The 72,089-nt window shown below is 40.8% G+C and overlaps 2 protein-coding genes across 2 annotated transcripts in view; both read left to right on the plus strand.

Annotated features, from left to right (window-relative positions):
• The first annotated feature begins 1,713 nt into the window (after positions 1–1,713).
• HPSE (heparanase) lies at positions 1,714–44,178 on the plus strand. Its single transcript, XM_003832244.6, has 12 exons — positions 1,714–2,386; positions 14,533–14,678; positions 17,420–17,545; positions 23,626–23,799; positions 26,012–26,180; positions 26,823–26,870; positions 27,406–27,499; positions 27,950–28,056; positions 30,610–30,724; positions 34,655–34,773; positions 35,818–35,964; positions 41,131–44,178. Exons 1-12 carry the CDS (start codon positions 2,013–2,015, stop codon positions 41,288–41,290), a joined length of 1,779 nt encoding a protein of 592 aa, XP_003832292.4. The 5' UTR covers positions 1,714–2,012; the 3' UTR covers positions 41,291–44,178.
• Positions 44,179–50,608: 6,430 nt separating this feature from the next.
• COQ2 (coenzyme Q2, polyprenyltransferase) overlaps positions 50,609–72,089 on the plus strand; it is a 22,513-nt gene continuing 1,032 nt past the window's right edge. Inside the window, exons 1-6 of the mRNA XM_003832247.7 lie at positions 50,609–52,120; positions 57,513–57,679; positions 63,325–63,446; positions 64,776–64,861; positions 66,951–67,084; positions 69,175–69,363. Of these exons, the coding sequence (XP_003832295.3) occupies positions 51,718–52,120; positions 57,513–57,679; positions 63,325–63,446; positions 64,776–64,861; positions 66,951–67,084; positions 69,175–69,363 (1,101 nt within the window). The 5' untranslated portion in view covers positions 50,609–51,717. The remainder of the gene's footprint in view (positions 52,121–57,512; positions 57,680–63,324; positions 63,447–64,775; positions 64,862–66,950; positions 67,085–69,174; positions 69,364–72,089) is intronic.

Raw genomic sequence — 72,089 nt, forward strand, 5'->3', positions numbered from 1 at the left:
GCTTGCAGTGAGCCGAGATGGTGCCACTGCACTCCAGCCTAGGCGACAGAGCGAGACTCCGTCTCAAAAAAAAAAAAAAGAAAGAAAGAAATTGGTATGACTGTTGACTCACAACAGGAGGCAGGGGCATGGGGTGGGGTGTAAGATTAATGTCATGACAAATGTGGAAAAGAAACTTCTGTTTTTCCAACTCCACGTCTGCTACCATATTATTACACTCTTCTGGTAGTGTGGTGTTTATGTGTGAATTTTTTTTCTTATGTATACAGTAATTGTAGGATATGAACCTGATTCTAGTTGCAAAACTCACTATGAGCTTAGCTTTTAAGTTGCTTAAGAATAGGTAGATCTATGCAAATAATGATAATAAGTATTATTATTTTAAGAGAGGGTCTCACTTTGTCACCCAGGCTGGAGTGCAGTGGTGTGATTAAGGGTCACTGCAACCTCCACCTCCCAGGCTCAAATAAACCTCCCACCTCAGCCTCCCCAGTAGCTGGAACCACAGGCACGGGCCACCACGCCTGGCTAATTTTTTGTATTTTTTGTAGAGATGGGGTTTCATCATGTTGCCCAGGCTGTTCTTGAATTCCTTGGCTCAAGCAATCCTCCCACCTTGGCCTCCCAAAATGCTGGCATCACAGGCATGATGGCATCACATACCATGCCTGGCCTGATTTATGCAAATTAGACATGCATTTCAAAATAATCTATTTTTATTTGTTGCCTTATTGGTGGTACAATCTCAAGTGGAAAAATCTAAGGGTTTTGGTGTTATTTGCTTACTCAACCAATATTTATTAGACTCTTCTAAGCACCAACATGGTCACATGCCTGAGCTATGGCTAGCATAGCGTGTGAGACAAACTTAATCTCTGTTTTGGTGGAGCATATAATCTAGTAGATGAAGCCAATGTTGAGCAACATCACAATACTAACAAATTGAGGATGCTACGAGAGTATCTAACAAATTGAGGATGCTATGAGAGTGTGCCATGGAGAGCTGCCTGGAGATTGAGAGAAAGCTTCCTTGAGGGAAGTTACATTTCAGCTGAAACACACTGCCATCTGCTCGAGGTTTTGTAACTGCATTCACATCCCGATTCTGACACTTCACATCCCGATTCTGACACTTCACCCAGTTACTGTCTCAGAGCTTGGGTCCGCATGTGTAAAACAAGGACAGTATGCACTTGGCAGGGTTGTGAGAAGGGAAGAGAACACAAGTAAAGCACCTGTATCAGGCATACAGTAGGCACTAAGCGTGCGATGCTTGCTATGATTATACATCAGTGTAAGCATCATGGAAAAGCTGAAGAAAAGTCTGACCAACAGCGAAAGATAAATGCGCAGAGGAGAAATTTGGCAAAGGCTCCAAATTCAGGGGCAGTCCATACTCCACACTTTGTATGGGGGCTTCAGGTCCTGAGTTCCAGACATTGGAGCAACTAACCCTTTAAGATTGCTAAATATTGTCTTCATGAGAAGTTGATAAAGAATTTTGGGTGGTTGATCTCTTTCCAGCTGCAGTTTAGCGTATGCTGAGGCCAGATTTTTTCAAGCAAAAGTAAAATACCTGAGAAACTGCCTGGCCAGAGGACAATCAGATTTTGGCTGGCTCAAGTGACAAGCAAGTGTTTATAAGCTAGATGGGAGAGGAAGGGATGAATACTCCATTGGAGGTTTTACTCGAGGGTCAGAGGGATACCCGGCGCCATCAGAATGGGATCTGGAAGTCGGAAACGCTGGGTTCCCACGAGAGCGCGCAGAACACGTGCGTCAGGAAGCCTGGTCCGGGATGCCCAGCGCTCCTCCCCGGGCGTTCCTCCCCAGGCCTCCCGGGCGCTTGGATCCCGGCCATCTCCGCACCCTTCAAGTGGGTGTGGGTGATTTCGTAAGTGAACGTGACCGCCACCGAGGGGAAAGCGAGCAAGGAAGTAGGAGAGAGCCGGGCAGGCGGGGCGGGGTTGGATTGGGAGCAGTGGGAGGGTTGCAGAAGAGGAGTGGGAGGGATGGAGGGCGCAGTGGGAGGGGTGAGGAGGCGTAACGGGGCGGAGGAAAGGAGAAAAGGGCGCTGGGGCTCGGCGGGAGGAAGTGCTCGAGCTCTCGACTCTCCGCTGCGCGGCAGCTGGCGGGGGGAGCAGCCAGGTGAGCCCAAGATGCTGCTGCGCTCGAAGCCTGCGCTGCCGCCGCCGCTGATGCTGCTGCTCCTGGGGCCGCTGGGTCCCCTCTCCCCTGGCGCCCTGCCCCGACCTGCGCAAGCACAGGACGTCGTGGACCTGGACTTCTTCACCCAGGAGCCGCTGCACCTGGTGAGCCCCTCGTTCCTGTCCGTCACCATTGACGCCAACCTGGCCACGGACCCGCGGTTCCTCATCTTCCTGGGGTAAGCGCCAGCCTCCTGGTCCTGTCCCCTTTCCTGTCCTCCTGACACCTATGTCTGCCCCGCCAGCCGCTCTCCTTCTTTTGCGCGGAAACAACTTCACACCGGAACCTCCCCGCCTGTCTCTCCCCACCCCACTTCCCGCCTCTCATTCTCCCTCTCCCTCCCTTACTCTCTGACCCCAAACCGCTTTTTGGGGGGTATCATTTAAAAAATAGATTTAGGGGTTACAAGTGCAGTTCTGTTCCATGGGTATATTGCATTGTGGTGGCATCTGGGCTCTTAGTGTAACTGTCACCCGAATGGTGTACATTGTATCTAATAGGTAATTTCTCATCCCTCATCCCTCTCCCACCCTCCCACCTTTTGGAGTCTCCAGTGTCTACTATTCCACTAAGTCCATGTGTACACATTGTTTAGCGCCCACTCTAAATGAGACTTTTTGTTTCATTCATTCTGTAAGTGTTGAATAAGCACCACCTAAGGTCAGGTATAAGTGGAAATTTGAAAAAGAAACTGCCCACTTGCCTAGCCAAGAAGAGGGAAACCAGGCAGGTGCACCTGAAGGCCTGTGAGTGCTTGATTTGCTGTGCAGTGTAGGACAAGTAAGATTGTGCATGGCCTTCTGTATTTAAGGCTGTGTTGGGAAGATTTCTTTTTCTTTTCTTTTTTTTTTCTTTTTTCTTTTCTTTTTTTCTTTTTTCTTTTCTTTTTAGGCAGATGAAAAGGGCTTCACAGAACAGGAATAAAAATCTAAATATTCAATAAATGAGACCTAGGAGACTACTGCAGTGACTTACAAAGTCCTAATAAAAAGATGTCTCTCCAAAATGGGGCTGCAAAATGTGGTGCTGCCTTATCAGCTCTAAGTTTTTTTCTTACCTGAGAAAGAGGGAACCTGATGCAGGTTCAGGGCTCCTGCCCCATGAATGCAGGCTGACTCCAAGATGGGGAGCTACAGGGACAATCCCAGGTCTTCTACGCCTCTTATTTAGGCCCTGGGAGCCTCCAGAGATGGCCACATCTTGACCAGCCCAGATAGAGGGAAAGATCACCATTATCTCACCTCTGTGTCAAATACCTAGATGCTGTCCTCCCTGAGCCCACACTATAGTTGCCAGCGCTAATTTAATGGGTAGTATACTGGTTAAGAGATGGACAGACCATCCTGGCTTGACTCTCAGCTCTGGCAAAGATGAGTGACTTGGTTTTTCCATGTCTCTTGGCCACACCAACCTTGATTTCTTCAGCTGTAGAATGGAATTTCTCAAGCTTGCCTCAAGGATTATTGCCCGAGGATTTGATGATATGGTAAGAGCTTCTCAGTGTTTGACCCATAGTAAGTGTTTGACGTTTCAAATGAATTGTTTCTTTCTACGACATGGTGAGCATTTGGTAGCCATTCACCGGTTTTCTGTTTCTTTGGATCATAGTTAAACTCTCCTTTTCCTTGTGGCACTACAATTTTCTGGTGGGGAAGAATCCTCACTTTCTGTCCTTCCCCTTAAGGATAGGAAGCTGATACTAGGCAGCAACTAGTTGGGGGATAGGAAGATTGTTCCAGAGAAATGCTGAACCACAGGGCTCCAGATCGCAGGACCCCAGTCTTAGCTTGCTGGGGTGTGGGGTGGGGGAGGCAGTTACTGAACATGGGTATGAAGTAGATGTCCATTTACTGAAATGTGAGGACCTGAGGCCTCTTCTATTGCTGTAGCCAGCATATTCCCCAACCTCTCCCCAAGAAAGGACAGATGGGGGTTCCCCCCTGGAGTAACAGGTCCAAAAGAAAAAACATACAGTGGGACTTCCAGGATCTGGGCCTGATCACCCAGCAGTCAAGCTCCCCGCAATTGACTAACACCCCCCTAACACGTAGAAATTCCAATCTGCAATTTAGTGAGGATGATACCTTTATTCTTCTTAAATACATCTCTTCATTTCCCAGAGCACCCTTTTTTCCCCTCCTCTGCACCTTTTTGTTAAAGACTGGAGTATAATGAAATACCAAGAGAGCATAACATGTGATACATAAAACTTTTTTTCTGGTTTACAAAACAGTTTATTCTTGTCCATACGTGCTTCTCTCCGAGGCTGGCTGCTGTCTGTTCCAGCCCGCTTCGCTTGGAGAGGCCATCTGCCATACCTGCTCCCCAGACGCATCGACAAGCACACCCAGAGTGTTATCTGCTAAGACCTAAAAGAGGGAGGAACCCCCTCTCCTCATCTAAGACCTAGCTTCTAAATTAGAGTGTGAGGGTCCATCTCCCCAGGAGGGGCACAGGGCCCAAACAGCCCAGCCATCTCAGAAGACAACACTAAACTTTGTAGGGGTCCACAGTAGAGGAGAGTAAGACGCCTGTTGTTTAATTTATTACAGTTCCTCAAAAGTGAAGTTGTGTGGGCGGGATGGCAAGAGCTGAGCAGACGAAAGCTGAAGGAATAAGGAAAGAGAGGAGGACACAAACAGCTGACACTTCCTCAGTTCTTGTCATTTGCCTGGCCCTGTTCTAAGCACCTTCTAGGTATTAATCCATTTAGTCTTGGCTACAACACTGTGAGTGACTAGTTTTGTCACCCCCATTTTAAAAATGAAGAAAGTGAGGCTCAGGGAGGTTAAGTAACTTGGCCACAGTTTGAAACTAGACTCTGATCACATGAGATAATAGTGCCCATAAAAAGGGAAAGCAGATTATATTTTTTAAAGGAAAGAGAGTAGGATATGGTAGAAAAAGATTGTTTGGAAAGGAATTGAGAGATTGATATAATGAAAAGAAGCATTCACATGAGAGTAACAGTATCAGGGCCCAAACCTTCATCTAAGGTACTTCAAAGAGGCCTAAGCAAACTTAGTCACTGGCGTGGTTCTAGTCTCCATGATGGCAAATACATTGTGTACAGCCCAACTCCACACAAAACTTAAATACCAATGATAGAGCAATCTAAAATTTGAAAAAAAAAATCTTTCAATTTGTCGTCTTCCCAGAGGGACTTAATCAAGAAACCAATCAAAGTACTTCCTAAGCCTAACTGTGTGCAGAACTCCAAAGAGAGCCCAGCCCTAAATCAACACTGTCCAGTGGAAATATAACATAATGTGGGCCTCATATGCAAGGTCATATGTAATTTTAAATTTTCTAGTAGCCATATTAAAAAGGTAAAAAGAAACAAGTGAAATTAATTTTAATAATTTTGTTTAGTTCAATACATCCAAAATGTTTTCTCAGCATGTAATCAATATAAAAATATTAATGAGGTATTTATTATTCCTTTTCTCAAACCAAGTCTATTCTGTAATCTGGCGTGTATTATTTACAGCACTTCTCAGACTATATTTCTTTCTTTCTTTTTTTTTTCCGAGACAATTTTGCTCTTTTCACCAAAGCTAGAGTACAATGGCGTTACCTCGGCTCACTGCAACCTCCGCCTCCCGGGTTCAAGTTATTCTCCTGCCTCAGTCTCCCAAGTAGCTGGGACTAGAGGCATGCACCACCATGCCTGGCTAATTGTGTATTTTTAGTAGAGACAGGGTTTCACCATGTTGGCCAGGCTAATCTCAAACTCCTGACCTCAGGTGATATGCCCACCTCGGCCTCCCAAAGTGTTGGGATTACAGGCATGAGCCACTGCACCCGGCCTCAGATTAACTATATTTCAAGCGTTCAGTAGCCACATGTAGCTAGTGCTATGGTAGTGGACAGTACAGATCTGCATTTCAATTAAGACACATATACAAGCATAGTTCACTAATGCACGGTAAAAAAAAGTATAGTGCTGAGTCGGTGGTAGAAATCCTAAATACTGCAGAGCAAAAGTGGTACGAACAGCAATCTCAGTGATAATGCAACCATGCTTGCTTTTCGTTGCAATTTGCTTACTTTCCTTCAGCAAAGTTTATCCATTTTTGCCAATTCAATAAATATTTACTGATAAAAACTTTCAATATTAGATTCTTGCATCTTCATAGACAGAGTTGCTTTTCACATTTAGAAAATTACTTATCAATGTTAAACACACGTTTTGATAACCAGTGTTGGAAAGAGGTGCAGACTCCCCATGTGCCTATTGATGGCAGAAATATTCACGGCCAAAGGGAAACAAAGGGCTGGAGACAATCACACACCTCATGTCTCCTAACTCCTGGGAAGTGCTGTCCCTCTGATTGAGCTCTTATTATTGCCTTCCCCACTAACCCTGTCCACTGTGCCCTGGAGCCCTTTGCAGGGTTACCTGCTCTGTCCTCCTCACAGAATATCTCCTCTACCTCCTTGTCCAAGCTACAACTTGGCTATTCTCTGATGACACTGTCTTCCCTGTAGCCCTTTTGAGTAATGGCTGCATATTCTCCCATAGTCCAGTTCTTTTCCTGTTCTCCAGTCTGGCTTCTGGATGACAGCCCACTAGTTTGAACTCCATACTGCTATAGTTCAAATCCCTTTTGACTTGTTACCTTGGGCAAATTACCTCCTTTTGTTCAGGTTCCTTGTTTGTAAAATGACGATAATAATGCCATTTGCTTCAGTGGGTTATTTTGAAATTGAGTGAAAGAAGGCGGGTAGCTTCCCTACACACTCAGTGTAGACTAGCCTGATGTGCATTACGGGTGATGCCATGACTCAGTGTGTGTTTCCTCATCTCCACATCTGGCTCTCATCCAGTGCTCCTGCTTACGGCACTCTGTCCCCCTCTTACTTACTCCCCCTTATTAACTGAAGACTGGCACTGATCTCACAGTTTCCTCTCCACTTCCTAGTCTCACCATCATCCTAGATGACTTCAAGTCACCTAGATAAACTGTCTCAGTTTCTTCACTCACATTTTTTTATAACAGATAATGTTACACTCAAGTTGTAACAGAACCAGCTTATCCAGCTCATGAAATGTATGCATTTCATCTCAACTCTGTATTCAGTGACATCCTGTGGGTATCTGGAAATCAGCCATGGTGAGAATATTTACCATGGAAATTGGCAAATACTAAAAAGCAGAGCACCTTTTTTTCTGAGAGCCAGACCACAGCCCTTCTACTCCATAGCGCCCATCATAACAATTTTTAAATACCTCCACTGAACAGCTTCTTCCTCTCTCTACTTCTTCCATATCTGATTTGAGCTTCTTAATTTATCATGTGAACCACTCTTGTAATAATAACCCCAAATCCCTGTTCCATTGTTCTTCCTGCTAAAATACTAAACCTGGTTTAGTCCAACCATATTTTCTGTCTTTGGAATCTACAGGGTGGCCCAAAAACCTGGAAATGGAAAAATATTACTTATTAATTTTAATGTATATTAATAAGCCATTTTAATGCTTCATTTCCAGTCTCAGTGGCCACCCTGTATAGCTGGGCTATTGAGCTCTTGCGGGAGGAGGGAGTGGACAGTCTCCCAGCCACATAGACTGATGTTGCACCAAACATTTTTTAGCTTCCAGACTTCCCTGGCCCTTAGTGTTACCCTTAACTCTCCATTTCTCTGCCTTTCACATTCTCTACTTTTTAAAAATCTCTGACTCCACCTTCACCTTATCATTCTTAGCACATGACCATACTTCTGCTTCCCAAAGAAAATGAGCAATTCCTTCCTTTTCCTTTTCCTCCTGTCATCAAATCTGCAGACATGTCATGCCTAAGTCCAGCTTTCCTCCTTTCTCTGATCTCAGTCTGCTTCTTCCATTTCTGCCCTGAATCCCGTCCCCTCCCCAACCCCCAAGGACTTCGCTCTATCAGTCACCTCTTCCCTCTCCTGTATCTTCAACTCCTCCCATTTTACTGGCTTCTTCCTCAAGCCTTTCCCCAAGGCTTTCCCATCTCAATTACCTCCTCGCACACGTGCCTCTGCAGAAACCACCCCGTTTCTTCCCTCCCCTCGGCAGCCTGTTCTTCCTGTTCTGCCCTCATGATGGCACCATCATTGTGTCACTAAAATCAATCTCTCCGACATCATCAATGGCCTTCCTTTGTTGGGAAACCTAATAAACACTTTATCTTATTTGGTCTTTGTTATGGGTTGAATGAGGTTACCCCAAAATCCATATTAGAAGTCCTAACCCCCAGTACCTCAGAATGTGACTTTATTTGGGAATAGGGTCATTGCAGACGTTATTACTTAGGATGAGGTCATACTGGAATGTGATGGGCTGCTCATCTAATATGACTGATGTCCTTATAACAAGGAGAAATTTGGAGACAGACACGCACATAGGGAGAATACCATGTGATGACAGGAGTTATGGAGTTGGAGTCAAAAAGCTATGGGAACTTAGGAGAAAGACCTGGAACAAATCCTTTCCTGCGCCTAGAGAGGGAGTATGGCCCTGCCACTACCTTGAATTCAACGTTTCGGCTTTTCAAAACTGTAAGACAATACATTTCTGTTGTTCAAACCAATTAGTTTGCAGTACTGTGCTACTGCAGCCCTAACAAACTAATACAGTCTCTTGGAGGCATTTGGCAAGGTTGACAATGGAAGCACTTTCTTACCCCTTTAGGTCTGTCGCCTTTCCTGTTGGGGGGTGTTCTCTAACAATTCCTCTCCATCTCTCTCTCTCTAGTTTGTCTTAAACATTGGTGTTCCTCAGACTTCTGACCTAGGCCTTCTTTTCACTTCACATATTCCCCTGGGTGGTCTCACCCACTTCCAGAAATTACTTAAATTACTGCTCATGCAGTACTGTGCTGGAAACTGTTTAACAACTGGCTCTCTGGGAAGAGGGGAGACTGGTTGATGGTTTTTGCTGATTTCTGTGGTGTAAATACTCCCTCCATGGCCAATTCCAAACTGCCAACAGTTTAACAACTGGCTCACAAATTTTCTCCAAATTTAACATTTGGCTTTCACAGGCCGACAACGTGGTACAGCCGACTCCAGCACACCTCTGCTTTTGTGTCAGAGAGAAGTAACTTATTTTTGTACAAAAGGTAAAATAAAAACACCTGCAGGCCCCCTTTTTTTCCTTAACAAACTGCTCTAGAAATAGAATAGCTGAAGCTTCTTTTATGCGTTCATCTGTTATTTCCATGTCACTGTGGTGGTGGGATTATTTTTCATTTATTTTTCTTGTATATGATTGAAATACTGTACCTTTGATCAGTTTTAGTTTTATGGCATGTTTTGCACCCATATTAAATCCAGTTTTTGTCAGAGGACGTCAATATTATTTTCTCAAAACAAGAAAATATTTCATTGCAAAGGAGACAAACAAAAAGGTCCTCAATACCAAAACTTTGAAATGTGATTTCTTGTACTTGGCAGTGTCCAAGTGGTAAACCCAAACAGTATTGGGTTTTCATTTTGTTCAGGAAACAGTCTTTGTCTGGCAGCGACTTACCCTTACATCAGGTGGGCCTTGCTCATTCATTCACTTAAGTATTTATTAAACACCAGTGGTGTGCCAAGTACTTATCTAGGTATCGGGTAGATTCTGATAAGTCAGTCAGGTCCCTGCTCTCAGGGAGCTTGCAGCAGAGATGGGGGCTGCAATAGAGAGTAAGCCAAGGAAATGAAAAAGGAAGTTGATTTCAGAGAGTGATGAATGCTATGAAGAAAATGAAGGCAGGGCAGTGTGATGGAGAGTGACCCAAGGTGGTACAGTTTGTACCTCTAACGACCAGGCTGTGACCCAGGTCACTCACAGATGCCCGTCATGTGATGCCACAGCAACTTTTCCAGGTGCTCGTTTCCTCCCACTTCCCAGTCTCTTGCCCAGCCGCGACTGCTTACAAATACAGCTAGAGGAATCTAAATGAGGTTCCTCTATCATCAAACCCAATCAAAATGCCAAGGAACAGAATCAGTGCCTGGCTGAAGGCAGTGGAACAGGGCCAGCCTGGAGTGGTTCTCTCTGAGGAAGTTCCTCATCTTGGTTTTAGGTCCATACCTTGTGACCTGTGAGCTAGGGGTTGCCAGTCCCTGACATTTCTACTGAGGACTTGCCTGTCTATATTCCCGGCCTGTATGTGTCTCTCGAGTTCCAGACACACAGGGCCAAGCGCCTGATGGATGGAAGTACGTTTTTTGGTGTTCCATTGGTATCTCAAATTCTACAAAACTTAGCGCCCCTTCTCCTCCCTGTTCCTCCCCATCTTCAGTCTATCACCTGTTCCTCATCCAGCAAATGATATTACCATCTTCCAAGGAGCTTCCCAGGAGTAATCCTTGACTCCTCCTCAACATCCAATTAATAATCAAATCTAGGCCAGGTACAATAGCTCACGCCTATAATCCCAGCACTTTGGGAGGCTGAGGCAGGTGGATCATTTGAGGCCAGGAGTTCAAGACCAGCCTGGCCAACAAGGTGAAACCTGTCTCATTTAAAAAAAGTTATTTTAAAAACTCAAATCTATTATTTCTACCTCTAAGTGTGTCTTGAATTTATCCATCTCTCTCCATCTCTGAGCTGTTACCTTACCTCAGTCCATCACGTTTTGTCTACGTTAACATGACCAGAGTCTTGTTCTTAGTCTGGTGAGGTCACTCCAGCTGCTTCAGATCCTTCCATGGCTCACCGTTGCCCTCATATAAAGTTGGCACTCCGGGACATGTGGCTTACGGGGCCCTCCGTGATGTGGCCCTATTTGCCTCTCCATTCTGTTCTCTCCCAGCCTCTCTGCCCCCATCTCTAGGCACCAACCACACCCTTCTGCTCGTCAATGGTGCCAGCTTCTCTTCTATCTCTGGTCTTTGCACAGACTTTTCCCTTCACCTGGAATGCTTTCTTCAATCCTACCCCACTCTCTTTAATCTAGATAAGGTTTATTCTTTTTGAATGTCTAGCAGTGAAACCATTTCCCCTGAAAAACCTTCTCTAACCAACCCCCTACCCTCAGCCCAAGGTCTAGATTAGGAGTCCCTCTGAATGTTTCCATAGCATTTTTAAAGAATTGCCTATTTACTTGTTCGTATCTATCACTAAACTACAAATTGTATGAGAACAGCCACTATCTCTGCTTTGTTCACCATTCATCTCCAGCAACTAGCATAATGCCTGGCAGAGTCAGCCTGCAACAAATATTTGTTGAATAAATTAACAGATGGCTTTATCTCCTTAAGTAAATCTTGCTTTTTTCACCTATTAAAACAGATGCACCAGCCAGGTGTGGTGGCCATGCCTGTAATCCCAGCACTTTGGGAGGCCGAGGTGGGCGGATCACCTGAGGTCAAGAGTTCAAGACCAGCCTGGCCAACATGGTGAAACCCCATCTCTAATAAAAATACAAAAATTAGCTGGGCATGGTGGTGGGTGCTTATAGTCCCAGCTACTAGGGAGGCTGAGGCAAGAGAATCGCTTGAACCCAGGAGGCAGAGGTGGCAGTGAGCCGAGATCATGCCACTGCACTCCAGCCTGGATGACAGAGACCCTGTCTCAAAAAAAAAAAAAACACGCACACACACACACACACCAAGTTGTAGAATTTAAAATATAACGTGCTTGTTATGGAACACTTGTAAAATACAGGAAAGTAATGAAAAAGTCTACCATCTAGCTCACCACATAATGACCATTGCTATCATCCTGGCATAATTCTCTCCTGTATATAAATATATATTCTCTTATTGTTAAAATTACACTATGAGTACTATTTATTTATTTTATTGTGGCAAAATGCGCAAAACATAAAATCTTGCCATTTTAAGGTGTGCGGTTTGGTGCATTCACCACACTCACATTGTTGTGCAAATATCACCACTATCTATCTCAGAACTTTTTCGTCTTCCCAAACTGAAACTCTGTACCCATTAAACAATAGTGCATCCTCTGTTTTCCCCTCCCTACAATTTATTTTTATTTGGGTTTGTACCAAACTGAAAATAGCTGCTTCTTCCTTACTTAGTTCAGATTAGCATTTCCATTTATTTAGCCGTGGTTTTGAGGATGCCATGGCAGATGCCATCCTTCCTAGAGCTCTTTGGGGCTGTCAGGTATTTCAGTCAGGGTGAATTCGGGTTGATAACATTTTAAAATCTCACTTTATTCTGAGGTTCCTAGTGTCAGAGCCCACCATATTTTTAGGGACTCCCAAGTTACAAACAAAAATATGGTGAGGAGGAATCACTGAAGTTTTAACACAAGAGACTTACATTTTGTTCAATTTCTATCTTTTAGTTTATTTCCTAAGCATAAAGAAATACTTTGAAAATTTTACATAGCATTATACATATTTAATTAAGCATGAGCACATCTTAAAACTTTAAATTTTAGATCAGATCTTTAATTCCTAGGATATTAAGAGGTACTGGCAATTTGGCCAGGTGTGGTGGCTCACGCCTATAATCCCAACACTTTGGGAGGGTGAAGTGGGCGAATTGCTAGAGCCCAGGAGGTGGAGGCTGCAATGGCCTGAGATCACGCCATCGTACTCCAGCCTGGATGATGAGAATGAAATCCTGTCTCAAAAAAAAAAAAAAAAAAGAAGAAGAAGAAGAGAAGTATTGGCAATCAGTGCTCCAGGAATAATTTCCTGACTTGAAATAAACCTACATGTAGACAAACTAATTAGGCCATTCCAAGAGTTGCTAGCATTGGTTTAATATATTTTCAGAGCATTCCAGGAAGCAGTGTGGCCAGCATTGCATGTTTGATACTTCAGAAATGTATGACAGGTGTTTCTCTTACCCAGGTCTTCTGTTTTCTTAGTTTTGCTCATGTAAATATTTATGAACATCCTCATCTTTTTGAGGGAAGGGATTATAGATCATTCTAATTCCATTTTCTAGCATTTGGTACCATTCTAAGCACGTGATAGGCACCCATTTGGAGCATTTTTGGCTTGACAGAATATGCATTTAGAATTGTTCAAATTAGAGGTGTCAATGATGGGAAATAGAATACTATATAATTCTAAGTCATTTGACTTAAATACAAAAGAATGATTTTCCTTGGTGGGGAATGGTGAAGGGAGGCAGGAGTTAAGAAGAGGAGAAGAGATCCTAAGTCATTTATAAACTTCTCTGGAAAGACAGGTGTGTGAAGACTTTTTAAAAAGTCATTCACCAAATTGTGTGTGTGTGTGTGTGTTTTAAATAGACTTTATTTTTTAGAGCAGTTTTAGGTTCACAGCAAAATTGAATGGAAGGACAGAGATTTCCCATAAACCCCCTGCCCACACACATGCATAGCCTCCCTCATTATCAACATCCCCACCAGAGAGGTGTTTGTTCTAGTTGATGAACCTACACTGACACATCATTATCACCCAAAGTCCATAGTTCACGGCAGGGTTCACTGTTGGTATACATTCTATGGGTTTGAGCAAATGTATAATGACATGTATCCACCGTTATAGTAACATACAGAGTATTTTCAGTGCCCTGCAAATCCCCTGTTCTCCACCTATTCATCCCTCCCTCTCTGCATTTCCACCCCCAGCCCCTGGTAACCGCTGATCTTTTTACTGTCCCATAGTTTCGGACGATCTATTTTTCAGACAGACACAGAGCTGTCTTTCCCTTAGTTTCTATTCTATCATTTCTTTCTCCCCATCCATCATAAAAGGCTATGAGTTTTTTTAAGTGTTGAACACCATCCTACTTGTCAAGTTAAAACATAAGCTCCTGGCTGGGTACAGTGGCTCATGCCTGTAATCTCAGCATTTTGGGAGGCTGTGGCAGAAGCATCACTTGAAGCCAGAAGTTTGAGACCAGCCTGGGCAACATAGCAAGACCCCATCCCTCCACACACAAACACACACACACACACACACACACACACACATACGCACACACACACAAGCTCTTGCCAGAATTAGAGCTACAAATTGCCCTCAGGTTCCTAGAAGATCAGTCCTTCAATTAGATTCAGATTGAGATGCTTCCTCTTTTAAACAATGATTCCCTTTCTATCATGCCCAATAAGAAAACAAATAAAAATTAAACAATACTGCCTGTAATCTCAGCTACCCAGGAGGCAGAAGCAGAAGAACTGCTTCAACCCGGCAAGCAGAAGTTGCAGTGAAGTGAGATCGCGCCACTGCACTCCAGCCTGGGAAACAGAGCAAGATTCTGTCTCAAAAACAAAACAATGTGATTTCCTCCTCTAAGTCTGGCACAGGGAAATGTTAAGAAATAGGTCCACCAGGAAAGAAGGAAGTAAGAATGTTTGACTAGATTGTCTTGGAAAAAATAGTTATACTTTCTTGCTTGTCTTCCTAACAGTTCTCCAAAGCTTCGTACCTTGGCCAGAGGCTTGTCTCCTGCGTACCTGAGGTTTGGTGGCACCAAGACAGACTTCCTAATTTTCGATCCCAAGAAGGAATCAACCTTTGAAGAGAGAAGTTACTGGCAATCTCAAGTCAACCAGGGTGAAAATTTTTAAAGATTCACTCTATATTTTAATTAACGTCAGTCCGTCATGAGAATGCTTTGAGAAAACTGTTATTTCTCACACCTAACAATTAATGAGATTAACTTCCTCTCCCCTCATCTGACCTGTGGAGGAATCTGAACAAGAGGAGGAGGCAGTGGGCAGGTTTCCTTATCATGATGTTTGTCATGTTCAGTGTGAGGCCTCACAAAAAAAAAAAAAAAAAAAAAAAAAGGCATCCTGGATATAACTGAGAGCTCCTTGTACAGTAAATATTAATAAAACAGTGATTGTAGCTGAAGGATAGAACTGCTTGGAGGGAGCAAGTGGGTAGAATCGCATCAAACTAAAGAGAGTATTTCTAGCCAAAGACACAATGATAGATTGAAGGATATTTATTCTAAATATAGAATATGGGTGAACGAGATCTGTGGACTTCTGGGCTCCAACGTTAGATTCTGATTTTAGCAAGCTTGTCAGGGGATTCTGATATTGAAAGGCTGTGGCCTTCACCTGAGAAACCTGCCCTAGGGAGCCATGAAAATTTGTCCTGTCTTTCAGAAGTGCTATCAGACATCAAATGGAAGTTAAATCGTATCTTAACAATTACTAGGATGGGCGCAGTGACTCACACCTGTAATCCCAACACTTTGGGAGGCTGAGGCAGGAGGATCACTTGAGCCCAGGAGTTCGGGACCAGCCTGGGCAACATAGAGAGACCTTGTCTCTATTTTTTAATAATTTAAAAAGAAAAAAATACTGAAAATATTGTATACACCACTGAATTATAATAATGCGTATATAATGTATATATTCATTATGAGGAATATTTGATTATTTCATATATTATATATTTTCCTTCTGTTTATCCAGTTATGAAGTATTTAGAACAATTCATCAGTAATTGGGGCTAAATTGACAGAATAGTAATCAGAGAAAATAGAAAAAGACAGATGGGTTATCTTTGAATACCAGGTTGGAGTTGTTTATGGGTTTGTTTTTTGTTTTGGGGGTGTTTTTTTAGACAGAGTCCCACTCTGTTGCCCAGACTGGAGTGCAGTGAAACAAGCATGGCCCACTGCATCCTTGACCTCTTGGGCTCAAGCAATCTTCCCACCTTAGCCTCCTGAGTAGCTGGGACCACAGGTGCATGTCACCACACCCAGCTAATTTTTTTATTTTTTGTAGAGACAGTCTTTCTGTGTTATCCAGGCTGATCTCAAACTCCTGCACTCAAGTGATCCTCCTGCCTTGGCGTCCCAAAGTATTGGGATTATAGGCATAGCCACCACACCCAACCTAGTTTCTATTTAGACTTGGCCCTTTCCCACCAGTCATTTGTGTCCAAAAGATCTCATAAGTGTAGACAGGAAACTGTCCTTTGCTCATCAGTTTTCTTCATCCTGTGTCTAGGGGGATGGTCGGTGGGGGAAACTGGGGTTATCCAAGTTCCTCTGAAACATCCTCTGTGAGCCCAGGGATGGATGAGGCACCAGCCGCCAGCGAGTCAGTGTGCAGCTTTCCAGAAAGGAAGTCATCAGCCAGTCAGCCGGCCCTGGCAGCCAGCACCCGGCAACCCTGCTGTCTTGTGATAAAGAAATGGTCTGCCTGACAGGATGGTGTGGATTTTTCTTTTTTCTTTTTTTTTTTTTTCTTGAGACAGGATCTGGCTCTGTCGCCCAGGCTGGAGTGCAATGGCGGGATCTTGGCTCACTGCAGCCTCTGCCTCCCAGGCTCAAGCCATCCTCCCACCTCAGTCTCCCGAGTAGCTGGGACCACAGGCACACAACACCACGCCCAGCTAAGTTTTCGTATTTTTAGTAGAGGCAGGGTTTTACTATGTTGTCCAGGCTAGTCTCAAACTCCTGAGCTCAAGCTATCCATCTGCCTTGGCCTCCCAAAGAGCTGGAATTACAAGCGTGAGCCACTGTGCCTGACCAGGGTGGATTTTTTCAAGTGCACATGTTGTGGTCCCAGAAGCTCTGATGGTACCAAATTCAAAGCGAAAAAAAGTCAACGGTTCCCACCCATCCTACCTCCCATGATGGCAAGAGGAAATCACCACACTGCAGATACAGTCCATGTAAAACAAATTGCTATGGATTTTGAAAGTGAACCTTAAGAGAACTGCACTATGTTTTCTTCATTAGAGTTCTCTGGTAATTTCCAGCTTTTTTTTCAGACAGTGTCTCGCTTTGTCGCCCAGTGTCACCCAGGCTGGAGTGCAGTGACGTGATCTTGGCTCACTGCAACCTCCGCCTCGTGGGTTGAAGTGATTCTCCTGCCTCAGCCTCCTGAGTAGCTGTATTTTAGTAGAGACGAGGTTTCACCATTTGGCCAGGCTGGTCTCGAACTCCTGACCTCAAGTGATTCGCCCATCTCAGCCTGCCAAAGTGCTGGGATTACAGGTGTGAGCCACTGCACCCAGCCAGTAATTTCAAGCTTCTGAGGAGCCCTTTGAATTGTTAAATAACTTGTAGCTATGTCCAACATATCCATGTTCAGTGTATGTTCAATATTTCTTAGGAAACCTGCCCTTCGTTGTTTTCTTTGTGGTAATTCATGAGCCGGCAAATTTGACATGTGTTACAGAATATACCTTTTCTCTGCTCTCCTACTTCATAACCAGAACTTAATTATCCTGCTTTAGTCACATAAATAGCTAACTAAATAAATATATGCGATTTCAGTCTGCTCACTGTGAAAATAGACCTTCTAAATGATCTCTTCCACTTGCAGATATTTGCAAATATGGATCCATCCCTCCTGATGTGGAGGAGAAGTTACGGTTGGAATGGCCCTACCAGGAGCAATTGCTACTCCAAGAACACTACCAGAAAAAGTTCAAGAATGGCACCTACTCAAGTAAGAAATGAAAGGCACCCTAGAGATGTTCCAGCCCCAAAGATATTTGAATAGGTTGGACTCGGGCACCAATCTAGCAAGTCCTACGGAAGTTGGATAAAGCTGAAAATACTGAAGCATTTCCCAAATGGGAAATCCTAAACTCAAAACTTGCTTTTTGGTTTTTTTTTGTTTGTTTTTTCTTTATCTGACATTGCTAAGTAGCCACAGAATGAAAGATAAATCAGTCATTCATGATCTAACAATGACCTTCAGTGCTCTAAAAAACTACGGAGTCAAGGAAAACATGAATATATTCCTCATGTAAAATTAAAATACAGACATATAAAGGGCAAAACATGAACATCATTCATACCTTGAGGTCCGTCCCCCTCCCAGAAATAACCCCCAGTATGCCTTGGTTTAGAGCATTAGGCAGGAGGGCCCTGAGTCACTCCAGACAGTCTTGGCCACCAAGCAGCATTCTCTTTTTGTTTCCTCTGTGGCTTTTGCAAACACAGGGCTAGCTCAGCTACCCATTAGTATGTTTTCAGTCACTAAAACAGTCTTCCAGTCTTCAAATTAGGATGACATTGTCACATGGGGCTTTAAAGCAAGTGAAACAAGGAACCCCCCCCTTTTTTTTTATTTTTTTGAGATGGAATCTCACTCTTGTCGCCCAGCCTGGAGTGCAATGGCGCAATCTTGGCTCACTGCAACCTCCGCCTCCCAGGTTCAAGAGATTCTCCTGCCTTAGCCTCCTATTCATTATGAGGAATATTTGATTATTCAGTTCCTGTAGGGTAAAGATATTACCCCCAATCATATTATTGATTATTGAGTAGCTGAGATTACAGGTGCCTGCCACCACAACCGGCTAATTTTTTGTATTTTTTAGTAGAGACAGGGTTTCACCATGTCGGCCAGGCTCCAGGCTTGTCTCGAACTCCTGACCTCAGGTGATCCACCCACCTCAGCCTCCCAAAGTTCTGGGATTACAGGCGTGAGCCACCACTCCTGGCCACAATCCTTTTTTAACTATGAAATATATTTTTATCTGAAGTTTGATGTTTATACCCAACTGAGGGATGATGTTCCCATATCTCAGTTAAAGAAATAACCTGCTCAGATACTTCAAGCTCTTCTTTTGACTTTTGAAAATAAATGATCTTGAAGTTACTATACTTTGTTTGGGTTAGTTAACATTATTTAAAGTATATTATTTTAATTAATTATCTTTGTAAGATTTTACTGTATACTACCTGGAGTTCAATGTATCAGATGGATTTCAAATTTATATACATTTTTTATGTATATGGTACAGAAAAAAATGTGATCCATGAGAAATCAGAAAATAGCGCATATGCTAATAGCTAATGTTGTCCTCTAAAAAACTTTTTTTTGCATTTTTAAGAGGGGGATCTACTCTGACACTTTAATAAGTGTAATTAATTATTGACTGGAATTTGGCATGAGGCAGGGCCATTTCAGATCCCATTAAAGGAATGACACATACCAGAGAACCACAGAAGTAAGGCCACATTTGTAATAAATCATTATAGCTCTGCTAGGAGAAGACCCAGTTGTATTAGGTAATTAATGGATTTGCTCTTAAAACACATGTCCCGGAAGATATAGGTGAGTCTTGGGGGGTCGCATTAAACATTATACCAATGTATCTTACATTTCTAAGAAAGTTTTACTACTTTACAGGATCTTTCTGTTACCAAAATGGTAGGTTTCCAACTCCAGGACTTGGCTTTCATAGTTCCTACACGAGGGGAAATGCCTTCCTTTGCTAACTATGCAACCAGGTTAGTTAGTGTAAGTCCAGCCACCCTGTTGGCAATGCTAAAAGGTACAACAAACACAGAATTTTATTTGCATTTGTAAACATTTGATTTCTGGCTCGAAATTTTCAGTTTTCATGGGCACGTCATGGAAACAGAAATCTTCTGTGTTTAGTTTGGGCACCTACTCATTGTAGTGACAAATATTTCAGAAGCCAATAGGGGATTCCACAAATTGTTCTGAACCTGTGGCTGAGACTGGTAATGGCTGAGTGACATGGGGACATACCACAAAAGAAGAGGTAGCAAAAGGCTGCTGAGATAAGGACATGTTCATTGCTTAGCTAGTGGCCTGCACCCTTAAAACACATGTCCCAGGCTGGGTGCTGTGGCTCACGCCTGTAATCCCAGCACTTTGGGAGGCTGAGGCGGGTGGATTACCTGAGGTCAGGAGTTCGAGACCAACCTGGCCAACATAGTGAAACTTCATTTCTACTAAAAATACAAAAATTAGCCAGGCATGGTGGCGGGCGCCTGTAGTCCCAGCTACTCAGGAGGCTGAGGCAGGAGAATTACTTGAATCTGGGAGGCAGAGGTTGTGGTGAGCCGAGATTGCGCCACCGCATGCTAGCCTGGGCGACAAAGTGAGACTCTGTCTCAAAAAAACAAAAACAAAAAACAAACAAACAAAAAACAACAACAACAAAAAAAACAGGTGTCCCAGAAGATACAGGTAAGTTTTCTAACACAGGTCCTCTTGTATGGTGTGTTCCACTTAAGTAGAAGATGACAAAAACATTTGTCATGAGAATATAGACTCACATTTTAAACCTGTTTGAGCAGGAAAAGGAAGCAATGTTACAGATGTAATTCTGGGTGTGACTGCAGAAAGGATGACTCCCTTATTAAAGTAATCATCCTGAGTGAGCTAACTCTTTGTACTTCCTCTTCTCCTCCTGTTCCCCTCATCACCCCATTCTTCCGTTGCCTACACCCAGGCCCACACTGGATGCTGACATAGACTTACATGGTACAGTCCAAGGGAAAGATCTGCCATTTTTTTCAATGTGTCGTCTTGGTTATCTTCATTCCAAGGATCTCTCCACTCTTTATACAGTAAGAGATGAGAGTCTGGAAAGGATTGGGAATAAGATAATGAATTGTAAGTTTTAAATTGTTCTTCGTATTTTGGGGAAGGAGTAGGCTAGGTGGTCCTTCTGTTTTTTTTGTTGTTTTTTTTAAAGTAGATGTGGCCAGACGTGGTGGCTCACGCCTGTAATCGCAGCACTTTGAGAGGCTGAGGCAGGTGGATCACTTGATGTCAGGAGTTCAAGACCAGCCTGGCCAACACAGTGAAACCCCGTCTTTACTAAAAATACAAAAACTAGCCGGGCTTGGTGGCGTCCACCTGTAGTCCCAGCTACTCCAGAGGTGGAGGCAGGAGAATCACTTGAACCCGGGAGGTGGAGGTTGCAGTGAGCCAAGATCATGCCATTGTACTCCAGCCTGGGCGACAGAACAATACTCTGTCTCAAAAAAAAAAAAAAAAAAAAAAAAAGAGAGAAAAGAAAAGAAAAAAAGAATGGATTTGAACTCAGTCGTCAATAGCCTCTATTCCAGGAGATGTTACAGTTGATTATGTTATAGGGGGTGTATAACAGAATTTCGAGCTATGTAAATTCCAAGTGCATTTGGAAGAATGAAGAAATGGAGGAAGGGTAAAGTATGAGTGCAAGCATTCCAGGTTTTTTGAAAATGCTATAATCTTTGTTCAGGGCTAGTACAAAGTGCTATTTAGCTGTAAGGGTTTTTTGTGATTTACAGACAGTTTTCACATATGTCATTTCAACCTTGGTTTTATGGCGAAGGCATGTGATGGTGCTTGTCCCAGGACTTTAGATCCATATCTGAGGTTCCTGTCGGGCAAAGATATTACCCCTGATCATATTATAGTCTATAAGTGGGAGAGTTGTGCCTGGAGCTCAAGTCTTATGATTTCTGATCCAGGGCACTTCCTACAACATGATTTTGCAATATAAAAGCCTATAATGTGTGACTAAAGCAGGTCACTCACTCCTTGTAACAGACTCTAGTAATGGTACTGCCACCAAACGGCTGCGTGATATGGGGCAAAGACTTACCTTATTTGAATCTCAGTTTCCTCCTAGAAAAATGAGGGTGGAGGTTAAGCATAGGCTGATGATCCTAAAGCCTCCATACTGCCCTAAACTGTGGCTCTAAGATCCAGTAGAATGCTGGGTCACAGGACTCTAGGGAGCTTTTCAAACCCAAATGTCTGTCATTCCTTGATGGTAGGCAGCAGATTATGGAAGTGGGTGACACAGCAAATATCAAAATACCTAAAGCAGCTTGCAAGAGTTGTTTCTGCCTAGTGGTCTTTATAGTTAATATTAAATAGTTAATTGTGTTTTTTTTTTTTTTTGAGACAGAGTCTTGCTCTGTTACCCAGGCTGCAGTGCAGTGGCACAATCTCGGCTCACTGCAACCTCCACCTCCCGGGTTTGAGCAATTCTGTCTCAGCCTCCCAAGTAGCTGGGACTACAGGTGCATGCCACCACACCCAGCTAATTTTTGTATTTTTAGTAGAGACGGGGTTTCACCATATTGAGCAGGCTGGTCTCGAACTCTTGACCTCAGGTGATCCACCTGCCTCAGCCTCCCAAAGTGCTGAGATTACAGGCATGAGCCACTGCACCCAGCTTAAATAGCTAATATTTAATATTATTCTATAGTTATTCAAGTAATTCAGGCCAAAGACTTAGAAACAAAACAAAAAGCCACTTTTAAGGAGAAAGGGTGTAAGTTTGCCAGATAGATAGAGATCTTTCTTTTTTAACTACAAGAGTTCAGGAATGAATTACTCTTTAACAAACGACTATAGATATACATGAAAATTGGAAGGACTTATTATGCATATGATAATCAATTTAAAGACAACACTTAAAATTATATTGTTGCCACTCTCAAAAAGTGGTAATAGAACAGCTAATAGTTTAAAAAGCAGAGTACAGAAGTTCCCAAACTTATGGCACCTTAATATCGCAGAAAACTTTTTAAAGCATGCCTAGGCCACAAAAAATACCTGTATTTTGATTATTAAATTGTAAGGTCTACACAACCTAATAGTAATAGGTCCAATAGTAATGCTGTCCAATAGATGTTGATGTTTTTTTCCTTGCAAACTTAAAAGATCCTACAGTGCCTCTGTAAATAGCACTGCCTGGTTAGAGTTGAATTTCAGATAAATAATTTTTTTCATGTTAATTATTTTTCTTTTCTTTACTTTTTTTTGTTGTTTTTTTGTTTTTTTGGTTTTTTTTGAGACAGGGTCTCATTCTGTTGCCCAGGCTGCTGTGCAATGGCATGATCATGGCTCACTGCAGCCTTGACCTCCCTGGGCTCAGGTGATCCTCCCACCTCAGCCTCCCAAGTAGCTAGCTGGGACTACAGGTGCTTACCATCATGCCCGGCTAATTTTTGTGTTTTTTGTAGAGATGTGGTTTTGCCATGTTGCCCAGGCTGGTCTTGAACTCCTGGGCTCAAGTGATCCGCCCGCCTCGGCCTCCCAACGTGCTAGGATGACAGGCATGAGCCACTGCACCTGGCCCCTGTGCGAAGTATTTCTTAATGGTTACATAGGACATACACTAAACATTATTTATTGTCTATATGAAGTTCAAGTTTAACGAGGTGCCCTGCACTTTTAGTTGCTAAATCCTGCAGCTGTACCCATGCATTCACTGGTGCTCCCCAGCTTGCCTTGCACAGAGTTTGGAAACCATAGTCCTATAACTCTAGGCCAATTTTTTAATGTAAAATTTGATTCATTTTAAATTAATAAATCATATACAGGAATTTTTTAAAAATTGTTTTAAATATAATTAAAATTATCAAAATATTTTTTAACTGAACTTGTGACTAGAGATATTTAGATTATGAAGAGTGGGGTTTATGCTAACTAATGACAGTCTAGCTATGCATGTGGAGCACTGAGCTATAAATTGTGGCTTCCCCAATTCTCCTGATGTCACTTGAACAAAACCTAAGTGTCAGACTAGAGCTTCTGGTATCTTCCATGGGATTTCATTCAACAGCTGGAGCAAATGAAGTCAGATTGATTTTTTTTAATTTGTCCAATTTTGTTGTCTCAAAAACATAATTATAATCATTTATTAGAACTAGAATTTCTTCAGTTTAACAACAGAAATAGTTATTCATTATGAAAAGCGAATCTGGAGGCCTTCATTGTGGTGCCAATCTAACCATTAAATTGTGACGTTTTTCTTTTAGGAAGCTCTGTAGATGTGCTATACACTTTTGCAAACTGCTCAGGACTGGACTTGATCTTTGGCCTAAATGCGTTATTAAGAACAGCAGATTTGCAGTGGAACAGTTCTAATGCTCAGTTGCTCCTGGACTACTGCTCTTCCAAGGGGTATAACATTTCTTGGGAACTAGGCAATGGTGAGTACCCCAGGGAACAATTCATTAATAAGGAGATTCCCCACTAGCATTATTTCTTTTCTTTTCTTTTTCTTTTTTTTTTTTTTTTTTTGAGACAGAGTCTCGCACTGCTGCCCAGGCTGGAGTGCAGTGGCGCCACCTCGGCTCACTTCAAGCTCTGCCTCCCAAATTCACGCCATTCTCCTGCCTCAGCCTCCCGAGTAGCTGGGACTACAGGCACCCGCCACCGCGCCCGGCTAATTTTTTTTTTTTTTTTTTTTTTTGCATTTTTAGTAGAGACGGGGTTTCACTGTGTTAGCCAGGATGGTCTTGATCTCCTGACCTCGTGATCTGCTCTCCTCGGCCTCCCAAAGTGCTGGGATTACAGGCGTGAGCCACCAGGCCCGGCTAGCATTATTTCTTATGACACTTTTTTTTTTTTTTTTGAGACGGAGTCTCGCTCTGTCGCCCAGGCTGGAGTGCAGTGGCGCCATCTCGGCTCACTGCAAGCTCCACCTCCCAGGTTCGCGCCATTCTCCTGCCTCAGCCTCCAGAGTAGCTGGGACTACACGCACCCGCCACCACGCCCGGCTAATTTTTTTGTATTTTTAGTAGAGACGGGGTTTCACCGTGTTAGCCAGGATGGTCTCTATCTCCTGACCCCATGCTCTGCCCGCCTCGGCGTCCCAAAGTGGTAGGATTACAGGCGTGAGCCACTGCGCCCGGCCAACACTCTTTTTATTATTAGCAAATATACTTCTGCCTGGGCACATTCTTGCAAGTGCTCAACAATGCAACTTTTGGAAGTGCATGTGGCAGAAACTCCTACTGTATTTATTCCAGAACCTATTATTGCTAATCCCAGTTTATGTTACATTTGAAGTGAGAACCAGTTGGAGCCAGCAACGTTCCCAGCTCCAAAGTTCCCTTGAGATTTTCAGAATCACTTAACCCTATTATGCTTGGCAAGCTGGACTCAGCAAAACTGGGAAGTCAGCAGTTTGTTTTATTCATCCCTTCCTTTCTCAGTTTCTCAAATGTGTCAGTTAATCTCAGTAATCCCATTGCAACCTTCATTACCTGCCCAAGCGGTCTAGAACTTGCCAGTATAGAATCCTACGTGGGTCAAGCTCCTGACTGTCTCCTTCTTCACTCTTTTTTTGCAAAGAACTTGTAAATTTTAACTATAAGTATTCATGATTCGCCACATTTATTCAAAACATAGAGTGCTTTTTCCACATATCAACCAATGGAAATAAGGATTAAATGGGAAATGAAATGTAGTAATAGGATAAGCACAAGTCTTCTTCCTGCTCAAACTTTTTTTTTTTTTTTTTTTTTTTCAGACAAGATCTTGCTCTGTTACCCAGGCTGGAGTGCAGTGGCGTGTTCATAGCTCAATGTAACCTCCAACTCCTGGGCTCATGCAATCTCTCACACCTCAGCCCCCTGATTAGCTAGGACTACACTATGCCTAGCCAATTTTTTTTCTTTTGTCTGGTTGTGTTGCCCAGGCTTGTCCCGATCTCCTGGCCTCAAGTAATCCTCCTGCCTCGGCCTTCTAAAGTGCTGGGATTATAGGCATGAGCCACTGTGCCCGGTCTCAAACCTTTTTTTCCAAAGTAAATGAAGTTATTAGATATGGAATATAGTCTAGTTCCCAGATATCCATATCCATTGGTTTATTACCCTCATTATTAACTTCAAATTGTTTAATAGACCCTCATATCTCAGTTATACAGTTAAAATTTTTGTTTTGTTTTTCTGGAGTATCTTATTTATAACTATGAGTTTTACTTTACTTATTTATTTTATTTTTTGAGACAGACGCTTGCTCTGTCACTCAGGCTGGAGTGCAGTTGCGTGATCATGGCTCACTATGGCCTCGACCTTCTGGGCTCAAGTGATCCTCTCCCTCAGCCTCCCAAGCTGAGACTACAGGCATGCACCACCACATCTAGCTAATTTTTTTTTTCCCCATGGAACAGGGCTTTACTATGTTACCCAGAGTGGTCTCAAACTCCTGGCCTCAGGGAATCCTCCTGTCTCAGCCTACCAAAATGCTGGGATTACAGGCATGAGCCATAGCGCCAGACCTGGTTTTACTTTTCTTGACTTTGAATTACAAGTTTTTGTAATTTGGAAAATGTTTTGTTGCTTTTATATACTGCTGTATGTTTGCTTTTAAATACAACATTTCTCGATATATATTTTGAGAATTGCTGTCTTTCAGAACCTAACAGTTTCCTTAAGAAGGCTGATATTTTCATCAATGGGTCACAGTTAGGAGAAGATTTTATTCAATTGCATAAACTTCTAAGAAAGTCCACCTTCAAAAATGCAAAACTCTATGGTCCTGATGTTGGTCAGCCTCGAAGAAAGACGGCTAAGATGCTGAAGAGGTAGGAACTAGAGGATGCAGAATCACTTTACTTTTCTTCTTTTTCCTTTTGAGACAGAGTCTCACTCTGTCAGCCAGACCGGAGTGCAGTGGTACAATCATGGCTTACTGCAACTTCGACCTCCCAGGCTCAAGCAATCCTCCCATCTCAGTCCCACAAATAGCTGGGACTACAAGTGCACATCACCACACCTGGCTACTTTAAAAAATTTTTTTTGTAGAGATGGGGTCTCCCTGTGTTGCCCAGGCTGGTCTCTTGAATTCCTGTGCTCAAGCCATCCTCCCACCTCAGCCTCCCAGAGTGCCAGGATTACAGGCATGAGCCACCACACCCAGCCACCACTTTTCTTAAAAAAAAAAAAATTCTCTCTGGTAGACAATCCTCAATAGTCCACATGTTATTAAACAATCTGATGCCTGAATACATGATTTACCAAAAAAAGGAAATTTTGACGGGTTCAGAATATCAAGGGATCTGAGGCAAATGTCACCTATGATAAAATTTGCTATCAAAATTAGGAAGTTTGTGTTTACCTGATCCTAAAGCAGTAACCAGCCCATTTCTAGGGAATAAAACTCTCATGCATATATTGTGCATATATATGTATTATATGACTGAGTGATAATAAAATTTTTTTTCTAGCTTCCTGAAGGCTGGTGGAGAAGTGATTGATTCAGTTACATGGCATCAGTAAGTATGTCTCCTATTCTTAATACTAGTAAAGTAAGGCTAGCTTTATTTATTACCTAGTATTCAAAAAGTTAGTTCATTTCACTGCCAATTGACTGCAGTTCAAATAAGAAACAAATAGTGTCTCAAGTAGCACTGTACTCCAATTTTAATATTAATAAAAAAAATTTAAAGTTATTTTAAATAATGTAGTGGTTTCTATAAAGATCACTTTATACAGAAGAACAGTGCCAATTAACCCATGGAACATATAAGTAGCTAAAACCAATTGCTTGCCAAAGAACCAGTAACCCAGGAGTACATGTACTTGCCACTGTGTTTTTTCAAGACAGAGTAACTGATTTCTAGTTACTTGCATAGAATGGACTCCTCCTCATAACTCCCTTCCATCTTGGTCTTTCCCTAGTAGAACTTCTACCTTTTTTTAGTAACAGGTGAGTGGGAGAGGTAAGAAGGAGAATAAGGTCAGCAATTAACCTAAAAGCAGAAAGTAAAATTTGTTATTTTTTTTCTGAATATTTTCTGTGTAATTTAGCTACTATTTGAATGGACGGACTGCTACCAAGGAAGATTTTCTAAACCCCGACGTATTGGACATTTTTATTTCATCTGTGCAAAAAGTTTTCCAGGTAATAGTCTTTTTAAACTTTTTAATGTAAAACCAGAATCCTTGTTTTATAGTCTAGCTAGTTCTAAATTCTATAGGTATGTATATTTACATGTTTTTCTAATTTTAGAGAACAAGCACTATGACTTATCCACTGTTAGTTTTCCCCTTAGCATTGGGTCTTACCCCATGTACGTGATTAGAAATTTGAAATATTTCCAATAGCCTTTAGTAGAATTAACTCACATAGATGATAAGAATGGGTTGGTTCACTTCATGTTCCTTCCACAGCCTACTATTTCAATAAAAGAAAGTTTCCCAAGACCTAAATGACTATGAACATATTTTATAACTATATAGGAGGGGTGGGTCTAGGAATACAAAGTTTTGAATGCTGTTAATCTTCAACACCACAGTTGAAACCACAGGTCAGCTTTTTTGCAATTACCATGGATACTTTTCTGTTCTATAGGTGGTTGAGAGCACCAGGCCTGGCCAGAAGGTCTGGTTAGGAGAAACAAGCTCTGCATATGGAGGCGGAGCGCCCTTGCTATCCGACACCTTTGCAGCTGGCTTTATGTGAGTGAAGCAGCGCTGGCCTTAGGGGTCAGAGTGCAGCTCTTCTCCATCCTTCTATTCTGCTGAAATAGCTCCCCAGCCAAAAAGCAGATCAAAGACCGTTTCAGTGGCTGAGCCCCAAAATTCATGCCAGATTTTGCAAGAAAATGATTTGCTAAAGCTTGAGGGACATCTTTAACAAGTGTTCCAAATTAATCACTATAAGGATGAATTGTTTTAGAAATTTTGTCCTTTAATTATGGCCCATAAATATGTCAAGTAGTCCTTACTCTAAAGAAGTACACTGTAAAAGAATGCATATAGCCGGATATGGTAGTTCCCTGTAATCCCAACACTTTGGGAGGCCAAGGTGGGAGGATTGCTTGAGCCCAGGAGTTTGAGGCTGCAGTGAGTTATGATGGTGCCACTGCACTCTAGACTGGGCAACAGAGTGAGACTCTGTCTTTTTTTTTTTTCCCTCTGTCACCCAGACTGGAGGGCAGTGGCACGATCTCACCTCACTGCAACCTCTGCCACCCGGGTTGAAGCGATTCTCCTGCCTCAGCGTCCTGAGTAGCTGGGACTACAGGAGTATCACCGCACTGGGCTAATTTTTGTATTTTTAGTAGAGACGGGGTTTTGACTTGTTGCCCAGGCTGGTCTGAAACCCGTGAGCTCAAGTGATCTGCCTGCCTCAGCCTTCCAAAGTGCTGGGATTACAGACATGAGCCACCACGCCCGGCCACACCCTGTCTCTTAAAAAAAAAAAAAATGCAAGTTACAGCATATTACAGCTTTGTCTCTCAGGAGGATACTTAGTGTATGTAGCTATAATTCATAGATTCCCAAGAAGTTTAGAGCCTAAAGTATGAGGTCCCACCAGAGGGGCTATCATTAAATATAAAGATTTGTTAAATCATCTCATTGTCCAACACCACAAACTTGATTGCTTTAAAATACTTGTTTAGTTACATTTAGTAACTCTATTAGTGCTTTTAATCTATAGTGCTATATCCTCACATTGAGATTTTTTTTCTTTTCTCTTCCAACTTCATTCTTTTTTCTCTCACCCTCATTCTTATAAGCCTAGAATACATCACAAATCCTTTATGCCCATGGAAGCAAGAGGAATAAAGAATGGAGATGTTTGTTTTGCCATTAACTAAAGATTTGGGGTGTCGGGGAGAAGGGGGATAGAGAAGGAGAAGTGGGAAGAGGTGTTCATAATAGCTTAGGTGCAATTCTGCTTATTTTACATTTTACCCCCGCTGACTGCCACTTTTTCTTCAGCCCTCACACATTGTTTGTGCAGGGACCTCATAGGACCAGGAATTGTCTATAGAGGTGGGAATTTGTCTACTCTGCTTTGTGGAAGTTGTCTCACCCTGAAAGGGATACCTCTAGCATGGTAATAGTCTTCTAGGATTTGTTATCATATGGAAAGATGTAAAGGGAGGGATTCTGCTGCTGCTGCTGCTGCTGCATGCAGTTGCCATTTCATTTAAATGACTTATTTATAATTGATGACACTTTTCTGGCTTCCTGTTAATTCCTCCCTCAAAGATCAATAAACCAGAACCAGGCATGGTGGCATGCACTTGTGGTCCTGTAACCACCCAACAGGTTCACCTTGCCTGCTGTCTAGATAGAGCCAATTATCAAGACAGGGGAATTGCCAAGGAGAAAGAGTAATTTATGCAGAGCCAGCTGTGCAGGAGACCAGAGTTTTATTATTACTCAAATCAGTCTCCCCGAACATTCGAGGATCAGAGCTTTTAAGGATAATTTGGCCGGTAGGGGCTTAGGAAGTGGAGAGTGCTGATTGGTCAGGTTGGAGATGGAATCACAGGGAGTGGAAGTGAGGTTTTCTTGCTGTCTTCTGTTCCTGGATGGGATGGCAGAACTGGTTGGGCCAGATTACCGGTCTGGGTGGTCTCAAATGATCCACCCAGTTCAGGGTCTGCAAGATATCTCAAGCACTGATCTTAGGTTTTACAACAGTGATGTTATCCCCAGGAACAATTTGGGGAGGTTCAGACTCTTGGAGCCAGAGGCTGCATTATCCCTAAACCGTAATCTCTAATGTTGTAGCTAATTTGTTAGTCCTGCAAAGGTAGACTTGTCCCCAGGCAAGAAGGGGGTCTTTTCAGAAAAGGGCTGTTATCATTTTTGTTTCAGAGTCAAACCATGAACTGAATTTCTTCCCAAAGTTAGTTCAGCCTACACCCAGGAATGAAGAAGGACAGCTTAAAGGTTAGAAGCAAGATGGAGTCAATGAGGTCTGATCTCTTTCACTGTCATAATTTCCTCAGTTATAATTTTTGCAAAGGCGGTTTCAGTCCCAGCTACTTGGGAGGCTGAGATAGGAGGATTAATGGAGCCCAGGAGTTTGAGGTTGCAGAGAGCTATGATCACGCCACTGCACTCCAGCCTGGGTGACAGAGTGAGACCCTGTCTCTAAATAAATAAATAAGTAAATAAATAAATACATAAATAAAATCAAGATGGTGTGCAATTAGAATTGAGCGATTTTGTTTCCAAACCTCAAGAAAGCTTGGTCTCGCTCTGTCCCAGGTGGCTGGATAAATTGGGCCTGTCAGCCCAAATGGGAATAGAAGTGGTGATGAGGCAAGTATTCTTTGGAGCAGGAAACTACCATTTAGTGGATGAAAACTTCGATCCTTTACCCGTAAGTGACCATTATTTTCCTAATTCTAGTAGAGTAGATTAAAGTCAACTCAGGACCTCTGGTGTTAACCTCCTATGAATAGTCAGTCCTCTCAGTAACTAGCCAAATCATGAGATGATGAATTAGAAGGAGCCTTAGATATCATCCAATCTAACATTTTTGTGTGTGTTTGAAGAGAAGAAATCAAGAGCTAGGAATAACTTTTTAAAGGTAAGCCATTTGCAGTATAGTGTGGATTTTGTTTAAAAGGGGATAATTTGAAATTTTATGATTCATTATACAAGACAAAATAAGTTGGATTTTCAAATGTTTTACAAAGTAAATCAAAGTTATAATTGCCTACAGTACGAAAAGCTTCAAAACATTTTTTATGTTATGAAATTGTAATTTATTTAACCTTAAAATGAGCCAGTACCATGTGTTTGCTTAAAAATCTCATGCTAAGAATTTACTATGTTGTTAATAATCTTCAAGATATTTATGAATAAAGTCTTATTTCTAATCCTTCCTCCAACTGTATCTGGTGCTAAATCAAGAAATGTTTCTTCCCAAAAAGCCTCGTGGAAGATCTGTATGTCTAAATATATGTCAGGGATAATACAGATGTAGCCCTGAGAAGCATGACCTTGATTTTTATAGTCTAAAATGTCATTTGCAGATATCTATTTTCTAAGAATAATTCCTAAAAGAATTATTTGAATGTTGTAGGAAAGCTAAGAAATTTTGCAAAGAGCGTATGTGAAAATATAAGCTAGGCTTTTGTGGTTTGTGGATAGACTTCCCAACAAAATTGCTTTTTATCTATAGTGGTCCAAGCTTGTGGAACATATTACTCATCTTTTTTTAGAAAATTCTTAGAAAAGTGATCTTACAAAAATGGAATTTATCTTTCCCCAAGTATATTCTGTCATGTATAGAGTTAAACTAAGCATAGTAATTTCACCAGACAAACATTCAAAATCTACTCCTGACCTTTTTATCTCATCCAAATTTTCCCAGGGCCCAGACATAAACCTTTGCCTTACAAACTCTTTGTATATGCACTAAATATGCTTCTCCTTCAAGGTTCTCAGTCAGCTAGAAAAATGTGCAAGAGTAAATGGTACCCTTCTCACTTGTAGATCCAAGAGAATTAGACTTAAACTCACTCTACATGTCTGTGACTTTATTTTATTTGCATGACAGTCCTGTGAGGTGGCAAGGCAGGTATCTTGGATCCATTTTTTAGATAAGGAAGTTCAAATTGAGAAGAGGTTGCATGATTTACAGGAAGCCACACTGTAGTCCTATGTTACTCTTAAAAATCCCATTCAAATCCTGCCTCTGAGGCCTGCATACTTTCTACCCTACCAGTCATTGACCCATGCTTATGTCTCCTTTGAAAACATTGATTCCACTCTTGTCTCCAGTGAAAAAGTGGAATTTAAGCAGAGAAACAAAAGCCATTTGTCTTGTTAAGTCTACTTTCCCTCTACTTTCAAGAAGGAAAGTTGGGGTATGTGTTGAATGGTGATTTATTTATTTATTATTTTAAAAATTGATACAAGGTCTTACTGTATTGTGCAGGCTGGTCTCAAACTCCTGGGCTCAAGTGATCATCCCACCTCAGCCTCCCAGTGTTGGGATTACAGGCATGAACCATTGTGCCCACCACCGATCCGCAGTTTTTTAAGAAAAACTTTTACTATAGAAAATTTTAATCATATACAAAATACAGAGGAAAGTATATGAACCCACTTTAGGAGACTAGAATATGCCACCCCAAAATATGCCACTTTGGCATAAGGATTATTTCGAGCTAAAGGCAACTGGGAAGAAACACATAGAAGAAAAGTTCTCTGTCCTTCTCCATTTGCCTAAAAGCAGGACATGAATCTTAAAAGTCCCCCTCCTTCCCTTTCTACCAGGAAAAACAAGAGTTAATCACTGAAGATAACTTCAGACCCTTATCAGTGTAGAGCTGGCACTAGAAGAATCTATATTACATACTCATTTATTTTCCTTCCCACAACTTGCCACCCCAGAGACTAAAAATCCTTTTCCTTTGTCATGTCTCTTGTCCAAAAATTTGCTCTATAAGCTGGAGTTCTAAGCCACCTCTTTGAGAATTACTTGTTCCCTGGTATTTTCTGTTAACATACATGTATTAATATACATGTTAACAAGCTTCTGTTTGTTTTTCTCCTGTTTTCTGTCTTGTTACAGAGGTCCATCCCAACTAAGAACTAAACAGTAGGAGGAAAATATAATTTCCTCCTGCATACTTTGATCTCGTTTAATCCGTAATCCTTCCCATTTTTCACCTCCTACCTATTAGATTACTTTGAAGCAAATTTCAGATATATTACTTTATCTATAAATACTTCAGTATGTGCTAGGTGTGGTGGCTCACACCTGTAATCCCAACACTTTGGGAAGCTGAGGCAGAAGGATCACTTGAGCCCAGGAGTTCAAGACCAGCTACGGCAACAAAAAATCAAAAACTTATCTGGGCATGGTGGCACATGCCTGTGGTCCCAGCTACATGAGAGGCTGAGGCAGGAGGATCGCTTTAGCCCAGGAGGTTGAGGCTGCAGTAAGCTGCATTCACACCACTGCATTCCAGCCTGGGTGACAGAGTAAGACCATGTCTCAAAAAAATGCAGATTTTAGTATGTATCCTTTTTGTAAAAACACAATACTTTTATCATACTTTAAATAATAACAATAATTCCTTAGTATCACCAAATATTTTATCAGTGTCTCACATTTTCCTTATTGTCTAAAATATTGTTGATAGTTATTCAAATCAGAATCCAAACAAAGTCCATATATTACATTTGGTTGATAAGTCTCTTAAGTTTGTTCATCTTTAAGTTCTTCCTCCCTCTCTTTCATCTCTTGTAATTTATTAATGTGAAAAAACAGGTAATTTGTTCTATAGTATTTCCTACATTATAGAGTTTGCTAAATTTATTCCCTATGATATCATTTAGCATGTTCCTCTGTCCCCTGTGTTTCCTGTAAACTGGTAGTTATACCTAGAAGCTTGAGTTTATTCAGGTTTTTAATTGTATTTTTTTTGCAAGAATTCTTTATTATCTGCTTCTGGAAGCACAGAATGTCTGGTTGTGTCTGGTTTTGATCTTGACAGCTAGCGATGACCATTGCCTAATCCATTACTTTATTGGGGTGGGGGGAATAAGGTTTTAAAATAAAATTTTTTAAAGATTTTTTTAACTGTTATTTTGAGACAGTGTCTCATTTCGTTTCCCAGGCTGGAGTGCAGTGGCACAATCACGGCTCACTGCAGCCTTGACCTCCTGGGATCAGGTGATCTTCTCACCTCAGCCTCCTGGGTACCTGGAACTACAGGTGCACACCACCACACCTGGCTAATTTTTTGTATTTTGTGTACAGAAGGGGTTTCATCATGTTTCCCAGACTGGTCTTGAACTCCTGGGTTCAAGTGATCTACCCACTTCAGCTTCCCAAAATCCTGGGATTACACTTTGGCCACCGTGCCTGGCCTAAATGAAATTATTTGTCTCTAAACAGACAGAAGTTTTACTTTAAAAATTTGTCTTTGTGTGTACATGTGTTTGTGTATGTGTGTGTGTCTAAAAGTTTGGCTTTGAGCTTTGCTTTGAATTCTTGGATGAACGATAACCAAGAATACTTAAACTCTGATCATTCTTGACAGATATCCCCTACAGGCTATGGCCTTTTGAATTGTGTCCTCCAGTGATAAAAAGCAGCAAGCAAGATACTGCTCTCAGATTCATGGTGGTCACATGTGAGGGGGAAAAAAAAAATGAATCCTATTTAAATGCCCCCAGGATAACAGTGATACTCTTTGTAGGATAACTATTTGCTTGCCACTGGTTTCATTAAATAAGGACATAAGTAAAGATCTATTTTTGTCTCTTTCTCCCCAACCACCACAACTAGGATTATTGGCTATCTCTTCTGTTCAAGAAATTGGTGGGCACCAAGGTGTTAATGGCAAGCGTGAAAGGTTCAAAGAGAAGGAAGCTTCGAGTATACCTTCATTGCACAAACACTGACAAGTAAGTATGAAACACGCTCTTTACCAATCATCAAGTTTTAGTGGGTAAGCCTGTAACTTTACTCAAACACCCTGTTGCATGTGTCTATACATTGCATAAGTATAGGCATTTGCAATTTAGTAAAGTTTTATACAACGATTTTATTTTATTTTATTTTTAGAAGAAAAATGCTACTTTTGTTGTTGTTGTTTTTTGAGACAGGGCCTCGCTCTGTCACCCAGGCTGAAGTGCAGTGGTGCAATCTCAGCTCACTGCAACCTCCGCCTCCCGGGTTCAAGTGATTCTTGAAGAGGAGAACAATAATAACAACAATATTATTTTCAAAAGTTGTGACCGCAGTTTCTGGAGTTGAGAAGACATCCAGATTTTTGTAGCCTCATACTCTTGCTTTAGGTAGCAAAAAATGTTCCTAAATCTCAGGAATATTCTCTAGATAGGTTTCAATCTATCATTCCTGATAAGATGATGCTGAAATACTCATTCTAGCCAAAAAAGACCAGCTACCATTTCCGATTGTTGGTGACTGGGAACTCTGGATAGTGAGGACCCCAGTAGGAAGTAGCGAGGGGAATGGTTTGAATGGATAAATTCATAAAAAATGTCAGTAGATTTAATTTTCTTATATATTTCAGTCTTTTTATAAGGCTAGGAAAAGCCCCTGTTTTTATGGTTTATAATTTGAATTCACATGAACCCACAAAATTTGCCTTTTACCTTCCTATGTCTGAAAATGGATAGTCTGGCTGGCCTCTTAACAACCCAGCTGGCAGAGCTGTGAGGATCTCAGTGTGCTCTAGCCCAGACATTGGTAGCATGAACAGCAACATTTTTAATTGTGTTTTCAAAATAGGAGCACATTAGCGGTCTAAAACGATCATAAAAGAAGGATACTAATAGGGCCCACTGTCATTATGGATCCTAATACTTAGGATGCATTATGGATTGTCATTATGGATACTAATACTTAGGATCACATTTGTAATTGAGTTTTTAATTGCTTAAATTAGATACATATTTTTATTAAGGTAACCTCTTTGCTTTTAGTCCAAGGTATAAAGAAGGAGATTTAACTCTGTATGCCATAAACCTCCATAATGTCACCAAGTACTTGCGGTTACCCTATCCTTTTTTTAACAAGCAAGTGGATAAATACCTTCTAAGACCTTTGGGACCTCATGGATTACTTTCCAAGTAAGTAATTTTCCTTGTGCATTCCAAACTTTGAATAAATTTATTGGTGTTTATCAGAATAGAGAGTTTGGACAGGGAGCAAAAGACAAAGTCAACTATTTCAAGTTCTAATAATTCTTAATATTCAGGAAATTTATGTATGAATACTTACTAATATGAGTATAACTCACCCTAAGAGTCTAAAGCAAAAGGATGTGAACACAAACTAGCAGTTATCTTAGAGAATAAGTTTGCATTTCAAAATAACTTGACATATCAAGATCCACTCAACGCATGTAAATTATTTACTCTAAAAAGACATAATTCTTGGTAACACATTCACTAAAGCAAAATATACCTTTATATAATTGCTATCAAAGGTATGTGGGTTGGTATAAAATATCATACCATGTGAGATCAGTGTGATTCTTTTACAGCATTAATTTTTATTGGTTAGAGTAAGAAAAGGAATAGCTAGAGTATACTTCTTAAGTAGATTCTCATACACTTTGGTTTCAAAAACCAATTATTGACTACATCTTATAAAAGCCTGTATTCAATGGAGTGCCAGAAAATGACTATGAGTCTTGAAGAGTTAGGCATATAAATATTTTAAGGTTTCTGTTCAATGTATGTTGGAAGGAGTTCCTTTCTCATGACTATTCTCATATTGGAGCATAAAAAGAGTTTACAGGCTTGGCACAGTGGCTCATGCCTGTAATCTCAACACTTTGGGAAGCTGAAGCAGGCAGATCACTTCAGCCCAGGAGTTTGAGACCAGCCTGGGCAATATGGCAAAACTCTCTCTACAAAATATACCAAAATTAGCCAGGTGTGGTGGCGCATGCCTGTAGTCCCAGCTACTTGGGAAGCTGAGGTGGGAGGATTGCTTGAGCCCAGGGGGGTCATGGCTGCAGTGAGCTGTGATGGTGCCTCTGTCACCCAGCCTGGGTGACAGAGTGAGACCCTGTCTCAAAAAAATAAATAAATAAAAATTAAGAGTTTACAAAATTCTCACCATCTCCTCCCATCTTTGCAAATGCCACATAAGTGATGTGTTCCAGGACTATTAGCCTCGGAACCTGAGGCAGTACAGTAAGCACGCTTTCTCCAAAGTCCTGTCCCCCACAGACAAACATTATTTACACTGGGTACTCCTCTTTTATTTTTTCCCCTCTATGCTTTATTTTACTGTAACTATAATCATATAACATGTAATAGGAAAAAGGCAGGGTCGGGGGAGAGATCCAGAAGTCTTCCCAAGAGCCTTTCCAACATAACCTCTGTAGACATTTTTTCTTTCTTCTTTTTTTTTTTTTTTTTTGAGACAGAGTCTCACTCTGTTGCCCAGGCTAGAGTGCAGTAGCATGATCTAGGCTCACTGCAACCTCCGCCTCCTGGGTTCAAGCAATTCTCCCACCTCAGCCTCCCTAGTAGCTGGGATTAGAGGCATGCATCACCACGCCTGGCTAATTTTTGTATTTTTAGTAGAGATGAGGTTTCACCATGTGGGCCAGGCTGGTCTTGAACTCCTGACCTCAAGTGATCCACCTGCCTTAGCCTCCCAAAGTGCTAGGATTACATGAGTGAGCCACCGTGCCCTGCCCCTATTACATTCTGATCACACATTTCATGTTTTATAATTGGAAAACTGGTGAAATTATAGACAATGTTTTGTTCCCCTAAATTCTCTTTGATGAGTATATATTACTTACACTCTTCTGTCTTTAAAATTTTGCAAAATAGTATCCTAGATAAGTTTATGAGTGCACAGTCTGTACGCTTACTCATATTAATGACCTCGGAGAGTTAAACAACAGTCACCTTTAAAAATTATTACTATCATTATCATTATTTTTGAGGCGGGGGTCTCATTCTGTCTCCCAGGCTGGAGAGTAGTGGTGCGGTCACAGCTCACTGCAGCCACCGCTGCCTGGGCTCAAGTGATCCTTCCTCCTCAGCCTTCTGAGTAGCTGAGACCACAGGCTTATGCTACCACACCTGGCTAATTTTTTAATTTTTTGTAGAGACGAGGTCTCATTATGTTGCCCAGGCTGGTCTCAAACTCCTAAGCTCAAGTGATCTTCCTCAGCCTCCCAAAGTGCTGGGATTACAGGCATGAAAAACTGCACCCAGCCCTAAAAATTATTAGGGTCCTGCATAGTAAGACTTTAATAAATATTTAAATGAACATATGGTGTTTTTTTTAAAAAAATAGAGACAAGGTCTCACTATATTGCCCAAGCTGGTCTCGAACTCCTGGACTCACGCAATCCTGCTGCCTTAGCCGCCCAAAGTGCTGGGATTACAGGCATGACCCACCTCATCTGGGCTGAGTGAACATATTTTTAACATAAAGGCAGTATTTTATATTTATCTCATACATTTTGCCAGCATCCCCATTTCCGCCGAATCTGTTGCTTGCTAATTCCTTCCAGCTTCATTTCATCTGAAATTTGACAAACATCTTCTATTTCTTCGTCGTCATGTTATTGACTTCAGAATATAAAATAAGACACTACACCCAAATTAAACCCCACCCTCATTGCCCAGCCTGATGTGAAAATAATCAGCATACATTAAGCTTACCCTTGATATATGTGTAGCATCTTTTAGATAAATATACAGCTGATTAAGCAATATAGCCTGATGGTATAATATCTTGCCCATGTACCTCATCTTATCCCCAGCAGGATTAATTCACAGTGATCAGATTTACCTTTAAACTTTGTAGCAAATTATCCTCTCCAAAAGCATATCTAAAACTTTTGTGTGTACTCTTGCAAGGTTCTTAATTTCATGCAGAACAGGCTCTTGCCACTGTTAGCTGGAGATATTTTCAAGACCTATTTTTGTTTGTGGTTTCCTGATGATGGTCATGGCATTTCCCCCTTCACTCCATCTAAAAATTGAGGTGATACAGGCTTTTAAACAAAACCAACTCATATAGACTGAGTACAACTGCAATGCAGGCATGCTAGCCTCTGCTACAATCATGGGCGTGCTATTGATATGTCTTAAGTTACAAAACACAGGGCTGAGCGTCTCATTAAGTCAAAATGGAAACCAGTGTTTCTGCTCACTGATGCTTAATGAGGACAGGGTGTGAGAGATTTCTTTAAGGAAAAAATATATATAATAATGCTACATGGAAAAATATCTAACATTAGAGAATTAAGTAAATAAACTAATATACTCACACCATGGAATCCTGTGCAGACATTAAAATTATGTAGTGGATGAATGTTTAATGGTGTGAGAAAAAGTTAGGATGTGCTGGGGTGGGGGGAAGAATCAAGTTTTAAGAAAATACAGTATACCCATACTTAAGTAAAAAAAAAAAAAAGGTATGTACAGTCATGTGTTGCTTAATGATGGGGATACATTCCGAGAAATGTGTCGATAGGTGATTTCATCCTTGTGTGAACATCATAGAGTGAACTTACACAAACCTAGATGGTCTAGCCTACTATATATCTAGGCTATATGACTAGCCTGTTGCTCCTAGGCTACAAACCTGTAAAGCATGTTACTGTAGTGAATATACAAATACTTAACACAATGGCAAGTTATCATTGTGTAAGTAGTTGTGTATCTAAACACATCTAAACATAGAAAACTAATGTGTTGTGCTGCAATGTTACAATGACTATGACATTGCTAGGCAATAGGAATTATAATTTTATCATTTTATGGAACCACACTCATATATGCGGTCTGTGGTGGACCAAAACATCCTTATGTGGCATATGACTGTATACATGTACATAAAAAATAGATGAAAGAATGAATATACATCGAAATATTTAAAATGGTTATAATGACTTAGGTTACTTTTCTTATATTTATCTTAGTAATAATAATGATGATAGATAATACTTTTATAGTGTTTACTATATAAAAGACACTGTTATAAGTGTTCTACATACTTTACATGTATTACCTAAATGATATAAATATAACTCTGACAGTAACTAGTCTTATACGTTCTCTTTTCTTTTTTTTTTTTTTTCTTTTTTTAGACAGAATCTTGCTCTACCAGGCTGGAGTGCAGTGGTGCAATCTCGGCACACTGCAACCTCCGCCTCCCAGGTTCAAACGATTCTCATGTCTCAGCCTCCTGAGTAGCTGGGACTACAGGCACACACCACCATGCCCGGCTAATTTTTGTATTTTTGGGTAGAGATGGAGTTTTGCCATGTTGGCCAGGCTGATCTTGAACTCCTGGCCTCAAGTGATCTGCCTGCCTCAGCCTCCCAAAGTGCTGGGATTACAGGTGTGAACCACTGTGCTCGGCCTAATCTTACAAGTTTTCAATATTTAAAGAGTGCTAACTTTGTTCACAATATAAAACATATTTGAGAAAAAGAGATATAAGCATCTTATTTAGAATTATGAAAATATCAATAGACCTACAGCCGACTAAAGCTTTTCTTCATAAGCTCTTGCCTATATTGATTTGCTCCTGTGAATATGCATTAATTTGATTTAAATAATAAGTATGTATAAGAAATAACACTTTTCCTCAATTTTTAAGAACGTTCAACCGTTTTTAATTTGAATTCCAATAGTGAAATACATAGAAAATATAAAATTTTCTGTAGTTTAGCCAAATTGTTTTTGTTTCACCACAGCGTTCTACCAAAATTTCTTAATAACAGTAAGAAAATGAATGCATACCTCCTGCAGGGAGAGGGGAGTTAGGCAGTTTATGGGCATAGTTACAAGTGAGAAATTTCATTGGCTACCATTTATGCTAAATTCATAAAAACTGCATTCAATTCTATATATCTATTTTCTTTACATAAAAAAGGTTTCAATTATTGGCCATTAAATAAAATAGCCACCATTCCAGAAGTTGTGTCATGTTTTTCCTTTTTATACCGCCATCATATTGCCTAGTATAGATTGTGTGTGTTCCATTTTCTGTAATGGGCCAGACAGTAAGTATTTCTGGCTTTGGAGTCCATATGGTCTCTATCATAACTACTCATCTCTGCCATTGTAGCTTAAAGATTATCTAGGTCAAATGCCTAACTGATAAAGTGTTGAAATACAAGTTATCTAATATAGGCTGCCACACACAAAAAAAATTTATTTGGTCTAAAAAAGATTTCATGACTTTTGTAGCAGCATGGGTGAGGCACGCATCACTTGGTTAACTCGGTGTATCTTTCTCCTTTGCAGATCTGTCCAACTCAATGGTCAAACTCTAAAGATGGTGGATGATCAAACCTTGCCACCTTTAATGGAAAAACCTCTCCGGCCAGGAAGTTCACTGGGCTTGCCAGCTTTCTCATATAGTTTTTTTGTGATAAGAAATGCCAAAGTTGCTGCTTGCATCTGAAAATAAAATATACTAGTCCTGACACTGAATTTTTCAAGTATACTAAGAGTAAAGCAACTCAAGTTATAGGAAAGGAAGCAGATACCTTTCAAAGCAACTAGTGGGTGCTTGAGAGACACTGGGACACTCTCAGTGCTAGATTTAGCACAGTATTTTGATCTCGCTAGGTAGAACACTGCTAATAATAATAGCTAATAATACCTTGTTCCAAATACTGCTTAGCATTTTGCATGTTTTACTTTTATCTAAAGTTTTGTTTTGTTTTATTATTTATTTATTTATTTATTTTGAGACAGAATCTCTCTCTGTCACCCAGGCTGGAGTGCCATGGTGCGATCTTGGCTCACTGCAACTTCAAGCAATTCTCCTGCCTCAGCTTCCTGAGTAGCTGGGATTATAGGCGTGTGCCACCACACCCAGCTACTTTCTATATTTTTTGTAGAGATGGAGTTTCGCCATATTGGCCAAGCTGGTCTCGAACTCCTGTCCTCGAACTCCTGTCCTCAAGTGATCCACCTGCCTCAGCCTCTCAAAGTGCTGGGATTACAGGCGTGAGCCACCACACCCAGCAGTGTTTTATTTTTGAGACAGGGTATCACTCTGTTGCCCAGGCTTGAGTGCAGTGGTGCAATCATAGCTCACTGCAGCCTTTTAACTCCTGGGCTCAAGTCATCCTCCCACTTAGCCTCCCAAGTAGCTAGGACCACAGACACATGCCATCACACTTGGCTATTTTTTAAAAATTTATTGTAGAGATGGGGTCTCGCTGTGTTACCCAAACTGGTCCTGAACTCCTGGACTCAATTGATCCTCCCACCTTGGCCTTCCAGGTGCTGGGATTTCTTTGGGAGTACAGCATGGTACAGCAAGAGATCATTTGATGTTACCTCTGTGCAGTGTTGCTAGTCAGCGAAATACCTGTGGGGACAGCGATTAGCCACCGCAACCAGTCTTTATTTAAAGTTATTAAAAATGGCTGGGCGCAGTGGCTCACACCTGTAATCCTAGCACTTTGGGAGGCCGAGGCAGATGGATCACCTGACGTCAGGAATTTGAGACCAGCCTGGCCAACATGGTGAAACCCCGTCTCTACTAAAAAATACAAAAATTAGCTGGATGTGGTGGTGCACACCTGTAGTCCCAGCTACTTGAGAGGCTGGGGCAGGAGAATTACTTGAACCCAGGAGGCAGAGGTTGCAGTGAGCCGAGATTGTGCCACTGCACTCCAGCCTGGGTGACACAGCGAGATTCCATCTCAAAAAAACAAGTTATTAAAAATGTATGTGAATGCTCCTAATATGGTCAGGAAGCAAGGAAGCGAAGGATGTATTATGAGTTTTAAGAAGGTGCTTAGCCGTATATTTATCTTTCAAAATGTATTAGAAGATTTTAGAATTCTTTCCTTCATGTGCCATCTCTACAGGCACCCATCAGAAAAAGTGTACTGCCATTACCGTGAAACTGGTTGTAAAAGAGAAACTACCTATTTGCACCTTAAAAGAGAGCTAGATTTTGCTGATTTTCTTCTTTCGGTTTTCTTTGTCAGCAATAATATGTGAGAGGACAGATTGTTATATATGATAGTATAAAAAATGGTTAATGACAATTCAGAGGTGAAGAGATTCTGTAAACTTAAAATTACTATAAATGAAATTGATTTGTCAAAAGGATAAATTTTAGAAAACACCCAATACCTTATAACTGTCTGTTAATGCTTGCTTTTTCTCTACCTTTCATCCTTGTTTCAGTTGGGAAGCTTTTGGCTGCAAGTAACAGAAACTCCTAATTCAAATGGCTTAAGCAATAAGGAAATGTATATTCCCACATAACTAGACGTTCAAACAGGCCAGGCTCCAGCACTTCAGTACGTCACCAGGGATCTGGGTTCTTCCCAGCTCTCTGCTCTGCCATCTTTAGCGCTGGCTTCATTCTCAGACTCTGGTAGCATGATGGCTGTAGCTGTTTCATGGGCCCCTTCAAACCTCATAGCAACCAGAGGAAGAAAATGAGCCATTTTTTGAGTCTCCTTCATAGACTTGAATAACTCTTTTTCAGAGCTTCTCACAGCAAACCTCTCCTCATGTCTCCTCATGTCTTATTGTTCAGAAATGGGTAATGTGTCCATTTCACCAGTCACTGCCAACAACAACGAGGTTCCTATAATTGTCTCTGAGTAACCCTTTGGAATGGAGAGGGTGTTGGTCAGTCTACAAACTGAACACTGCAGTTCTGCGCTTTTTACCAGTGAAAAAATGTAATTATTTTCCCCTCTTAAGGATTAATATTCTTCAAATGTATGCCTGTTATGAATATAGTATCTTTAAAATTTTTTATTTTAATAGCTTTAGGGGTACACACTTTTTGCTTACAGGGGTGAATTGTGTAGTGGTGAAGACTCGGCTTTTAATGTACTTGTCACCTGAGTGATGTACATTGTACCCAATAGGTAATTTTTCATCCATTACCCTCCTTCCGCCCTCTTCCCTTCTGAGTCTCCAACATCCCTTATACCACTGTGTATGTTCTTGTGTACCTACAGCTAAGCTTCCACTTATAAGTGAGAACATGCAGTATTTGGTTTTCCATTCCTGAGTTACTTCCCTTAGGATAACAGCCCCCAGTTCCGTCCAAGTTGCTGCAAAATACATTATTTTATTCTTCTTTATGGCTGAGTAATAGTCCATGGTACATATATACCACATTTTCTTTATCCACTTATCAGTTGATGGACACTTAGGTTAATTCCATTCAATTTCATTCAATTTAAGTATATTTGTAAGGAGCTAAGGCTGAAAATTAAATTTTAGATCTTTCAATACTCTTAAATTTTATATGTAAGTGGTTTTTATATTTTCACATTTGAAATAAAGTAATTTTTATAACCTTGATATTGTATGACTATTCCTTTAGTAATGCTAAAGCCTACAGACTCCTACATTTGGAAGCCTTGTTTTCCTTCACTGCTTTATTTATACCTGGAAACAGGATATAGAACCACTAGTGTGTTGTGTCACCCCTTATACTATCAGGATCAGAAGTGGGGGTTTTCCAATGCACAGTCTGAGACAAGGACTTGGGTCAGGTGGGTTATTTGGGAATAAGGAATGAAAGAACAGGGAGTGTGAGAAGGAAGTGAAGAAAAAACCAATATTAATTTTTGCTGTTGAGTTTGCTGCTGTGGGCAATGAGCGTTCAGTTCCACCAGCACTACCGAGAATTGTAGGGGATGCCTCCCAAAATTTGTCTCTTATTATTCTCTTATTTCTCATCAGCTATCATTTTATAGTCACATTATTGTCAATTACAATTTCTACAAAGAACACCAGTTTCACATAAAATTGTTTTAAGGCCGGAAGCAATTATAGTTAATGATTGTATTTGTTAAGCTTGAAAGTCACTTTAACGTCTCATTTGGGAGTCAAACGATAAATATTTTCTTTTCTATTTTCTCTTTTTTTGAGAAAGGGTCTCACTCTGTCACCCAGTCTGGAGTGCAGTGGTATGGCATGCTCATGGCTCACTGCAGCCTAGGCCTCCTGGGCTCAACCCACCTTAGCCTCCCTAGTAGCTGGGACTACAAGTGCATGCCACCATGCATTTTTGTATTTTTTGTAAAGACAATGTTTTGATATGTTGCTCAGGCTGGTCTTGAACTCCATGGCTCAAGTGATCTGCCTGCCTCAGCCTCCCATAGTATTGGGATTACAGGCATAAGCCACCACACCTGACCAATAAATATTGTTTAAACCTAAAACACCTTCTCTAGGGCCAACCACAAAAATCAGATGAAACATAGTAGAGACGAAAAATATGAATGTAGAAGTGCTTCAAACATGTAAATCTGCTAAAATGAAGGGTACATGTAAAGTGGAATGAATGTTCTGGTTGACGCACCATTTAAACAAATATTTGTGGGATGAATGAATTTATTCTCCATCCACTAGGTGCAACATTTCTGCATTAGCGTTCTCTAGAGAAGAGAAACAGTACCAATAGGATATATATAAAGATATAAAGAGTTTTTTTTTTTTTTTTTTTTTTTTTGGAGACAGAGTCTTGCTCTGTCACCCAGGCTGGAGTGCAGTGGCGTAATCTCGGCTCACTGCAAGCTGTGCCTCCCGGGTTCACACCATTCTCCTGCCTCAGCCTCCCCAGTAGCTGGGACTACAGGTGTCCGCCACCAAGCCCGGCTAATTTTTTTGTATTTTTAGTAGAGATGGGGTTTCACCATGTTAGCCAGGATGGTCTCAATCTCCTGACCTGGTGATCCGCCCACCTCAGCCTCCCAAAGTGCTGGGATTACAGGTGTGAGTCACTGCGCCCAGCTGATTTATTTTAAGGAATTAGTTCAAGCAATTATGGAGGCTGCTGAATCCAAAATCTGCAGGGTAGGCTAGCTGGCAGGCTGGAGACCCAGGAAAGGACCGATGTTGCGTTGAAGTCCAAGTCCAAAGGCCATTTGCTGGGAGAATTCCTTCTTGCCTGAGGTAGGTCAGTCTTTTGTTCTATTCAGGCCTTCAGCAGATTGGATGAAGCCCACCCACATTATGGAGGGCAATCTGCTTTACTCAAAATCCGCCAATTTAAATGTTAATTTCATCCTAAAACACCCTGTATTAGTCTGCCCTCATGCAGCTAATAAAGACATACTGCAGACTGGGTAATTTATAAAGGAAAGAGCTTTAATTAACTTACAATTCCACATGGCTTGGGAGGCCTCACAATCATGGCAGAAGTTTAAGGAGGAGCAAAGGCACATCTTACATGGTGGCAGGCAAGAGAGCTTGTGCTGGGGAACTCCCCTTTATAAAACCATCAGTTCTCATGAGACGTATTCACTATCATGAGAACAACACAGGAAAGACCCACCCCCATTATTCAATTACCTCCCACTGGGTCCCTCCCACAACACATGGGAATTATGGGAGCTACAGTTCAAGATGAGATTTGGGTGGGGACACAGAAAAACAGTATCATTCCGCCCTTGGCCCCTCCCAAATCTCATGTCCTCACATTTCAAAATCAATCATACCTTCCCACAGTCCTCCAAAGTGTTAACTCATTTCAGCATTAACTCAAAAGTCCACAGTCCAAAGTCTCATCTGAGACAAGGTAAGTCCCTTCCCCCTATGAGCCTATAAAATCAAAAGCAAATTAGTTACTTCCTAGATACAATGGAGGTACAGGCATTGGATAAACACACCTGTTCCAAATGAAAGAAATTGGCCAAAACGAAGGGGCTACAGGTCCCATACAAATCTGAAATCCAGCAGGGCAGCCAAATCTTAAAGCTCCAAAATGATCTCCTTTGACTCCATGTCTTACATCCAGGTCACACTGATGCAAAAGATGGGTTCCCATGGTCTTGGGCAGCCCCAGCCTGTGGCTTTGCAGGGTGCAGCCCCTCTCCTGACTGCTTTCATGAGCTGGCATTAACTGACTAAAGCTTTTCCAGGTGTGCAGTGCAAGCTGTCAGTGTATCTACCTTTCTGGGGTCTGAAGGATGGTGGCTCTCTTCTCACAGCTCCACTATGCAGTGCCCCAGTGGGGACTCTGTGTGGGGGTTCACACTGCACATTTCCCTTCTGCATTGCCCTAGCAGAAGTTCTCTTATGAGGGCTCTGCCCCTGTAGCAGACCTTTGCCTGGACATCCAGGCATTTCCATACAACCTCTGAAATCTAGGCAGAGGTCCCCAAACATCACTTCTTGACTTCTGTGCACCCTCAGGCACAACAACACATGTAAGCCACCAAGGTTTGGGGCTTGCACCCTCTGATGCAATGGGTTGAGCTGTACGTTGGCCTCTTTTTGCCACAGCTGGGATGCAGGACACCAAGTCCCAAGACTGCACAAAGCAGCAAGGCCCTGGGCCTGGCCCACAAAACCATTTTTTCTTCCTAGGCCTCCTGGCTTATGATGGGAGGGGCTGCCGTGAAGACCTCTGACATGCCCTGAGACATTTTCCCCATTGTCTTGGTGATTCACATTTGGCTTCTCATTACTTATGCAAATTTCTGCAGCCCCCTTGAATTTCTCCTCAGAAAATGGGTTTTTCCTTTCTATCGTATCATCAGGCTGCAAATTTTCTGAACTTTTATGTTGTGCTTCCCTTTTGAACACAAGTTCCAATTCCAAACCATATCTTTGTGAATACATAAAACTAAATGCTTTTAACAGTACCCAAGTTACCTCTGGAATGCTTTGTTGCTTACACATTTCTTCTGCCAGATGCCCTAAATCATCTCTTTCAAGTTCAAAGTTTCACAAATCCCTAGGGCAGAGGCAAAATGCCACCAGTCTTTTTGCTAAAATATAGCAAGAGTCACCTTTGCTCCAGTTCCCAAGTTCCTCATCTCCATCTGAGACTACCTCAGCCTGGACTTTACTGTCCATATCACTATCAGCATTTTGGTCAAAGCCATTCAACAAATCTCTAGGAAGTTCCAAACTTTCCCACATCTTCCTGCCTTCTGAGCCTTCCAAACTGCCTGTTATCCAGTTCCAAAGTCGCTTTCACATTTTCGGGTATCTTTACATCAGCACCCCACTATACCAGTACCAATTTACTGTATTAGTCTGTTCTGATGCTGCTAATAAAGACATACCTGAGACTGAGTAATTTATAAAGGAAAGAGATTTAAGTGACTTACAGTTCCACATGGCTGGGGAGGCATCACAATCATGAAGTTGAAGGAGGAGCAAAGGCACATCTTAACGTGGCAGCAGGCAAGAGAACTTGTGTAGGGGAACTCCCCTTTATAAAACCATCAGACCTTGTGAGACTTGTTCACTATCTTAAGAACAGCATGGGAAAGACCTGCCCCCATGATTCAATTACCTCCCACTGGGTCCCTCCCACGACAGGTGGGAATTTATGGAGGCTACAATTCAAAATGAGATTTGGATGGGGACACAGCCAAACCATATCACACCTTCATAGAAACAACCAGAATAATGGTTTACTTGTCTAGTTTTTTTGAGACAGGGTCTTGCTCTGTCACCTAGGCTGGAATGCAGTGGTGTGCACTGCAACCTTGACTGCTCAGGCTCAAGTGATCCTCCTACCTCAGCCTCCTGAGCAGCTGGGACTAAAGGAGTGCACCACCACGCCCAGCTAATTTTTTTAAAGATTTTTGTAGCGATGAGGTCTCACTTTGTTGCACAAACTGGTCTTGAACTCCTGGGCTCAAGCAATCCTGCCTCAGCTTCCCAAAATGTTCAGATGACAGGTGTAAGCTACCAACCTGAGCTTCATAAACCTCTTAACTAATATCCCTACTCATCTCACTGCTTGCCTACAGTTTACTCTCAACCCAGTAGTGAGAGTAATTATTGAAAATATAAGTCAGTGTGAGACAAGAACTATGAGAGGAAAATAAAATAAAATAGAAGTCAGGTCATGTCTCTGTTCTGTTCACAATCCTCCAATGGCTCCCTCTTATTTCACTTAGAGAAAAGCCAAAGTCCTTACCATGGTATGTAAGACCCCACACAACCTGGTCCCTAGTCCTCTCTGCTCTCATCCCTGATCTCTCTCCCTTTTGCTCACTCTACTCTATCCACACTGTCCTCCTTGCTCTTATTAAGAAAATACTTCAAGCTTGCTCCCATCTTAGGGCCTTTGCACTAGACATCCCTCTAAGAGTATCTAGTGATATTCTTCCCTCAGATCTCTCATAGCTACTCCCTTACCTCCTTCAAGTCTTTGAGAAAGTGAGATCAGGGCTGCCCTACCACCCCAATTACCATATTTAAGTATACATACAGCCTGTCCCTACTTTTCCCTGTTACTCTTCTTTTCTCCATACCACTTACCACCTTCGAACATACTGCAAAATCTATTTGATTACCTTTCTCAGTCCTTGTGATGTGGGGAGGGGTTGTCTTGTTTCCAAAGCCTTGTCAGTCATTGTAATTCATTCTTCTGGCCACCATAAAAAAGATGAGAGGTTTATTGTTTGTTTTTTTGAGACAGGGTCTCACTGTCACCCAGGCTGGAGTGCAGTGGCATGACCATGGCTCACGAAGCCTCAACCTCGGGGGCTCAAGCAATCCTCCCACTTCAGCCTCCCAAGTAGCTGAGACCACAGGCATATGCCATTATTCTCAGCTAATTTTTGAATTTTTAGTAGAGATGAGGTCTCACTGTGTTGCCTAGACTGGTCCTGAGTTCCTGGGCTCAAGCAATTCTCTCACCTGGGTCTCTCAAGTGTTGGGATCACAGGTGTGAGCCACAGTGCCTGGCCAGAAAAATTTTTGACCAAATGTTTTGGCACTATGGCCTAGCCAAATTGACATGTAAAATTAACCATTTCAGTTCCTGTGGGTAATAGGTTTAAAACAAAATGAGTTTCTGCCCAATCCAAAATGAGGAATCGCCGTTGTGCACATGTAGCCTAAAACTTAAAGTATAATAATAATAAAATTAAAAAAAAAGAAAGTAACTTCAAAAAAAACAAAAAACAAAATGAGGAATCTGAGCCTTACAGGCCCTTTTAGAGAAAGCCTAGTCCCTTCCTTTTCTGAAGAGTTTGCAGCAGTTAAATGGCTTTCCCAAGGGCATACTGTGCCTTGGCATTAGTCTAGAGGAGACTCCTGAAAGTTAGGGCTCTACTCTATGTGACTGTTCTCTTGTCCTACAAATTAGCAGAGTGACATATGGGTACCCATCTCAGTTTCCTGTGCACTTTAATTGGACCAAATATCTTAGGATTGAATCACCTCTGGGCAGGGTCAGCATCATGGGTACATGTGCAGTCACCCAGGGCCTACGCTAAGAAGGACCTTGTACTTGGTTTAATGTCCTGCTGTTGCCATCTTGAAATTCTTAATATTTTTTTTAAACAAAGAGTTTGGACCTATATTGGAAAGTCATGGATGCAATACATGACTGATACTACACCCTTTTCAGGTTTGAGTCAGATCTAAATCATCTCCAATCTAACAACTAGGAGTGTTACTAAATTGCCTGTTGGCCTTTATTCTTTGCAGGCAGGAGAAAGGCTAGGTACCCCCTGCCTCATTGCACCAAAGTGGCCAGGCATCCAACTTGCTGTACTTGAGTCACGCAAGAAGTCACAGAATCATTGTACATGTTTTACAGAAAGGAGCCTAAGGACTAAGTCAACTTCCTAGAATATTAAAATCCAGATGAGTGACTTGCCTAGGGTTACCCAGTGAGAGGTTAAATGAGTTGATACATGTAAAGTGCCTGGCACACAGCGATATACAGAGTTGCTTATGAAGAAGAGTGCTGACCATCTGAGGCAGGAGGATCTCTTTAGCCCAGGTGTTCAAGACCAACCTGGGCAATATAGTGAGACCTCCTATGAAAAATTAAAAACTTAGCCAGCCACGGTGGCTCGTGTCTGTGGTCCCAGATATTTAGAATGCTGAGATGGGAGGATCGATTGAGCCCAAGAGGTGGAGGCTGCAGTGAGCCATGATCCCTCCACTGGTCTCCAGCCTGGATGACAGAGCAAGACTCTGTGCTGACCAGACTTTTCAGCTTCAGGTTCTTAGCATCACACATGCTGGTTGTCTGCTGATTACAAAAACTCCTTTGAAGGGCTGTCAAACTTAAAATTTTCACTTGTGTAATGAACATCCCTTAACCCTGAATGCGATTTTAATTTACAGTCTTGTATGTGGCCACTTGGTGCCCTTTTTTTTTAATGGCTAAACGTGTACGCAAATTCTTCTTTTGGATTCAGTAGGTTTTTCAAAGCTTTTTTTTTTTTCCTGGTACAACTGTTCCATATAAATAAACACTATCCTTTTCATTTTATGGAGAAAGCTGATAATAGGGTTAAATTATAGGGGGCCATTGTTTTGAACTAAGTTCCTGCACTAGGTCCCAACAGATCAGACTAAGAATCAAGAGGCACCCATGCTAAAGTTCCAAGTCACCAAACTAAAACTAAGTTGTATCTGACATTCTGAGAAGTCAGGAAAGAGAGACAACAGCCAATTTTCCAACCAGGCCGTTTCAAAATGCTATCATCATGACAATTAAGTTTCCTGTTTTAGTCCTTAACCTGGTGTAACCTAATGTTAACCAATCCGTTATTTCTCTATTGTTGTTTCCCTGTCCCCGCCTCGCAATGAAAGTAATTTGAAGTGACCAATCCGCTTTTGGTTCTCTGCTTCTGCTTTCTTCAGCCCTTTTTCTGTCTATAAAGCCAACTTCCTCCGCTCGACTCTTTGGAACACTTATTCTATTTTACAGAATAAGGTGTTACCCGATTCTATTTTTTGTTTGTTTCCTCAGAGACCCCGTTCTGAGTGTTGCCCGATAATGGAACCACAAAGTCAATCGAGATCGAGTTGTAAAAAATTACAACTAAATTTATTGTAATTTTTTTGCCTTTTGCCAGTAGAAATTCCTTTTTCATTAAGTATTCCTCCCTAGAGTAAGCGACCACGATGACCCCAATTTCACAAGTAAGGATGAGGAAAGGTTCTGCCCACACCGCCGCCCAGCCTGGCCGACTTGGATTGCATCCTGCGGATGCCACTGCGCATGCCTGCCGGGGAATGACGTCAATCCGAGCTCGTCCCGGCCTCACCAGCGCCATGCTGGGCTCGCGAGCCGCGGGGTTCGCGCGGGACCTGCGGGCTGTGGCACTGGCGTGGCTGCCGGGCTGGCGGGGCCGCTCCTTCGCCCTGGCGCGTACGGCAGGCGCGCCCCACAGTGGTGACTTGCAGCCCCCCGCCTGTCCCGAGCCGCGCGGGCGCCAGCTCAGTTTGTCCGCGGCGGCGGTGGTGGACTCTGCGCCCCGCCCCCTGCAGCCGTACTTGCGCCTCATGCGGTTGGACAAGCCCATTGGTGAGTGCGGGCGGGCGGGCAGCCCGGGAATTTGCAAGTAGCAGCCTCCGAGTCGGCTCCGCGGAGCTGTCCGCGGCGGCCGGCCGGGGCGTGATGGAAATGAGAACCTGAAAGCTTGGGCTTGGCTGCCGGGTGCCGTGCACCCTGGGGCGAATCACCTCGGGACACTTTGAAATGAGAACCTGAAAGCTTGAGCTTGGCTGCCGGCTGCCGTGCGCCCTGGGGCGAGTCACCTCAGGACACGCAGTCGGGACAGTCTCCTAAAGGACCCGCCAGTTTCACGTCTTTCTGCATCCTGAGCACCTGAAGCGGGCAAGATAATTCTCATTCCACAAACACTTGTTTAAATGGTGACTCAAGCGGAAGGTTCCGTTCTCGTGGCCCTCCTTCATTTATTAGAATGTTTGATCCTCCCCGCAATCTTGTAAGGCCCACAAAGACAATCCTTAAGACAGTTAAGACGCTGAGGAAACTAAGGCTCCTCGTCAGAGCCAGACCAGAAGAACTCTGTGTTTTGATGCTGAGTCGGAGCTCTTTTACCTGCATCACCCATAAGGCAAAGATTTAATTCATTTGAACGCAGCAGGGACAGCACTTACGGACTGCCTGTCAGCTGACAATCGCCCCCGACAGAAAGATTTTCCTGACCTTCCTATTTTAATTAACACCTACCAACCTCACTTTCTATCGCTTTATCCGCAATTTTTCTTAATAGCACTCACCACTAACTAACCTTATGCGCTTGTTGATTGATTGGCTTCTCCAGTAGTGTTAAGTGAATTAATAAGTTCCTACTACGTTGTCCGGCCATAGAGATAGAAAAAGCTATGGAAACCCTTTGCTTTCAAGGAACTCTGGTCTAGTTGAAAAAGACTATTTGGTGAGCTAGGAAAATATGGATCAAATATGAGTGATACAAAAGCAAGTGCTACAGGAAAAAGAGAAATTACTGTGGATCCCTTGCTGGAAAGTTTCGAGAAGAAATTATACTCCAAAGGACAAGTTGATTTTGCAGAGGAGGGAAGAGATCTTAGTGCGAGAAGTACTTTTGCAAAGACCCAAGGGTGGAGTGTTAGAACACTAAGAATACGAGCCTGACCTGGAACACCAAGTGGGTGTGGAAAAATGGGAAACGAGACTAGACAAGAACGTATCTGAAGAAGCTGGATAGCGTGGAGGAAGAAGTGAAGGATGAACTCCAGCCAATCTAGATGATGACATTTGCCATTGCAGTGTATGGAGATGTAGTCAAAGGCCTAGGTACATTTACTCCACTTTTGCCCGTACAAGACCCGAGTTAGGCCTTGCTTTTGGTATTCTAGATTTATGCACGACCTATTTGGGATTAGAGCACTAAGTTATAACAATCAGCTATCAAAGCATAAAAGCCTACTGAATGATAGGTACAGCCCTGCCACCATTGGGAGGCTGTGTATGACCCCCATGAGTTTTGGGGCCACATTCACGTTGAGAGGCATGCATTTCCAAGCCCAGTTCCAATCTGAAGCCTGGCTGTAATTCTGTTCTTGGAGTCTGTGGCATGGAGTGGCAGTGTAGCCTTATAGATGAACATCTGCCATTATTCCCATTTCCCCAGTTAAACCTCTGGCTTCTGTCTTAGTGGCTGGACCTTCCGCCATGTAACAGAAGGCAACAAAGGGGTTATGAGCAAAACTTTGGAGCCAAACCTCTTGGATGTGAACCTCCACCCTGCTCATCTGAGGGACCTTGGATAAATTTCTGGGCATCCGTTTTTCATCTGTAAAATGAAGATACTATTAATGATAATATGGACGTTATGAGGTCACGAAAATTCATTAATATATGTTAAGTGCTTAGAACAGTGCCTGTCATAATATGTGCTGAAGAAATAGCCATTATTATCTTAGAAGTGGGGAATGGAGAAAATTGTACTTACAGATTGTGTATGTTTGGAAGATACCAGCCTGCATGGTTTGGTTCTAAATAAGGTGATCATTACAGGATTTTTCAGAAAACTAAATAGTACTATGTTAGAATTCACTCAACAAATGTATTTTGAACCCCTACCATATGCCAGAAACAATAATTGACAGGAGTAGAATTCCAGGTTTGATAATTCTTTATTTAAATTCTTATTTTGTGGGATAATTATGTGTTCGTTGTTTTACTTTGTTGAAGTTATATCTTGTTACCTTCATTGATCAATAGTAGGTTTCATTGTTTTTGAGAAGGCAATACAGCTTCTTTCAAATGGGCTAAACTACCTCATTCCAGAAAGTTTCAGCAGGTGGCACTCTTTCCACCAAATTGGAAGTGTAATTTTTTGTTTTACCACGTTTATGGGTGATTATGTTGTCTTGAAGATCATCTGTCTTTGATCTGTCCATCACCCCTCAGAACTTGCTCATTTTATTCCATCTCCCATAGAGTTTTTCCCTTTTCTACAAAAACATTTCTTTTTGCAATCTACTTGTCTCTTGTCTTTGCTACCTCTGCGTCTTTCTTCACAGAAAAGTATGGGGAATGAAAGTGTCATATGGAAGACAAAAAAAAAAAACATTGCTAGGAATCAGTAGGGACAAAAGAACAGGTGAAACTGAAGTGTATGGAGAGATTTAGGGAGTACAGAGTGACAGCATTGGACTTAGGACACAGACTGCAGCCAGACTGTCTGGGTTGGAATACCACCTTAGCCTTTTTTTACCTGTGTGGTCTTGGGCACAATTACTCCCTCTCTGCGTCAGTTTCTGTATTTGTAAAATGGTTGTAATAAAAATAGTGCCTATCTCATAGGCTTGTTGTGAGAATCAAAAGTGTTCTGTGAAACCACCTGGTACAGTAAGTGCCATGTATCTGTTATTACGGTTGTCATAACATCATTAATATTGTCATCTCTTAACGACTCTGTGAGGTAGCTGTTCTCTTCCCTCATTTACAGATGAAACAAAGACTTAAGCCTTAAGATACTTTACTGTCTAGTGTCACTCAACTTACAAGTGGCAGACATAGAACTGAGAAGTCTTCTTACTTTCCCCTTCACTGTAGGAACCCTTGTCATCTGTAGGGGAGCTCTACAGATTCCTATCAGTAAGTGAATACGGTACTTTTAATACAGATTTTTGGCCAAGGAAGTTTTGTTCCTGACAGAAAACACTATAAGTGGTTACACGTCTTTCTGTCTAGAATTTTTTTCTTTTTAGTGGAACCTTCTGTTCTAATTGTACCAGGAAATAATAGCTGTGAAGTGGTATTCTCTCTTCTCTAGCCTAGGAGGATAGGATCAGCTACTCCTCTGTCCCTTGTGAACTATACTCATAGCTCCAGGGTAAAGAAAGTAGTTAAACCTACTGTGTTTTACTTAAACCACTCTGTTTATCTGTTTCCTCATCTGTAAGATAGGGTTATTAACAGTACCTACTATGTAAAGATGTTACTTGGGAGGCTGAGGTGGAAGTATTGCTTGAGCCTGGAAGTCAGAAGCTGTAATGAACTATGACCTTGTTACTGCACTCCAGCCTCGGCAAGAGAGCCAGACCCTGTCTCTAAATATATAAATAAATAAGTTTAATATAAAGATGTCATTGAAGATTAAATAAGTTTAGACATATAAAGCATTTAGAACACTGCCTGATGCTTTGTGAGCACTCCGTAAATGTTAGCCATTGTTACTGTGGAGTGCACCAAGTATGAGTCTGTCCAGGACAACCTGAATTCAGGTCTGGACTGACCATTTCTCAAGGTTTTAGCTTGAGGCTTCTCCTTGACTTCTCTGTTGTGTAAATTTAGATCCCCTTTGGAAAAGACCCTGATTCCTCTCTCCCTCCTCCTAAAACTAGCTAACTAACTTAGATAGTTTTGTTTTATGCCTTTGCAGGACCCTGTGCTTGTCCTGTTGTTGGATTGATCTTTTATTGTTATTGCTTATTTAACTGTATTTCTTTCTTTTGATTTATGAGCTGCATGAAGGCAGAAGCTCCCTTTCTCTTAGCCACCATTGTATTCCCAGTTCTTAGCGTAGTTCTGGCACAGAGTATATGCTTCATAAATATGTCTAAATGAATAAAGCTTAAACTTAGTGAAGCTTAAACATGATTACAGGGACTTTAGTCATTTGACCATTTTTCTTCAGGATCTGAACTTTCTTTAGCCCCAAATCCCTTTTCTCTTGTATCCCTCTATAGGGAAGGAAAGCTCAGAATTTATCTAATAGGCAGCATATCCAAACATCAGTTGAAAGACTTTCTTTTAGAAGGAGAATATTAAAGTTCATATTTGAAGTCTTTTATATAATCTATTTGCTTTTATCTTAATTTCATCTAGTTTATTGGTTAAGTACTAAGAACTAACCCCATTTGTACATGTAGCTGCAAAGTACTCCGTTCAAAATAACAAAAAAACTAACACTTATAATCCCAGCACTTTGGGAGGCCAAGGTGGGACGATTACTTGAGGCCAAGAGTTTGGAACTAGCCTGGGCAACATAATTCCCTGGGCATGGTGGCTTGCACCTGTAGTTCTAGCTACTGGGGAGGCGGAAGCAGGAGGATCACTTGAGCTCAGGAGTTTGAAGCCACAGTGAGCTACGATTATGCCATTATACGCCGGCTTGGGTGACAGGGTGAGATGCTGTCTCAAAAAAAAAAAAAAAAAAAAAAAAACTAGACCGTCTAAGTGTATTGTACTAACAATAGTAAAGGAAATTTTACTAACTTTTTTGAGTAGGTAATGTGTGTATATGATACAATATTCAGAAGGTGCCAGGGTATAGAGTGAAAGGCAAGTCTCTTACTCCTGTCTCTTGTCCATGCAGTTCCCCTACCCAGAAGCAACCATTATTATATGTTTCTAGTGTGTTCTTCCTGACACAGTCTTTGAGCATATTAACATTCACGCATGAATGTTTTATATGTAGGTACATATATATATATATATATTTATATACACATGTAAACACACAATAAACAATTTTTAAGTTGTCCTTCACAAAAGTAGGGCCATTTTGTAACCTCATTAGAAATACATAAGAGTATTCAACTCCCTAGAGTGTGTTGTCAGACGTAGGGTTTTGCCAGTGATAGGTGAAAATTTTTATCTCAATGTAGTTTTCATATGTGTTTCTCAAAGTTGAGTATCTTTTCATATGTATAAGAGCCATTTGTATTTCTTTTTATGTGAATTTTTATTATGTGTTTTGTCTGTTTTTTAATTGGACTGTTGATCTCTTTCTTCTAGGCACTCTGTGTAGTAAGGGGTCCTTTGTGATTTGAGTTGCAAATTTATTTTCTCAGTTTTGTCATTTGTTTTTTTGACTTATAGTGTTCTTTATTTCTTTGGTATGTGGTATTTAAACAAATGAAAACAGCTAACTGACTTAAATTTGTACCTTTTTTGTCTTTTTATTTTTGCTTAGGAACCTGGCTTCTGTATTTACCATGTACCTGGAGCATTGGTTTGGCAGCTGAACCAGGTTGTTTTCCAGATTGGTACATGCTCTCCCTCTTTGGCACTGGAGCTATTCTGATGCGTGGAGCAGGCTGTACTATTAATGACATGTGGGACCAGGACTATGATAAAAAGGTAATTTCATCCTGAAAAGGAATAGAGAGGCTCTTCTCAATTCTGCAGAATAACATAGTGGTATCACTTTTGAATGCCATATAAAGCAACAGGATCATTCAGTGACCACAGAAATCCAGCATGGAAAATGCCAGGATCAGTTGAATAGCTGGTATTGCAAAGTGCAGAGTACAATACTTCCTTTCTCAACACAAGAGTGGCCCCAGGGGCAAGATGTGTACTTTATTATTATAAAGTGAATTGAGAATTTGGAAGACTGAGGGTGAGGGAGTTAAAGGTTAGGAGCGAAAGGGAAAAATCCATCCTGAACCTTCAGGTGTCCAAAGATCTGTCATCCCTTCCTTTGAGATGTATTTTAGAGCCCTAACTATTCTTACGTAAATCAAGCGAATCAAGGCAGCCCTTGTTAGTGTTTCCTATAATTGTTTCTTTTAAAAACATAACTTTACCCATTTTTTCTCCTTAGAAAAATAATACATGCTTGTTCTGAAAAATGTAGATAATATAGAATTGCAACCAATGAAAAGTGCAAGTTGTCCTTATCTCCTCCTCTTATCTCCTAGAGAAAACTTTGGTTAAGAACTTGATGCATTATTTTTCACTGGATTTTTTTTTGTACCTGTTCTAATGCATGTGTATATTTCCTTGTTCTTCAACAGACAGTTATTTTCTTAAGGAAAGGGGCCATCTTATTTGCCTTTTTATCTTAGCAACTATGCCATAATTAGTACAAGATCATTAAATGCTTGAGTAAATAATCAATTGAAATTTGATTTTAAAAGAAACCCACATTGAATTATAAAAAGTGAATAATCTTATATAAAGTTAATAATCAATCCTAGTTTACCTTTTATGTAGTCTGAATTTTCCTTAAGCAAGGCATATCTATAAATAATTTTTAGTTAATAGAATAGTGTTACATATATATGTGTGTGTGTGTGTGTGTGTGTTTTGAGATGGAGTTTCACTCTTGTTGCCCAGGCCTGGAGTGCAGTGGTGCGAGCTCAGCTCACCGCAACCTCCGCCTCCCAGGTTCAAGCGATTCTCCTGCCTCAGCCTCCTGAGTAGCTGGGGTTTCAGGCATGCAGCACCATGCCCGGCTAATTTTGTATTTTTAGTAGAGACAGGGGTTCTCCACGTTGGTCAGGCTGGTCTTGAACTCCCGACTTCAGGTGATCCACCTGCCTCGGCCTCCCAAAGTGCTGGGATTACAGGCATGAGCCACCGCGCCTGGCCATTAATCTATTTTTTTAATTCAAAAACATTTATTCAGTACTTGCTATGTGGAAGACCCAGTGGCAGGTTCTAGGATTGCATCAATGAAATACAACATTCCTGACATTCAGGGTTTAGTTATTATAAAACAGTAGAAGTCTTTTGAGAATAGTGTTCACCAGAGAACTTGCTGAAGACCACTTACCTCAACCTAAGGGAGAGGGTTAGAGATAACTTTCCAGGCCGGGGTGACCTTTGAACCCTGAAAGAATAGGATGGCAAAAAAAGAGTGGGCTAGAGGGTGAAGGTGTCTCTAGACAGAGGGAACAGCAGGTCCAGAGGCACGGCTGTGAGATGAGTATGTGTTTGATAGCAGCAACTACATGGTCTGCGTGTGGCTGGAGGATATGGGGTGTAGTAGAAGAGTGGCAGGAGCTGTATGGTAAAGCATTTCTCTGACACAACTGGGATGCCTTAATTTGCCAAGACATGCACACTGTCCTTTTTTTTTCTTTAAAAATGTTTTTGTTTTTATGGATTTAGGGGTACAGTTACAGTCAGGTTACATGGATATAGTGTGTAGTGGTGAAGTCTGGGCTTTTAGTGTACCCATATGTAGTATGACCTAATGGGTAGTATTTCATCCTGCACTCCCCTCCCACCCTCCCACCTTTTGGAGTCTCCAGTGTCTATTATTCCACTCTGTATGTCTCTGTGTACCCATTGTTTAACTCCCACTTATAAGTGAGAACATGTGGTTTTGACTTTCTGTTTCTGAGTAATTTCACTAAGAATAATAGCCTCGAGTTCCATCCATGTTGCTGCAAATGACGTGATTTTATTCTTTTTTATGGCCTTGTATTCCATGGTGTATATATACCACATTTTTAAATCTAGTCATCCATTGATGGACACTTTGGTTGATTCCACGACTTTGCTATTGTGAATAATGCTGTGATATTGTATGAGTGCAGGTGTCTTTTTGGCAAAATGATTTCTTTTCCTGTGGGTAGATACCCACTAGTGGGATTGTTGAATTAGTAGTTCTGTTTTTAGTTCTTGAGAAATCTCCATGCTGTTTTCCGTAGAGATTGTACTAATTTACAGCCCCACCAACTGTGTATAAGTGTTCCCCTTTCTCCACATCCTCACCAACATCTGTTTTTTGACTTTCTAATAGCCATTCTGACTGGCGTAGAAGATGGTATCTCATTGTGGTTTTAATTTGCATTTCTCTGATGATTAGTGATATCTGACTAAGTCCCCAAAAGGAAACACAACAGAAACAAAAATAGACAAATGAGACTTAATTGAACTAAAAAGCTTCTGCATAGCAAAAGAAATAATCAACAGAGCAAACAGACCACCTGCAGAATGGGAGAAAATATTTACAAACAATGCGTCCAACAAAGGGCTAATGTCTAGAATCTACAAGGAGCTCAAACAACAAGAAAAAAATAACCCCATTAAAAAGTAGGCAACGCACATGAACAGACATTTTTCAAAAGAAGACATACAAGCAACCAACAAACATATGAGATACACACTTTCTTGATTTGGAGGTTCACACATCCTGGTCAGTTTTATTCTGTACACTCTATATGTATATATATGAATATGTGTATATATATATTATATATTATATTATATATTATATAATATATTATATATTATAATATATAATATATTATATAATATATTTTATAATATATAATATATAATATATTTTACAATATATAATATATTATATTATATATTTTATATTATATAATATATTATATTATACATTTTATATAATATATAAAATGTATAATATATATAATATATATTTTATAGAATATATATTTTATATATTATATAGAATATATATTTTATATAATATATAATATATATTTTATAGAATATATATTTTATATAATATATAGAATATATATTTTATATAATATATAATATATATTTTATAGAATATATATTTTATATATTATATATAATATATATTTTATATATAATATATAAAATATATATTATATATATTCTATATAAAAATATATATAAATATATATGAATGAGGCTTCTGGCATGTATCACTTCAAGATAATTCTTGAACATGTTAATAGTAGTTCATCACTTTAAAAAATTTCTAGCTTAGTATAAGCCTTCCAGAAAATGAAAAATAGTCCCATAAATTAGTAACAGTTTATGAAGCATGGGTTTGTTTAAATAACTGAACATTTGAGATTAAATATTTGAAGGCAAACTGCAAAATTCTGAATTGCTTTATCTTATTTGGTAGACAGACTCTCCTCTAAACGTTTACATCCCACACTCTTGACTAGAGTTAAAACTAATTACATAGATTTTGACTTCTGCTTCCAGGAAGATGGAATAGATGTATTTTCCCTATTCTTTCCACTAAGTATGACTAAAACGCCTGGACATTATACATAAAACAAACATAAGAGGACTGTGGAGAAAAGGTGGCAGACTGGCTAGGGACCTCAGGACCCAAAGAATTTCCTAGATTTTGTTTTTCTTCATATATCCCAGACTTGGAACTGAAGAAGCCAGAAATCTGAAAATGTCATTGGGCACAGACAGGAAAAAAATAAAAAATAATTAAAAAAAAAAAAAAAAGCCTACTTGGCAGGGGCCAGTGGAAACCAGGTTGGGAACGTGAGCTTGTAACCCCAGCTGGTAGCAATTAGGCAGCATCTCCCACCCCTTTCTTTTGCCAGAGCAGTGTCAGAAAAAGTCAACTGAAATAAAAGGTTTAAATAAGATTCATAGTCTCATGACATAATACTTAAATGTCCAGATTTCAGTTAAGAATCATTTGTCATACCAAAAACTAGGAAAATCTCAACTTGAGTGAAAAAAAGACAATCAGCAGATGAACAACACTGAGATAGCAGAGATGTTAGGATTTCTTAGAAAGATTTTTAAAGCAGCAATCATAAATATGCTTCAGTGAGCAATTACAAACATTCTTGAAACAAATGAAAAATACCACCTCTCAGTCAAGAAATAGAAAATATAAAGGAGAACCAAATGGAAATTTTAGAAGTGAAAGATATAATAATTGTAATAATAATTCAGTGGATGGGCCCAACAGCAGAATGGAGGGGACAGAGGAAGGAATCAGTGAACTGGAGATAGAATAATAGAAATGACACCATCTGGAAAACAGAAAATAGACTGAAAAATTGAAGACCTTTGGACTATAACAAATGATCTAATATTTGTTTCATGAGTCTTGGAAAAACAGGAGAAAGGGGTTGGGGCTGAAAAATGATTGAAGAAATATTGGCTGTAAAAGCCCCAAATTTAGCAAAAGACATAAACCTACATATTTAAGAAGGTGAGCAACCTCCGGACACGATAAACACACAGAATCCTCACCTGAATACATTATAGTCAAACTTCTGAAAACTAAAGAAAATTTTAAAATCTTGAAAGCTGTAAGAAATACGAAAAGCACAACCCATAATAGGAAAAATTGAATTTGCACTTCATCAACAAATTTTTATCTGTTAAGGACCCCGTTAAGAAGATTAAAAGGGCTGGGCACCATGGCTCACACTTATAATCCTGCCACTTTGGGAGGCCAAGGCAGGTGGATCACTTGAGGTCAGGAGTTCGAAACCAGCTTGGCCAATATGGTAAAACCTTGTCTTTACTAAAAATACAAAAAATTAGCCAGGGGTCGTGGTGGATGCCTGTAATCCCAGCTACTTGGGAGGCTGAGACAGGAGAATCACTTGAACCCAGGAGGCAGAGATTGCAGTGAGCTGAGATTGTGCCACTTCGTAAATATTTTAGGCTTTCTCTGTGGAAATTGAACATGTTATAGCTAAATAGCTGATAAGGAAGTTGCTTTGTTTTTTATTTATTTATTTATTTGACACAGGGTTGCTGTGTCACCCATGCTGGAGAGCTTGGTGCAATCATGACTCACTGCAGCTTCAACCTCCTAGGCTCAAGCAATCCTCCTACCTCAGCCTCCCCAATAGCTGGGTACAGGGACACATCACCATACCTGGCTAATTTTTTTTTTTTTTTTTTTTTTTGTAGAGACAGCGCCTCCCTATGTTGCCTAGGCTGGTCTTGAACTCATGGCCTCAAACAGTCCTCCCGCCTCAGCCTCCCAAAGTGCTGGGATTACAGGCTTGAGCCACTGCACCCAGCCAGGAAGTTCCTTTGTTTTGTTTGTTTAGAGATGGGGATGGGAGAAAAGAGAATGAGTGATGGGAATTTTTAGTTCTTTTCAAAGCTATTTTAAATATGAAGTTTTGATTCCTGACAGTACTTAAAATGTTGATTTCTCTCTTCATTCATATTTGTGCCTACCATGGGCCAGTCTCTTCATTGAATATTTAAATAAATGATTGAGTCATTACATGAAGCTAAGGTATCTGTTTTTATGTTTTAAGGTTACAAGAACAGCCAATCGTCCAATAGCCGCTGGAGACATTTCAACTTTTCAGTCCTTTGTTTTTCTTGGGGGACAGCTAACCCTGGCACTGGGTGTTCTTCTGTGTCTAAATTACTACAGGTATATTAAACGTTTTCCACATCATGTATAAAATCTCTCCTTTGAAATGGAGAAAATAGGAATAAAATGAAATATCTTTATCACAAAGTTGTTCATTTGCTACTTATTAAGCATCTGTAAGTTAGCAAGTGTAAGTAACTCACCACACATTTTTAAATCTGCTTCAAGAATGCTTTCAGCCAAAGGAGTTAAGAAATGAACATTTAATTTGTTTTGAACCACCTTCAGTATTTGTACTACATTCCCTAAGGGACACAAGGCAATTTCATAGGTTTTCTAAGTGCGTGCATGGATGTGTGTGTATACACCCACACATATATGTATAATTTTATTTATGTTGACAGTATCTCTAAAGTAGACTTAAAGCAGAAGTGATTATACTCATTTTGCAAAAAGAGGAACTATGTCTTTCCCAGGGTGGTGTTACTAATCAATGACTGAAGAAAGAAGTGGGAGGACTCATTCCTATATCTCTTAAACAAGACAAAACGAAACTTTTGTGTATCAGATTGCGGTTTACAAAGTGCTTCAATGCGAGAGAAGAAAGACAAAAAGAGTTACTTTATGGAGACTAGACTTAATTGCATGTCTTGCCCTGATAGCCTCAATTACATGAAAATACCTTTGGAAGGTTATTTCTGGAAGGGGTAGTGTTAGATAAACTTTGAGGTCCTAAGAACATCTTATTTTATCACATTTTCGTAGGTGTTTCCTTTTTTCTAGAAAAGTAACACTGCATCATATATATAAGGAGGGATATCTTGACTCTAATTATTAGTTAGGACATCTCAGTTTATTAGATGCCTTAATGTTTGCAAACAGTTCAGAGAGGCAGTAACATTTGGTAGTTAACATTTGGTGGTTGATAGGTTGGACTCTGGAGCCAGACTGCCTTAGGTTTGAATCTAGGCTCTTCTATGACTAGCTATATGACAATTAGCAAACTACTTAATTTCTTTGTGCTTCAGTTTTCCCATCTGCAAAAAAGGAAGAGAATAAAACTTTATATTATAATACCTGCCTTTTGGAGTCATTGTGAAGATTATAATGAATTAACAAGTGTGATTCACTTAGAATAGTGCCTAATACATGATAATACTGTATGTGTTAGCTATTATTTTGTTTGATTGTTTTATAACATTTAAAGTAGTTTTCTACTCATCCTTTATAATAGGGAAAGTCAAAGTCTAGGAAGATAACTTACATAAAATATAATTTAAGATAAAATATATCTTCCGATTAGTATTACTTATGTCATTGTCTTAAAGTATTTCGTGGTTTCTAAGAGGTAGTGGTAATAATCACTTTAATGGTTTTTCCTCTTTTCAGTATAGCTCTGGGAGCAGGATCCTTACTTCTTGTCATCACCTACCCACTAATGAAAAGAATTTCATACTGGCCTCAACTAGCCTTGGGTGAGCTTACAATAACTAAAAGTATTTCCTTTGATACTTGCAAACTACACTTTTATGGAGAGATAGGTAAATAGGTAAAGATGAAATGACAAATCAGTCATGTAATTTTCCTAACCAATAGTAGATTTTCATATTTTAAAGGAGAGCAGTTAGCTATTTTTATTAGTTCAGAAATATTGCATATTTATTAGGGTTATCATCATCATCATTATTTTTTCCTCTCCTCTCTCCCCCACTGCTCCCCTCCCCTACACTCTCCTCTCCCCTCTTCTCTGAGACAGGATCTTGATCTGTTGCCCAGGCTGGAGTGCAGTGGCACCATCTCAGCTTACTGCAGCCTTGACCTCCCAGGCTCAAGTGATCCTCCCACCTCAGCCTCTTGAGTAGCTAGGATTACAGGCATTGACAACCCTGCCTGGCTAATTTTTGTATTTCTTGTAGAGACAGGGTTTCGCCATGTTGCCCAGGCTGGTCTCAAACCCCTGAGCTCAAGCAATCTGCCTGCCTTGGCTTCCCAAAGTGCTGGGATTATAGATGTGTGCCATCACGCCTGGCCGTTGCTTTCTGAAATGCTTTTTTAAAAATCTAGGTATGTCATGAAAAAATGTTTGATCTAGATGCCCTGAAGAATTTGGGGAATGGGGTAGGAAGCACTCTGTGGCAGGAAAACAAGGGTTGAAGTGTATGTGATAGCTTAGACAGCTCATATTCTGTGAAGCCTCTCAGGAAGAAGTTAGTCTCTTCTGGGCTACCATAGGATTCTAATCCGGCACTTACTTATTTCAGCAGCATTAATTCAACCAAGAATACGTTGAGAGCCTCCTATGGTCTCCGGTTAATAAATTGTGGCCCAGCATTTAGCATAGCACTTGGCACGGTGTAGGTATTGAATACATACTTGTTGGTGAAAAGAAAGGAAGATAGTTAGGTAAGCAGGTATCAGAATCTGCTGCAAAAATATCTATTCCCAGACTTTTCTATTGTATTCCTAGAATGATTCTAGTTCTTTGAATCAATTTTTTCAGTAAATGAAAGAACTAAAAGCAACTCAAGAAATTGATGTGAGCCTGATTTGTGGGAAAGTTGTGGTAGAATATTTATCTTTTTCTAAGATCCTCTCATTGACTGTTCTCTTTATTAAATTTGAAATTATATTCTCAATATAAGCATTTCCTATCTATAAGATAATATTAAGAAGCTGGTATATTTACTCCAAACATTTACTGAACCCCTACATTTACTTCGTGCTAGGAATTGCAGCAGGTACTGGGAAAATAAAAATGACTAAAACACCCTGACCATCTTTAAGGAGTTGGAGATGGAGATGACAGATAAACAGGTCATTGCAGTACAACGTGGCAGGCAAGAGTGCTATGGGACCACAAAGGAGAGGCACTTCATCAGTTAAGGAGGGGACATGAGTGGAAATAGGTAATACAGGAGGAGAAAAGGGGTTTCTGAGAAAAGATATCTGGGACACATTGAGTTTAAGGTACATGAGCAACTTGCAGGCAGAGAAGTCCAGCAGACTGTTCGGTATGCAGTCTGGAGCTTAGGAGAGTTATCAGGCTTGCAAGTGGAGATTTGAGAGCTGTCAACATGTAGGTGTTTGTTTACAGTCCTCAGAGATGATGCCCTTGTGGAATAAATCAGTGTTCCTATGTATATTCATGTTTCTGTAGCTGATAGGGGAGGCAGAGTGGTAACAGAAAGAACATGGGTTTTTGAGTCAGATAGATGTAAGTTCAGATCCCAGCATCTACTGTTATTGGTAGTGCCGTGCACCATATTAGGTGGGATAAATCTTCTCTTTAAACCTCCTATTTACTTAATTAGGGGATATTATTCTTTTTGTTAGCTCTGTTACTTTAGTTGTTAATTAACCTCTCTGAGCTTGTTTTCTTTTTTGTAAAATGGAGCTAATAAGTACCACCAAGAGTTGAAAGGGTTTAAGGAAGGAACCCACAGAAAGCAGCACACACAGAGTCTGATACCCAGGAGCACTGAACACACTCCGATGCCACTCCTTCCCTTTAGGATTCTAAAGTACATATAGACTTTCCCCCTTTTTGTGTTTTGCTAATTGTAGGCTTGACATTTAATTGGGGAGCGTTACTTGGATGGTCTGCTATCAAGGGTTCCTGTGATCCATCTGTTTGCCTGCCTCTTTATTTTTCTGGAGTTATGTGGACACTAATATATGATACTATTTATGCCCATCAGGTAAAGAAATTATCTTTTCTTAACTTTGGTTTAGTTGTTGCTGTTTTTAAAGAACCAAATTAAGGAGAAAGCATTTTTTTCTAAAATTTGTTGTTGTTTTTTAAGAACTTTAAGAACCAAATTAAGGAGGAAGAATTTTTTTTTTCTAAAAAGAAAGTCATTCACAGTTCCATGGCTCCAACAAAATTTTTTTTATGTTTATGTGTGTTTACCAAAATTCAACTCATTTATTTTATTTACAAGCAATAAAGTAGTATTTACTACGTGCCAGGCACTGTTTTAAGTAGTTTACAGACTTAGTCCCCCAGCAGTCTTTGAGGAAAGTACTTACATTATCCTCATTTAACAGAAGAGGAAATACGTGAAGAAGTATTTGTCCATGTCATACAGTTAGTGGGTGGCAGAACTGCGATTCAAACCCAGTGTTCAGAGACTGCTTTTAACCACTACATTCTTCTGTCCCTCTAATCATTGAATTATGCAACTTTTTTACTTGGTGTAGTTAGTGAACATTTTCCCATATTTTTACCAATTCTTTGTCATTGTCACTTTAAGACTATGGACTATGAGATAGTCCATGCCCCAATTTAACATGCCATAAATTTGATGTACCATAATTGAAAAAAAATTAACAGTTTCTCTATTTTGGCTACTTAAGTTGTTTCTGAGTTTTCACAATTATAAGTAATGTTGTTCTAATCATTAATACTTCTTGAATAGGAGTTTTTCAGTTAAATTTTTAGAAGTGGTATTATTGACTTAAAGGATTATATGCATTTTTATAGCTTTTGATATTGCCTTTTTGATAAATTCCATTTTAAAAACTCATTTTTTCTTTTACATTTATAAACTCTCCCCCAGCTTTAATGAGAAGTAACTGACAAATAAAATTATGCATATTCAAGGTATACAGTGTGATGATTTGATAGTACATGTTCTGAGAATACATTTATAAACTTTTCAAAAAAGTTTTTCTCAGTATTTTTCTGAAATATGATTATGTATTCTCAATCATTTACTTGAAGAATATGTCTGGATTTCATTCTGTTTTCTTCCACTAAACCCCCTATGCCCTGCTACATTTGTAGTATCATGAAAAGGCAGATCTGTAATCAGTCTTACTTCCAAAGTGAAACTTGACTTACAGGTTAGAAGAGATGCCTGTACTTTTTGCAGTAAGGTCTGGAATGAGTGCTTAGGATACCGGTACTCCAATTAGATTAACAACTTCAGGAAAACACCACATACTCATTGGCACTTTTGTGGTTCACATAATAACTATAGACACAGTTTGCACCCTGAAGGTGATTCTAGTATGAAAGGAAAAACAGAAACACCCACACTCATTGTTATTTGGATTTGGGCCTCAAAAGAGAGCCTGTCAGGTTGCTGTCTGCCGGTAGGTCAGTGCAGAGTTCAGCATACAGCCACTGATACTACGTGACCATCATTATTTACAACAGTATATGGAGATGCTTACAAGTAAACTTGCTGGGAGAAACCAGGCAGCTACATGTGGTTATATCATCAAGACCTAGCTCTACCTAAACAGGATTTGATAGGAAAGGCAAGGGATAGGTTGTAGGGCTAGAAGTGGGAAATAAGTGGATGTGGTTAGGTGGTAAGTGAGCATTTTTCTACATCTGTGACTTTTGCGAGATTGAAACTAAAATGTATAGGAGATTATTGAGATTTGAGAACTCTGAGGTAGAGAGGAGCTATGGGAAGAGTTAGAGCTGAATTTTAATCCTAACACTAAAAATATGGTTAAGAGTCATTATAGGATTATAACAAATATAATGGTATATAGAAATGAAGCTGGATGGTGATTTTAGCAGTGGTGTTTAGCTTTGATTGGCCTGCACGTTCATTACTGATCAGCCTGTTTCTGAGTTACTGTCATCTTTCACCGCTTATGGTATATCTGCATGTTCTTTAAAAGACAGTTTCTTCTGAAAGTAGTTAGTGGTAATTGGTTGCACAACCTTGTGAATATACAAAAAAACACTAAATCTGATACTTCAAAATGTGAATTTTATGGTGTGTGAACTAAATCTCAAAAAACAGTTTATTTTTCTTTCTGATGTTAGGACAAAAGAGATGATGTTTTGATTGGTCTTAAGTCAACGGCTCTGCGGTTCGGAGAAAATACCAAGCCGTGGCTCAGCGGCTTCAGTGTTGCAATGCTGGGGGCACTGAGCCTAGTGGGTGTGAACAGTGGACAGACTGCTCCCTACTACGCTGCCCTGGGTGCTGTAGGAGCCCATCTGACTCACCAGGTTTGACCTTTTTCTTATTTGTCCCTCATGTTTCCTTGGTATAAATTATAAAAATTATTTAAACAGTATGCCCTCTGTGTTTACCTGGCAAGGAACTTCTTAAACAACTACTTGGCTTCTACTACCTTTAACAGACCCCCCCTGCCCTCCGGCCTCAACTTATAAGAAAGCTAGCTATAGTATTTTATTTTATATTTAAATTTTTTTTGAAACAGGGTTGTCCAGCCTGTCATCCAGGCTGGAGTGCAGTGGTGCAATCACAGCTCACTGCAACCTCTAACTCCTGGACTGAAGCGATCCTCCCACCTCAGCATCCTGGGTAGCTGGGACTACAGTCATGCACCACCATGCCTGGCTAATTTTTTTATTTTTTGTAGAAATGGGGTCTTGAGATTTTGCCCAGGCTGGTCTGAAATTCCTGGCTTCAAGCAATCTTCCTGCCCTGGTCTCCCAAAAGTGCTGGGATTACCAGTGTGAGCTACCAACCCCAGCCAACGTATATTATTTTTTAAAAATAATATAGGCCTAAATCCAAATTTTCCCCTCTGATTTTCCTGGAATTACTTCTGATTCATGTCTGGAAAAATTTCAGTGATATCTGAAGCTTGTGGTTTGAGTTGAATTACTCTAAAAGCAAACTGACAGATAAAGCTTTTAAAAAAAAAATCTGGGTTTCTAGTGATGGTTAGTAGACTAATTATTCATAAATTTGGTTTCTGCTGGCATAAAGACCAAGGCCAGATAAGACATGAAATGCGGAACATGTCAAAGTTCTGCCAGTAGAGAGCAGGAAGCTGTCATTTCAGGATATTCACCCACACCACATCCCCTACCTGTCAGAAACTTATGTTGAGAATCTACATTGTTGACTTGTAAATGAATGAACTAAATCTAATTTTGATTAAATCACTTGCTAATAAATTGACTATATTTTTATATCAGTGTTATTGTTATTTTCATTAAACAGAATCAAAAAGGTATTCATGGTGGATCACCTGAGGTCAGGAGTTTGACCAGCCTGGCCAACATGGCAAAACCCCGTCTGTACCAAAAATATAAAAGTTAGCTGGGCATGGTGGTGGGCACCTGTAATCCCAGCTACTTGGGAGGCTGAGGCTGGAGAATCGCTTGAACCCAGGAGGCAGAGGTTCCAGTGAGCCAAGATCACACCACTGCACTCCAGCCTGGGCGACAGAGCAAGACTCCATCTCAAAAAACACAACAAAAAAAGAAGATATTCATGAAGCTGTATTTAGATGACTGATTTTATACAGATTATTGCCAATTACTATCAGTATAGGCAAGACTCACATAACATGGTATGAAGGAAATCAGAATCTGATGTCTGTAAAGTAAACCATATGCTGTGTCCCCTCCACTGTTTTCCTCACTGTGAAAACTAAAATGTGAATTGGTGACTTTCCAGGATGTCACCATTTTTCCCTTCAGAATTTCTCAGCATCCCTTTTTGGTCATAGCTCAGCTCCATGAGGGCTGACATTGTCATTTGATTGTCTGGTCTGGATAATGGGTATATGTTAATATTTAAACACCTGAATATTAAATAGTACAGGAAGGCAAAAATTATTAAGACAATCACAAATACTATAAGGAATATTCGGCCAGGCGCAGTGGCTCACGCCTGTAATCCCAACACTTTGGGAGGCCGAGGTGGGCAGATCACTTGAGGTCAGGAGTTCAAGATCAGCCTGGCCAACATGGATAAACCCTGTCTCTACTAATAATACAAAAATTAGCTGGGCATGGTGGTGTGCACCTGTAATTCCAGCCACTCGAGAGGCTGAGGCAGGAGAATCACTTGAAACCCGGGAGGCAGAGGTTACAGTGAGCCAAGATGGTGCCACTGCACTCCAGCCTGGGTGACAGAAGGAAACTGTGTCTCAAAAACAAAGGAAGAAAAAAGAAATACTTGGAGCCCACTTTATATTTTAAATCGCATTTATGGTCCTCTGTCCAGTTTTGTTGTTGTTGTTGTTGTTTGTTTTGAAACAGAGTCTTCCCTCTGTCACCCAGGCTGGAGTGAAGTGGCACGATCTTGGCTCAGTACAACCTCCACCACCTCCTGGTTTCAAGCGATTCTCGTGCCTCAGCCTCCGTAGTAGCTGGGACCACAGGCACACGCCATCATGCCCAGCTCATTTTTGTATTTTTTTAGTAGAGACGGGGTTTCGCCATGTTGGCCAGACTGATCGCAAACTCTTGGCCTTAAGTGATCCGCCCGCCTCAGCCTCCCAAAGTGCTGGGATTACAGGCATGAGCCACCACGCCTGGCCTCTCTGTCCAGTTTTCGATACAGTGTTTAAAGATGGACGTAGCCTTTTAGTATTTAAAGAGAAAGGAAATCATGATAATTGTAAGTCTGCAGACCACATAATAAAGAATAGTCCCCCATGCCTAAGGAAGATAGGAACATACGTGAGACTTCCTTAGTGTATTTGCAGGGCTACCATGGGGGAAAAGGAGTACGCTTGTTCTAGATTACTAGCAACAGATTTAGGTCTCTAGCTCCCCTTCCCTAAATGTAGGTCCCTGAACAGGAGAGATTTAGAAATGTGGGAGGGCATTTTTGGTTATAATAAACTAGGAGGGGTGACTATATGGATGATGGCCAGATACAGTCAATATCTTGTGCTGCACCAGATTGCCCTGCATTATAGAGAGTTGTCCTGCCCAAATGGGACTTGTTCTCCATTGAGAAACTTTGC

Source organism: Pan paniscus, chromosome 3, assembly GCF_029289425.2.
Source record: "Pan paniscus chromosome 3, NHGRI_mPanPan1-v2.0_pri, whole genome shotgun sequence".
NCBI lineage: Eukaryota > Metazoa > Chordata > Mammalia > Primates > Hominidae > Pan > Pan paniscus.

Excerpts from the sequence above, each read along its gene's own strand:
- HPSE (XM_003832244.6), top strand. The coding sequence starts at position 2,013 with ATGGAGGGCGCAGTGGGAGGGGTGAGGAGGCGTAACGGGGCGGAGGAA. Across the intron at positions 2,387-14,532 it reads CGGTTCCTCATCTTCCTGGG|TTCTCCAAAGCTTCGTACCT; the intron begins GTAAGCGCCAGC and ends TCTTCCTAACAG. Across the intron at positions 26,871-27,405 it reads GATTCAGTTACATGGCATCA|CTACTATTTGAATGGACGGA; the intron begins GTAAGTATGTCT and ends TGTGTAATTTAG.